The 72,089-nt window shown below is 35.1% G+C and overlaps 2 protein-coding genes across 2 annotated transcripts; both read left to right on the top strand.

Moving 5' to 3' along the window:
* The first annotated feature begins 24,787 nt into the window (after positions 1-24,787).
* Positions 24,788-25,569, top strand: LOC149530925 (uncharacterized). Its single transcript, XM_089808272.1, has 2 exons — positions 24,788-25,206; positions 25,329-25,569. Exons 1-2 carry the CDS (start codon positions 24,788-24,790, stop codon positions 25,567-25,569), a joined length of 660 nt encoding a protein of 219 aa, XP_089664398.1.
* A 101-nt stretch (positions 25,570-25,670) lies between these two features.
* LOC149530924 (uncharacterized) lies at positions 25,671-27,526 on the top strand. Its single transcript, XM_089810788.1, has 4 exons — positions 25,671-25,822; positions 25,908-26,308; positions 26,413-26,818; positions 26,950-27,526. Exons 1-3 carry the CDS (start codon positions 25,678-25,680, stop codon positions 26,533-26,535), a joined length of 669 nt encoding a protein of 222 aa, XP_089666914.1. The 5' UTR covers positions 25,671-25,677; the 3' UTR covers positions 26,536-26,818; positions 26,950-27,526.
* The last annotated feature ends 44,563 nt before the right edge of the window (positions 27,527-72,089 follow it).

Here is a 72,089-nt window from a genome sequence, read left to right as displayed (position 1 = left end):
TAAATATATATTACTTAAAAACTTGTTTACTTTAAATGAATAAAGTACTCATTTACTTGTAAATTTTGAAAATAGAAATTAATCTATATATATATATATATATATATATATATATATATATATATATATATATATATATATATATATATATATATATATATATATATATATATATATATTCTTTTTCCTATTTGCATACAAATTAATTAAAATCTAAACTTTAAACTACATAAATATTTTTAAAATATATATCCATCAATAAATAGTTTAGAATAAAGTAAAATCTAAAAATTAGACACATATAGAATCTTTTTAATTTCTATATACATGTTTTTCTAATTTATTTCTACAAACATGCAACTGATATTTCTATTATCCATTTTTTTCCATTCTAAAAAAATCTAGATGTAAATAGAATTTTTTTAGATGCATGCAATCTTTCTAATTTTTTCTACATACATATATTAACATTTCTATTTTATATTTTGTTTTTACATTATGGTTATTTCAATCAAAATATGTAGATGTAAATAGAATTCTTTTCAAAAAAAAATATTTAAATTTAAATAACATTATTGTTTTGAACTGAATTTATCTTAATTGTTAATGATCATATTTATATTTCTAATATTAACTCCAATTTGATCAAAGACCAAATATATTTTTGGTATTTTTGTAAACGAACTTGCTTAACACTTCCCTATTTCAAAGTTAATAAAATATCATTTCTATTGTCTTAGATTTGAGAGTAAGTATATTAAATAAGTAATAATAAATGAACATTATGATTAATATATTTCTAAAATAAAAATATATTACTTAAAAACTTGTTTACTTTAAATGAATACAGTACTCATTTACTTGTAAATTTTAAAAATAGAAATTAATCTACAAATATATAAAATATTTATTCTTTTTCCTATTTGCATACAAATTAATTAAAATCTAAACTTTAAACTACATAAATATTTTTAAAATATATATCCATCAATAATTAGTTTAGAATAAAGTAAAATCTAAAAATTAGACACATATAGAATCTTTTTAATTTCTAAATACATGTTTTTCTAATTTATTTCTACAAACATGCAACTGATATTTCTATTATCCATTTTTTTCCATTCTAAAAAAATCTAGATGTAAATAGAATTTTTTTAGATGCATGCAATCTTTCTAATTTTTTGTACATACATATATTAACATTTCTATTTTATATTTTGTTTTTACATTATGGTTATTTCAATCAAAATATCTAGATGTAAATAGAATTCTTTTCAATAAATCTAGATGTATATAGAATTCTTTTAATTTTTTACATATATAAAATCTTTCTAATTTTTTTCTACATGCATAAAAGAATAATTTCTATTTTCTATTTAAAAAAAAAAGCTATCATAAAGATTGATAAAAAAATTGATTGCATATGCATTCTTTAGTTTGTGCACTAAATGCACAAAATAAATTGTATAGATTAAAACTTCCCGTGCTGGGCACGGGAATATACAATAGAAATATCAGTTACCAAGAATAGTCGGCCATAAGCAATCAAATCTTAAACTCTGCAAAATTTCTTGCAAGCAATCTTTGTTCTGTCTTCGACTGAAAAGGGAAAAAAGAATTTCATATCTGAGATTGTTTAGATTGCCCTATTCGATTAAAAAAGCCATGGAAGTCACCACAATTACATCTCCAAGAGGCCTAATGTGCCTTGATTCAGTACCCACATGCTTATCTCCACGAAAAACTCTGCACAGGTCCTCCAGTGGCCTCAATTTCGGTCATATGAACAGAATTCTAAATCTAAATGAAATTAATTAAAATTGAAATATAAATCAAAGTAGAATATTATAACTAATTTTGAATTTCAATTTACTTCTACATCTAAATCTAAATGAAAATGTAAATAAAAAATAGAAATCTCACCTGCAAAAATGTTATTCCAGAACTTCAATTTACTCCTATTCAAAAACTCCAATCTAATCCTCCAATAACCTCCACCTCTTCCTTCCTGCAAAAACATAAAATGAAAATGAAATGAGCAGCCTTGGTTTTATAACTTCTGAGAGGCTCCTCATATCCCCCAACAGACGTCTCTTCACATTCCACGAATTTGTTTCAAATTCCCCCACTCCCCGCAAAAAAAAAGCATGAATGTGCATGCAAAATTATATTTAACAAAAAAAAAAATCATATTGAAATTCTTTCGCCCCTATTTTTTCGGGCCCTATTTTTTCGGGTCCTACTTTTTCGGGCCCTACTTTTTCGAGCCTATTATTTCGGCCTCCATTTGGCTTCCTATTATTTCGGCCAGCTATTATTTCGGGAATTCTTTTTTAATATTTAATTTGGAAGTTTGTAACTGCTCCCAATTCTTTTTTATTGACAAGGAATCTTGGCATATTCCCGTGCTGAGCATTTGTGCTGCCATTGTATAGAACGCCTCTCGGCGTAATTAATATAATTTTGAAGTTATTTTATTTTCTAAATAATTATTTAGTGTTAAAATAATTTTTAATAAGTATAATTTTAGTTTTTTCTTTTGTAAAAATACAATTATCAAATATTATATAATTATAATTTTTTATGTTGTATAAAATAATATACATAGTCAAATTTATCATAATAAAAAATACATATTAGTTGACATTATATCATTTCATTTTTTGTTCTTGTGTTAGGTGTGCTTGAATTTATTTTTACTTTTGACTTCTTTGACAATACTTTAAAAGATAGATTTAAGTGACGATTTTAATAGTTTTTAAGTCACTAAAGACAAAACTCATTAATGTGAAGTTGAAGGTTTGGCATATATAATTTTGTAGTCAACAATGTCATTTATTTTGTTACTATTTAAAATTAAAATGAAATAAAAACAATTTCATTCATGCACTACATGTTCTCACTAACATGAACCACTAAGAAAATGCATAAATGGTTATTTTTAAAATTATTAAAGAAGAAAAATTAACACAAATTATAACAATGTGATTATATCTTTTATTTTTGTGTTGTGATTGCTAAAAGATAAAACAAAACACACTCAATATTGAAGGAAAATGATGCAAGTAGGCTATCACAATGGCAAGGTAGGGTCACAATTAATGATGGTAATCCCCAAATTCAAGGATAAGATTTAAGTCCCTTGCTTGTCATATTGAGCTCTATCATTTAGATTAAGCATTTATAAATGTGACTAGCTTAGGTTTGTTGATAAAATGTAGTAGAAGATTGGGAATGGTGCTATCATGTTGTGATAGCTTCTTTGGAACATATGGGGAGTTTTTATACCAAAAACTTTGAGATTCAACATGTGGGTAATGTCCAAAGACACTTGAAATGACTTAAACCTTGGTTTTTAGGCCTAAGATCCTTAAACTAGGGCTTTGGGGTTTAGCAACCTCGAAATGGTTTGGAGACTTGAAACTTTGGAGTCCTATAGTACTGTGAAATGGGGGTCTAAATGTCCAATTTGTTCTAGAGGTATTTTGGAAGAATTTGAATCATTGCCCAAAAACTCGATTTGGAGACCTAATTGATTTAGGTTTATTTTAGTCCAATTTTACATTTTATTTTTGCTGGTCTTTACCTTGTTGCTTGCAACCAAATAATTAGTTGATATAGAGTTGTATAACATGTTTACAACCTATGGGATGCTCTAGGGAAGTTGGTGTTGAAAGATCCTAAGAATTGCTTGAGGTTGCCTTTGAAGGTGAAGGGACATTAGAGAGATTGGTGATGCTTTGAGTGTGGTTGGAGAAATAGATGAGTTTCTTGAGGTAGGTGGTCTTGTGGATTAGACTGACACTTTTTTGCCTAAACTGACATTGAACTGTGAATTTTCAAGAAAACTTCTATATTCGGATGCAAATCTCCATTTAACGATTAGGAATTTGAAGATAAAGTAAATTAGAGTCTTTTAGGATTTTCTTTGTAGATTCTAATTTTTTTTTTTTTTGAATTGATTTGATTGAATTAATTTTTCTCCCATGAAAATTGGTATGTTATCAAAATCCCAATTTTTAAAAAGTGACATTGTTTTTGACACATGACTTTTTTTCTACAATAGATATCAATGTGATTCTTTCAAATTTAGTTTCTTAACATCCATACCAAACCTGTGGAAGTGATCTGATGCCTTTATCCTTAGTATTTCATATTTTATCAGAGTTTAAAGTTGACCTAACACTAATTTGGACATATATGGCTTTTGACACATGTAACTTATTATATATTTACCCAATTTCAAGATTTATTTGAAAGAGGACTCAAATATGGAGAACGTAGTTATTTTTCAATTTTTTGTTCTCTTAGTTACTATTTTTCCATGAGCGTTCAATATATAGGTTTATTTTTTATAATGAACCTCTATTTAGTTAATGTAAAAAAGTGTATAATTGAAAAATTCAAAATATATGAAATCCATATTCATTAGAAAGCTCATTTCGAGTACTTGTGTCATGCAAAATGACATGTCTTCAGTGCTTCATCTGGACCTAGCAATTGAACTTGGAAATCATGAAATTAACTGAAAATATTATAGACTTTGTAAAAGCCATCTAGTTTGCTCGTTTTGATAGAAACTAACTTTCTATCGAAAGTTTTTAGCTAGTTTCGATAGAAACTAAATAGTTTATAGGCTGATTTTTTGTGCTTACGTAGTTTCGATCGAAGCTAATTAGTTTCTATAGAAACTATTAAGGAACCATTTTTTTTGTTTAATTAGTTTCAATTGAAACTACCTTGAAAAGTAGTTTCGATATAAACTTTATAGTTTCTATCGAAACTATATGATTACTTTGTATCGAAATTTTTTGGGCTAAAAATCCATCTTTCGCAATTTTGGAAGAATTTCTTCATCCAAAAAAGTGTAACCCACTATTGTGGGTTCACCTACTTTGGTGGAAAGAACAAGTTATGAATGCAAAGTCTTATCATACATATGACTACCTCCCTTTCTTGTGTGGGATCCCATAGTTATTGTAATGCCAAGATTATTTTTTTAAAAAACAAGTATGGATGCACACGACATATGACATATGAGGATCACAAAGATTGCAAGGAAGACTAACCAAACATCTTGACACCAACGGATCTCCAAATGCCACTACTGACCAAAATGACTAGCAATGAAAGACACAAAATTGAATTCGAATAAATGCGACACCAAAGGATTGAAGAGCACATAAGAGGGTAGCCAAAACACTTCTCGAAAAGTTCTGGTCCTACCAAAAAGTGCTCGCTATCTGCCTAGATAGGTTTTTGCAAATACCAAGCGATACTTTAAATCAACATTGGGTGATACTTTTTAGTATCGTATAACATTTCTCAAGAAGGGGTACGACACTTTTAGGGTTTGGGTGACACTTCTCTCAATGGCGTGCGATACTTTACAAATATCATACGACACTTCTTCAATGGGGGTGCTAAACTTAAGAGTATCACACAATATTTCTCTAAGAGGTGTGCGATACAATCAGGAAACGTGCAACAAAACCCTAATGGGCATGCAATACTTTATTGTATCCCCCCATGTTGACACATGGTCGCCCAGGAATGCAAGAAAAACTCTAAGGAAAAACTAAATGGATAAACAGAGTTTAGAACCTCCACATTGGGGAGTATCAGATCCATAATTTGAGGCATAAATACTCGAACCCAATACTGAAATATGGAAAAAACATCAACCATCTAACAAGCAATAAAGGGAAAGTACATAAGGTAACATTGTAGTGTACTTAAAACAACATCGCAATGAACAGTACAACCAAACTAAGTACGCAGTTCCTCCCAATCATAAGAGCATCATAAGACAATCGTGGGCCCTAACCATCCCTCGCACGTAACATCCCAAGCTACTAATTAGATTGTCGGGACTATCATATAAGGACGTCACTACTAAAACGTGCTACAACATAAGCATAAGGAAATCTAATGTGCTAGAAGTAAAGCATAAGATAATCCTACAAATATGAATAACATCATCTATCATATGCTAATCATCATAATAAGGAAATACGTCAATAACTAACATCATCTGAACATGATATACAAGTATTCCAATGAAAGCATAAATCAAAAGAAAGCATACTTTGGCACTCGAAGTACCTAGTGAAAACATGCAGCAACGATCGCATTAGGACAAGAGACCCTCTCTGTACACCAATCCCTAGCGGTGGTATAGGTAGCTACACCTCTCAACCACGTGAAAACCGTAGGTGCATTCCTACCATGCTGATGGAGATAATGATCTAACCACAAATACACACAAAGAAAACATCCATGGCTAACACACACGTCAGACAGTATGATGATTGAATCCAAGACATAGATAATGCATAAACTACAGGTCCTAGTTAAACACTCAATGGGTTACTAAGTAGGGGCTGACATCATGGAGAGTCGCTTGGCATTGACAAGCCCAAGCTCGGATCATGCATATTCAACTGCAAGATGGAAGGCTCTAGCACTGTGTCCTCAAACTTAATCGGGTGCTCACACATTTTATTATCTTAAGTTTTATTACCACCCACTATTTTATTTAGTTATTAGTTAATTAAAGCTCCCTCTACCAACCTATGGTGCCATGATCGCCAGGCTGCAAGATAGAAGCCCCCTCCATATGCTACCTTACCCTACCCATGCTCATCCAACAATGAGTTCCCGTAGGCATGCAAATTCCCAACCCAACCCCAATGATCACAACTTCCGAAAGTTCCACGAAAGATCAAGACTTGCAAGTCACTCAACAAATGTATGTGCACGTACTCGTGTGGCGCACCACCATCATGAAGATCATAACACAAGGACTGGATGAGAACACAAAGCAAAAAGTCACTCAATCGAAAATAGACTCGGGAGGACGGATGCAACACACATCCCAATGTAACATACAAGCACAATAAGGGTTCGATCGACATCCAAATGGATAATATAGGTGCATGAACAAACTCATGACAAGAAAACTCGAGAAAATAGGTTGACACACAAAACGAGGTAAAGCCCCAAAAACTGGAAAACTTTGAAATTAAAAGCCATTTGGTCCTTGGGTACAAAAACATTGAAAATCTAATAATATTTGGGTTCAGACACTGTATGCAAAAATGACTAGCATAATGGTGCGAAACTCCAAACCCCCATCCCAAAAATTGGGAAAATGTTCATACTTGATAAACTAGACAGAACCAACAAACAAAAATGGAGGGTAACACTAGTTCTCAGCCTCCAGATCAACAACTACCAAAAATTGAACTTGAAACGAAACTGAAACAAGAATATGGGAAAGCCCTACCTGAAAACAAAAGGGACATAAACTGAAATCAACCTGATAAAATAAGTAACCCACCGATACTGCCGAAAGTGACGGCAAAGCAAGCTCTTCCTGAGCTAGATCCAACGAGATTGATCTCGCGAAATTCCCACGCTCACAGCTCTTAGAATGAACATAAACCCAATCGTTCAGGAAGAGGATTTCAGAAAAGCACTCCAATTTCTAATTTGTAAAATTGAAAAGTGAAAATACAAATCCCTTTTTCAATACTTATTGTAATATCCTCCCCTGATTTGAACTTTGACTTGTAGAAATTTAACTTAAGGAATATTGTCAAACACTTTGTATGCAAACTCATAAAGCTAATTTCCTCAATAAATTGCTTTCCAATGAGTAGATTTACGAACAACTATGAAGTGACATTAAAATGCATAATACACATCATAACATTTTCACAAACACTTGACACACATTCAACAATATATGAAAAATCTGGAAACTCTTTCAATCTGCTGATAAAGGGTGATTTTTTAAATGTAGATGTGCACTTACAGCTGCCTTAAAGGCTGCAACAACTATTCAGACTTGTATTCAACAATTATTATGCAAAGTATCAAAATTTGACAGAAGAAACCTGGAATTAGTTGCTGTAGTATTTTGCAGATGTAGTCGGCAGCCTTCCAAACTTCTAATCAGCCAGAAAAACAAGTAAACTTGATACCAACACTGTTCACGCCGTACAGTAGCAAAATACTGTTCATGCCGACTGTAGCAAAATACTGTTCATGCGGCACTATAGCAATAACTAACTTCATATCTGCACCTCAAACCCTTGCAAATTTCTTTATGCGGACACCCCAAATGAAACCCAGTGTGTTTCCTGAAGTGAAAACACCATTGATCCTCCTGACTGTGTCTTCCAACAGCGAAGAGAATGCTAGCAAAGAGGGATTCCGTCCTCCAAGCCCGATAATCAGATATCTAGCAACATAACATTAATCTTCATCCAAGCATACAAAAAAAAAGCTCTTCCATTTCTTTTATAGTGTTCTCACAAGAGCTCAATCCTTTGTTTTCTCAATGTGGGATAAAACATAACTCCCTTTATGTACCTTATGTCTCCAATGTGTTATAAAAATAAAGGGAACTCTTTTAATTTAAATATTTCGCACAAACTATAGTCTATGCATTAATAAAGTTAAATATTTAAATTTAACTTTATAAAATGACTTTATCAATGCATAACAAATCTTATCAATGATAAATAAGTTTTCCTGTCGATTTTAAACAATTACCATCGACATACCACTGTGACTGAATGTCCGGCCATGTCCAAGATGACTTACTATAAATAGTAAGTATGCCCAAAGTTGCCTCAGAACCCCTCAGAAAGACCCGCAACTAAAACTGTCTAGGCCAAATGGCCTCTAAGCCCCTTTAATGTCCTAGTTAGCCTATGGGACTGTGGGGAAATAGGCTAACGACAACATCATGCTATGAATGCTAGAAAGGGGACATTACAGTCCGCCTTTCCCAAAATTGCTTGTCCTCAAGCAATTTCAGCTCTGGATGTTGCAATATCTGCTCATTTTCCCAAGTAGCATCCTCGACAGGTAGGTTCCTCCACTTCACTAGATACTCCCTGATAGTCCTCCTGTGAAGCACCCTCTCCCTGGAGTCAAGAATGGCCTTAGGAACCAAGATAAGCTTTCCCTCATCATCAAGAGGTGGCAATACTACTGAAGGCACCACATTGTGACCCAATGCCTTCTTAAGGCGTGACACATGGAACACATTATGCACTTTATTGTCTGCAGGCAACTCCAACTCATAAGCTACTTTGCCCATTCTCCTGATTACTTTAAACGGTCCATAGTAGCGTGGTTTCAATTTCTCTGCTCCACTCTTCTTGAGAGAGGACTGTCTATACGGCTATAACATGAGGTACACCATATCCCCCACCTCAAAAGACCTCTCAACCCTGTGCTGATCAACATATTGCTTCTGCTGATTTTGTGCTTTTTGCAAATTTTCCTTCAAGGATCGCATAATGTCCTGACACTCCTGCAAAGTATCCTTGGCCTTAGGCACCCTGCTGTCCCCAAATAACAAATCCAAAAAATTAGGAGCATCATACCCGTACAGTGCCATAAAAGGGGACATTTGAATAGACATATGGAAAGAGGTATTATAGCAGTACTCCCCTAGATGTAGCCACTTCACCCAAGCCTTCTGCTCTCCTGCAATGTAGTTTCGAAGGTACCCCTCAACCCATTTGTTCACTATCTCTGTCTGCCCATCAGTTTGGGGGTGGTAGCTAGTACTCAGAGTGAGCTCTGTTCCACATAACCTGAACAACTCCTACCAAAAGTGGCTCATAAATCTGCTGTCTCTGTCACTGACTATGCTCCGTGGTATCCCATGTAGTCTGAATACCTCTCGAAAAAATAGTTCTGCTGTTTGTGTTGCTGAATATGTAGACGAAATTGCAAAGAAATGTGCAAATTTTGTCAATCTGTCTACCACAACAAAGATACAATCCCGACCCTGTGCCTCGGGGAGGCCTGTGATAAAATCCATGGAAATGCTATCCCACTTCTTCTCTGGTATGGGTAGGGGCTGTAGTAAACCACCTGGAAAAGAATGTTCCTGTTTGTTCTGCTGACACACAGGGCATTCCCTCACAAACTAAAGCACCTCTGATTTGAGTCCTTTCCAAGTGAAGCGCTCTCTCACCTGCCGATATGTCTTAAAGAATCCAAGATGTCCTGCCATTGGTGAATCATGAAATGCCCTCAAAATCTTCTGCTTCATAGCAGACCCGGGTACTAAATAAATCCTTTCCTTGTAGATGATCAGATCATTTACGACAGTGTATCGACTATCTTGAATAGCTCTCTCAATAATGCTAGATGCCCAACTATCCTTAGCATATTCTGCCAAGATCATCTCTCTCCAATCATCCATGACTATCCCGATAGCAAGCAAATGAGGCCTTCTAGATAAAGCATCTGCAACAATATTTTTCTTCCCTTTGACATAGGCTATGTCGAAATCATAGGCCTGTAATTTACTCACCCTTTTCTGTTGCCTGTCATTAAGGTCCTTCTGTCCAAGGAAATGTTTCAAGCTATTATGATCTGTTTTTACTGTGAACCGGCTTCCCACTAAGTACTGCCTGAACTTAGCTAGCGCGTGCATGATTGCTAGCATCTCTTTGTCGTAGATGCTGTACGTTCTCTCCACACCTCGTAATTTTCTACTCTCATATGCGATGGGATGTTTTTCTTGCATGAGAACAGCTCCTATGCCCTCTCCCGAGGCATCACACTGCAGCTCAAAGGGCCTGGTGAAATCTGGAATGGCTAAAACAGGACATGTACTCATCAGCTCCTTAAACCTGTCAAAACAATCCCGAGCCCTCTCTGACCACTTGAAACTATCTTTCCGTGTCAAATCTGTAAGTGGTGCTGCTATCTGTGAAAATTCCTTCACAAATCTGCGGTAGAACCCACAAAGCCCGAGAAATCCCTTGAGTTGTGAAGTGTTCCTCGGTGGTGGCCAATCCAGAATGGCCCTGATCTTGTCAGGGTCAACCCGAACACTTCCTGCACTAATAATATGCCCTAGATAGAGGAACTCTGTCATCCCAAACTCACATTTACTCATCTTGGCATATAATGACTCCCTCTCTAGAATACTGAGCACTGTATCAATATGCTTCAAATGTTCCTCCCAAGTACGACTGTATATCAGTATATCATCAAAAAATATCAACACAAACTTCCTCAACTGATCTCTGAACACTCTATTCATACAGGACTGGAAAGTGGCAGGGGCATTTGTCAACCCAAAGGGCATGACTAAGAACTCAAAATGTCCATAGTGGCATCTAAAAGTTGTCTTCTCCACATCCGCCTCTCTAACCCGCATCTGATGGTAGCCGGATCTCAAATCAATCTTGGAGAAGTAGCATGCACCATGCAATTCATCAATAAGCTCATCGATGCGTGGGATAGGGTATCGGTTCTTGATTGTCTTCTTGTTTAGCTCCCTATAATCAATGCACATTCTCATTGTACCGTCCTTCTTCTTCACCAATACTACTGAAGAAGCGAAAGGACTTTTGCTTGGCCGTATGTGCCCCATGTCAATCAACTCCTTAATTGCCTTTTCTATTTCATCCTTACATCTCTTCAGATGGTGGTAAGGTGTGATGATAACTGGCTTAGCCCCTTCCTCTAATTCAATAACATGCTCGATTCCCCTATCCGGGGGTCTCCCTGGAGGTATCTCACCAAACACCTTAGTATGTTTGGTTATTATTTTTTGTACATCAGGTGGATACTCTTGTTTATGCTGCTTTGTCATCTCAGGCATTACTCTAAACTCTGCTGCCCACTGCACCTGATCATGTCTAAAGAAACTCTGCATCCGCTTGAGTGACACCACTCGAAGTCTCCCATCTGGCAAACCTCTGAGCACTATCTTCTTACCATTTGCCTCAAACCTCATTTCCATTTTCTCAAGGTTAAATGTAAACTCTACCAGAGACTTCATCCAGTTCATCCCAAGCACCATATCCTGATCACCAATGTTGACCACAAAGAAATCTCCTGTCATGTCATAATCTCCCAAACGAAGCTGCAATTTGGAGATTTTCTTGGTACATTTAATTTTGAAGCCATCGGCAACCATCACCTTAAATCCCCTATGCTCCTCTGTATGTAGCCCTCTGCGTGTCACAAACTTCTCATCAATGAAGTTATGTGTCGCCCCTGTATCAATGAGTGCCACAACTCTCTGTCCATCCAGGGTTCCCCTAACTCTGAAAGTGACGGCCTCCTGTATAGTTGACAACTGAGCTATCGTGCTATCACCGCGTGCTTCCTCCTATGAAGAACTATCATCATCTCCATCTGATTTGGATGACTGCTTTGAATCTCCATCTACTGACTCTTCGGCTGAAAAGTACTCCATCTGCTTAGCTTTTGCTTTCAATGGACACGTATGTGACAAATCCCAAGGCTCCCTGCAATGAAAACAAAGCTTCTTCTTCTTGAGATCATTAAGTGTCTCATTGTCCAACCTCTTACTTTCCTCCTTAGCTGGCTGAACCTCTTTATGAAAAGGTTTCCTGTCCTTATCTTTCCTTGAAGGGAAACTCTTTGCCTGGAATTTATTTTTTGAAGATGAAGAGGAATCCATGTCACGAGCTTTCTTAATGGATTCCTGCAAAGTGGGAGGGTTGAGAGCTTTAATCCACCCTCTCAACGGATCAGCTAACCCATCCATAAATAAAACTAGTATCCTCCGTTCAGATACATCTGTTACTAACACTGCAAGTTTCTGAAACTCTGAAATGTATGTTTCCAATGATCCCCACTGTTTAAGCTGAGCTAACTCCTTGAAATGGAGTTCTGGATCCTTCCTATCAAAACGTTCAATCAACCTCTCTGTAAACTCCACATATGAGGTAATGTGTGCATGTCCCATAGTGACCATACCATGATGCCACCACTCGTGTGCTAACCCATCCAGATGAATTGCTGCGTACTTAATAGCTTCTTCCTCGGGCATAGGGTTGAATTGAAAGTATGTGTCAAGCTTTTGAACCCAAGCTCTTGCTGTAGACTTTCCTGAGCCATCATAATATGGTAACTCAAGTCTGCCTACTTTCTTCCGTAGCTCATAGCTCTGGTTCCTGTCATGTCCACGTGGTATATGTTTCATCTGCACATCCATATACTCCCTAAAGGTAATTGCAGCAATAAAATCTGGCCCTCCGACTTCCCAATCTCTCCTCAACTGGTCCTGTATATCAGTAATTTGAGGCTCTGGTACGAGCTGCTCTAGCGCTCTAGGAGGAAATGTAGGAATCATGGGCCTTGAACTCACTGTCCTAGCTCGCTGGGGTGCATGACCGAAATTGTTCCCAACTTGTTCATCTCCATTATGTGTCCCATCCTGATCATTTCCATTCTGATTGTTACCATTCTGATTATTTCCTCCACCCATGTTAGCATTCAACCCCATTTGACGAGCTATCATCTGCATCATAAGATCCAATCTCTGATTATGTTCCTGTGCCCTTTGTTCTGCTACTCGCTGACCCTGTACCAAGGTCTCTAATTACTATAAGAATCTTTCCTCTCCAGGCTCTGGACCGGCATTTTCGCCTCCACCTAATCTTGTATTCCTGTCATCTCAGTCACCCATATTGCTGTCTTGATCAAAGAATACCTCCGCTATGTCTGTATGACTGGATTCTATATCCCCCTGTATGGATGAACTAGACTATTTGCTTTGCAGGTCTGAACTCCTACTTTGTCTTGCTCTGGTATTGCGGAAATTATAAGGCCCTTGTCGCATGCTCAAACATAAATGCTCTGATTTTAGTGTTTTGACATTTCATCAAACACTTTCCCCTCTATCCGCCAGTTCCAAATTTTCTATGAGACCTCCACAGGATGGTAGGACTTATAGCTCTGATACCACTGTAATATCCTCCCCTGATTTGAACTTTGACTTGTAGAAATTTAACTTAAGGAATATTGTCAAACACTTTGTATGCAAACTCATAAAGCTGATTTCCTCAATAAATTGCTTTCAAATGAGTAGATTTACGAACAACTATGAAGTGACATTAAAATGCATAATACACATCATAACATTTTCACAAACACTTGACACACATTCAACAATATATGAAAAATCTGGAAACTCTTTCAATCTGCTGATAAAGGATGACTTTTTAAATGTAGATGTGCACTTACAGCTGCCTTAAAGGCTGCAACAACTATTCAAACTTGTATTCAACAATTATTATGCAAAGTATCAAAATTTGACAGAAGAAACTTGGAATTAGTTGCCGTAGTATTTTGCAGATGTAGTTGGCAGCCTTCCAAACTTCTAATCAGCCGAAAAAACAAGTAAACTTGATACCAACACTGTTCACGCCATACTGTAGCAAAATACTGTTCATGCCGATTGTAGCAAAATACTGTTCATGCGGCACTATAGGAATAACTAACTTCAGATCTGCACCTCAAACCCTTGTAAATTTCTTTATGCGAACACCCCAAATGAAACCCAGTGTGTTTCCTGAAGTGAAAACACCATTGATCCTCCTGACTGTGTCTTCCAACAGCAAAGAGAATGCTAGCAAAGAGGGATTCCGTCCTCCAAGCTCGATAATCAGATATCCAACAACATAACATTAATCTTTATCCAAGCATACAAAAAAATAGCTCTTCCATTTCTTTTATAGTGTTCTCACAAGAGCTCAATCCTCCGTTTTCTCAATGTGGGATAAAACATAACTCCCTTTATGTACCTTATGTCTCCAATGTGTTATAAAAATAAAGGGAACTCTTTTAATTTAAATATTTCGCACAAACTATAGTCTATGCATTAATAAAGTTAAATATTTAAATTTAACTTTATAAAATGACTTTATCAATGCATAACAAATCTTATCAATGATAAATAAGTTTTCCTATCGATTTTAAACAATTACCATCAACATACCACTGTGACTGAATGTCCGGCCATGTCCAAGATGACTTACTATAAATAGTAAGTATGCCCAAAGTTGCCTCAGAACCCCTCAGAAAGACCTGCAACTGAAACTGTCTAGGCCAAATGGCCTCTAAGCCCCTGTAATGTCCTAGTTAGCCTACGGGACTGTGGAGAAATAGGCTAACGACAAAATAATGCTATGAATGCTAGAAAGGGGACATTACACTTATTCACTTTTCGAGTGAATAGTTAATTAGGATAAATGGCCAATTAGACTAGCTAGACTTTGAATCAACCCAAATGAAAATAGGTTATTCCTCATAACAAGAATTCACTTAAGGAAAAGTTGCCAGAAATTAAATTCAAGAAGATTTAAAACCCAAAATCACAGAAATCACTAAACAATTTTTGCAACAATATAAACCTCTAAATGCACAGACACGCTTACTGGTCTAATCACATAATGCAGATGAGTTCACATTTAATAATCACGGAAAGGTTTTAATTTAAACAATTAAAATAAGAATACATCGATCATACATGGATGACATTGGTAAAATATGAATAGTTGAATCAGTAACTCCATGTGCCACTGCCAGGGATATAATTCCTGCACACTAAAACACATGATCAAGTGCAATTGCATATAATATTGTAGCCGAAGCAATAATACATGAAATACTTAATTAATCCATTTACATCACTCACATTCGCATAAAACATAAAGAGACAAGAATGACGTAAATCACCATAGCATAAAATCCATCACATAACATAAACATAAATATGCCCAAATACCAAAAAATTAGATATCATAATATATCTACTATCATCTCAAAATGGCATCAACATGCAAATATGATAAACTAAACAACATAGTAGAAAAACATCTGTGGTATTGAATCAAATTATAACATTCAACCCTTAGGTCATCTCAAAGTACAATTAACGAGAGTATCAAGTATCTCTCGAATAAAAAATAGACAAGGTACAAACTAAAAACACGAGAGACACTACAGTTATAGTGGTTTCAAGGTGAGAGACAACCAATAAATTCTAAACCCTACTATCACAATTTGAACTAAAAAAAATAAAAGTACAATGAGTCTACTAAATTACAAATAATGTGCTATTAATATACTCCAAATCCAATGAAAAACATCCTTACACTTTCCATCAACAATTAAACTAAATTGAATATTGTGCAAAGCAAAGTAATAACTTAGATGTAATAATACATAATCCACCAATATCATAGTGCACAACTTCATTAACTTGTCAAATTGTCTCACTCCATAAATTATCAAGCATGGAGGATGGCCTTTGACCTTTCATGAAGGCATCTCCATGAGAAAACACAAAGGTGATTGTTCACCTTCACAAGTTGCCAAAAGGTTGTATTTTGCAACATTTCTTACATTTTTCCACATACCCAAACTAAGATCTATCTAAAATTTCATACCATGACCAAATTTGATGCATATTTGACCTTTGACTAGCATTGACATAGTTTGATGGAGTGGATAACATAGCCTTATTGAGACAAAAACATGTACAAATGACTTCAAACCATCATGAATTGACTTCAATATACTTCTAACATGAAATGACATCCTACTATCGACTCACACCTAAATTGAAGGAAATTGTGAGGAGCATCAATGTTGTTCATCCACAAGAAAAGAAAAGAAGGGATAACCATAGCTTATTAGACAACATACATAACCAAACCAACTTTTGTAGATCAATCCTTATGTAATTTGACGACAAGCACCACCAATTTCTTAGTTTCTTATTTTTTCATAATAAACTAAACCATGAGCACCTTATGAAGGTATTAACTTCCATTTCCCATTTTTTGTCAAAGATATCACACTCTAAATTAGAATTATTTTCTCATCATACACTTGCCTTGGAGTTAAGTTCTTTGGTCCCCAGTTCAGCATGAGGCCAACTTGGTTGCCTAGGGTTTGCAGGGGGATGGGCTCCCTCACCCTATTGGAGAGATAGTGCTTTCGACATCACTTTCATAAAATCGAGTCCAATTTATCACCTTTGAACTCTCTAGTCAGACCAACAATTGTTTATGGCTCGGTGGTTTGGGGACCTTTTCTTTTGGACTCTGATTGGGCATTAGTCAAGCAAGTCTAGATCCATCTCCTCCGTTGGATCATCAGATGTCACCGGTACACCCCGCACAAAATTATTTTGGCAGAGTTCAAGGCCCATCCCTTAAAGCTTAGTGGTATCTTTGACTTGATTTGGTTTCTCCACTGCCTAAGGAGCTTTGCTGACTTCATGGATGATTGCCACAGATACTCCTACCTCACCCACTGCTCCTCCATTGATATGGCCAGCTTTGATTTGAGACCCAAATCTCGTGGCTGATATTTGCCCAAGCCATTGCCTTACCTAGCTCAATGGGGATTGAAATTGATCGTCTCCCTCCTTACCATTTCTCATTGGATGCTCCCACTCATCTACTCCCCTCACAGGGTGAATGGAATGGGCATGTCAGACTTGACGTATACTATAGTACACCACCACGATTGGGTTAACCCACACGGGGGCCTACGCCCGCGGATGGCCTTCTACTTGGAGCATTTTCCTGAGATCCATGAGGGGACTATTGTGTGCCCTTTCTACTTGAGCCGACGTTGGAGCCACACCCTTCTTATCTCCCTGGGGTCCTTCAGAGTGGTACACACAGGCTGCTTTGTCAGATAGATCACCATTTGGTCAGAGATGATCAGATCTGTTGCCTTTGTATTCTGTTCGAGACAGAGACCGAGATCCATTTCATCTTTAGATACCTCATCTACTATGAGATCAGAGGTAGATTTCATTGCCTATTCAGAGATTGTAGATCTCTGTTGGCCTTCTTTAGCTACCCTGACCAATGGTGTTTAGCCCTCTAGCTTCGTGAGACTTCGCAGCTCTATGACCACACTTTACAGCTCATGTTTCCTCAGAGTCAGGTCTTAGATCAGCTCATCATTGCCTTCTTCCACCCTCCAAGAGCAAGAAGTGACCACTAGATACACTCGCATTAGGACACACCAAATCTGTTAGATCACGTCATAGATTCATCAGGCGATGACATTCTATCCCTAGTCCTACTTAGATTCGAGCTTGGGCCCCTAGTCTCCCTGGGTCTTATCCTTTAGTGATGGATTTCTTTGTATTGAGAAAGGTTATCCAATCCTTCTCTCGTCTGTTCATTCTTGTTTCCTCTCTTTGTTTTGTTGCTCATTCTTTTTCGAACACTATTTGGTACTCTTGCTGGGTTGCTTTTTTGCCTTGTTGTATCTTCAAGTCACTTGGACCCTTTGTTGCTCCTTTGTCATACATTAATATCATTATCTTATGTTATCTTAAGTTATGTTATGTTATCTTATCTATTTCCACTTGCATGAAAGTGAAAAATTGTACTCTTTCTTCCCAGGATGCTTCTAGTTTTATCAATGATTAATTCTGCAACTGAGTTGACGAGACTTAGTAATTAGATAAGAAATATTGGCCCCTGCACATGGTTGTTGATGTTGACAACATGTGGGATTGGAGTCATTGATATTTTCCTTCTTCTTTTTCTCTAGCCCTATACCCCAAATCCATTTGCAAAACTTATCCATAATAAACTCTTTATCTCCTTTCTATCAATGTAGCTCAAATTCAAATAGATGTTTCATTCACTTATCTATTTGATGTAGTTTTGCCTACAAGCCTTCTTGGTCTTCCATAATATGCCATTGAAAAAAAACCTAATTATGTTGCTTAATTATTTTTTAATAACTAATGAGATATGCCAATTGCTTGAATAAGAGTTGCTTTGATTTCATGTAATATACTATAATAAGGAACTATACTTTTACCTTTAGATTTACTTGTGAACAAATATTTTTGAATTTTCAATCATTATTTATCTAATAAACATTGACAAAGTCTTTTAGATGATAAAGAAATCACCTTCTTGGTGGTTGGGGGCTTCAGATGGTCACTATATGGTTCAGAAAGTATCCAAGGATGAGGGTGGGGTGGTTAGCACTTCTCAGAATGATCTTTCTTTGGTTGAGGATTTTGTTGCTGTGTTTGAAGATTTTGTTGCTATCCCTAAGGTGGCTTTGATTCAGAATATTGTTGCTCTCCCTTCTTTTGTTGCTGACTTTTTCCACAACATTGTTGCTGGTGCTGATTCAGTTGTTTTATCTCCTGTTGCTCTGGGTATAGTGGCCCTGTCTTCTGCGAGGGTTTTGGGGGTTAGTAGTGTGGCTAAACCTTCTCCTAGTCTTGGTTCTTTGGAGTGGCATATGGTTGCTGGGAAGGTGGAGGATGGATGAACATCAGTTAAAGGAAAAAAAGTCAAATCCTCTAAACCTTCATTTGATATGTCTTTACATTCTCAAAAGATTGGATCAAAATGTAAATCTTGATGGTCTTTGGCTTTTTGGGTTGTTTTCCCTCTTGTTGGGAACTTTGGTGTGTCTCTCTAGTTTACTAGGTGGAGTTCCACAATTGTATTAAGATCCTTCATTGTTATATCTTTCTTGTCCCTTTGAACAAGGCTTCGGGTCCTTTCAAAACCTATTTTTACTTAATCAAAGCATTGACAAAGTCTTTTAGAAATCAAGTCATCTACCTAAATACCACGCTTTCCAACAACCAAAGTTACCTTTCACCATTAGATTGAATATAATTTATAAATAACTTTTTCTCACAAAAATGAAAAATAATTAGTTTTTTCTCTTGTGAAAACTTGTTCTACAAAAATGAAAAAAGAGGAAGAGAGATAGACTTCAAGAGAAAATACAATTATAAGTTAATAACAGACCCAAAAAAACTTGTACCAATGTCTTCAAGATCAACAACACTATAATTATGGAACCAATTAAAAACATGTGTTGGAAAATAAGCACTTATAAACTCACTTAGGGTTTTTTTTCTTTCTTTCTTCTTGGGTATTTATGCATCCCCATTTTGATATCATAAACTAATTTGCATCCTTAGATATGGGTAATTATGTAAGCTATATTGACAAGTTCTATCAATTTCTTCTTGCTTCCTAGGTTAAAAATATTAATCACCTATGCATTTCTTAACACTGTAAAATACTTCCTATTATCTATAATATAATACATAAATAATGAAACTAAGTAATTGGCTTTATATTGTATCCTCTAATAGTGACTTCGAGTGAAACAATATTTCCATCATTCAATATAAACCCTAAATTTTTGTAAGTACAAATGTTGATGTTTTCTCGTGAATTCTTATCCACTAAATGTTTGATGGATAATTCACCAATTCCATTGCATATTTTCCCAAATGCCATTCTAATATCCTCAAAGAGCACATGTCAAATCACCACTCCTCTGTGCATGAGTTCCAAAGTCCATGATAACTTTAAATAAACAACATTGATGACATTTTTAGGGCTCTTCTTTTATAACAAAATAAAAAAATAATATTACATGATCACTTAAAAATTCCTTTCATATAATCAACACATTTCTCCAAGATCTTCATACAATTGTGAGATGAAGGTGGTGAATTTGGAAACTCCTTAACTTCCATTCCCACCATGTAGTGATAGACTACTTTGAGCATACTTCTCTTTGGTATAGTTTGTAACAAATTCTATCTTTGCACATAAAAAAATGTTGGTTAGCACACCAAAGAAACATATTCAATAGGTTTTATACAATCTATTTTGTGCTCTATATAAGACATATGGAATTTGATAATGTAGGATAGTTTTATATATTAGGATAAATATAATTCTGAAATATGATCATCTTCAGATTGTAGGAAGGTATAGAACATTTATCAATTACGATGTCTATACTCCTTTCAATGATGACACACACATATATATATATAGTATTCAACAATCAATCCATGATCGATCATGACTATTCAAATGAAAAGTCATTTATGCATTTGTTAGTTAGTATGCACTAACTAATCTGATCCAAAAGGATTTGATTAGTTAATAAATACTAACTAGCAAGTGATTACTTATATGATTAGCAATATGCATTAACCGATCATTATTATAAGATGCAAGAGAAATATATATATATATATATATATATCAAGTTCATTTTACTCTCATATGATTATGCTGGTCAGTTTTTAGTATATTCCCATATTTATTATGACAAGTACATACGTGTGAATGTATGTAAAATATACATTCACATATATGGGCAAATAGTATTCAATATAATCTGACCAAAGCTATCATATCTCAACACTCCCTCTTAGCTAGGGAAGATGACTAAGTATAAACAAATTTAGATACTACCTCACTTGAGATGTAGGAGTATAATGAACATCAAGTCACAGGACATTCATGTATCCCAGTTATGGTATGAGCATTGGCATCATGTTGCATGATGTCTACTATAACACATCATGGCGTCTCACCATGATTATCTCATAAAGAATATAATGATTTGCAATAAGAATCATGTCTCCTTAGATCAATTCAAAATGCTCAAGAGATACCAAGTATGAAAAATTTAGATATCACCTCACTCGTAATATCAAGGAGTATATTGAACATCAAGTCAACATGATATTCATATATCTTGGTTATGTTATGTGCACTTACACCATGTCACATGATGTCTACCATAACTCAACATGGCATGTCCACAGATATTACGTCACATAATATCCACCATGATTATTGCATAAAAAACATATTGATATAGAACTAATATTGAGTCAACATGATATCTATCAATTAAGTTCAAGGGATATTAAATATCGAGACATTTCCATGTATATCAAGTTTGCATGATATGCGTCATGATAGTGAACATTGTAAAGTCATCGTCTTACAATGTTGAATATAAGTGTACATTATTAGAAAGATCGTCACCTTTCAATAATGCACATAGGGGGCCCATTAAATTCACAGAGTCACACACATGACAAAAGGTTTACATAGAGCCACCATGGATTCTCTCACGTGGTGTAGTCATGGCATTACACACATGACATCCATCATTAACAATATTAGAGGATGGATCTATCACAACTTCTCCTTGATTGTGAAACAAGGGTTCCACCTTTAGCTTCTCTTTCATATAAAAGAATCCAATAAAGTAAATTTCAATAAATCACTGATGCTAAGACTCCTTAGCAAGGGCTTCATTCTAAATAACTCCAAGATAGTCTCCAAATGCACAAATTTTACTTGGTGAGAATATTAGCTGTTCATACTATTGTGATAATATACTTTGTCTAGAAGTTCTACTTCCATGATCTACTTCCTTAGCAACTCTCATTGTTATGATTGTGACATTGTTCATAGTAGTAGTTTCTTGTACACAAACATACTTGTCTAATTTCATAGTGACATGAGTAAACACAATAAGCTTTGAATTTATCCGTAGGCATGGGGGTACCAAACATTCATAATAATGTGGCTTCTATCTGAAGTTCCAAATACATGCATCAACATCTTGACCTTCTTGTCCAAGATTTTCTATGACAGATTTTCAGATTCCCTTAGAATTTCATCGCAGTCTGCTCCCTCTGAAGTGATATAATACTAACTAGCAAGTGATTACTCATATGATTAGCAATATGCCTTAACTGATCATTATTATAAGATGCAAAAGAAGTATGTATGTATATATATGTACACACACACACACACACACACACACACACACACACACACACACACACACACACACACACACACACACACACACACACACACACACACACACACACACACACACACACACACACACACACACACACACACACACACACACACACACACACACACACACACACACACACACACACACACACACACACACACACACACAGAGTTCATTTTAGTCTCATATGATTATGCTCGTCAATTTTCAAGTATATTCCCAAATTTATTATGACAAATCCATATGTGTGAATGTATGTAAAACATACATTCACATATATGGGCAAATTGTATTCAATATAATCTGACTAAAGCTATCATATCTCAACACTCCCTGTTAGCTAGGGAAGATGACTAAGTATAAACAAATTTAGATACTACCTTACTTGAGATATAGGAGTATAATGAACATCAAGTCGCATGAGATTCATATATCCTAGTTATGGTATGAGCATTGACATCATGTCACATGATGTCTACCATAACACATCATGGCGTCTCACCATGATTATGTCATAAATAATATAATGGTCTACAATAGGAATCATGTCTCCTTATATCCATACAAAATGCTTGAGACATACCAAGTATGACAAATTTAGATATCACCTCACTCATGATATCAAGGAGTATATTGAACATCAAGTCAACATGATATTCATATATCTTTGTCATGGTATGTGCACTTACATTACATCACATGATGTCCACCATAACTCAACATGCCATGTCCACAGTTATTATGTCACATAATATCCACCATGATTATCGCATAAAGAACATATTGATATAGAACTGATATCGAGTTAGCATGATATCTATCAATTAAGTTCAAGGGATATTAACTATCAAGACATTTCCATGTATATCAAGTCTACATGATATGCGTCATGATAGTGAACATTGTAAAGTTATCATCTTAAATGTTGAATACAAGTGTACATTATTAGAAAGATTGTCATCTTTCAATAATGCACATAGGGGGCCCATTAAATTCACAGAGTCACACACATGACAAAAGGTTTACACAAAGCCACCATGGATTCTCTCATGTGGTGTAGTCAAGGCGTCACACACATGATATCCATCATTAACCATATCAGAGGATGGATCTATCACAACTTCTCCCTGATTGTGAAACAAGGGTTTCACCTTTAACTTCTCTTTCATATAGAAGAATCCAATAAAGTAAATTTCAATAAATCACTGATGCTAGGACTCCTTAGCAAGGGCTTCATTCTTCATAACTCCAAGATAGTCTCCAAATGCACAAATTTTACTTGGTGAGAATATTAGCCGTTCATACTATTGTGATAATATACTTTGTCTAGAAGTTCTACTTCCATGATCTACTTCCTTAGCAACTCTCACTGTTCTGATCATGACATTATTCCATAGTAACGAGAATCGCCCAAAAATCGCCTGAATCGGCGATTCCGCGACCCGATTCATCCTGCGCAATTTTTTTTGAATCGTGAATCGGTATCGCCGATTTCTGGGCCATGAATCGCCTGAATCGCCAATTCAGGCGATTCATGTAAAAATTGCCAAAATTGCCTTAAAAAATCGGCTATGAATCGCCCGCGACATGTAAAAAGGGAAGTTGAAATTTTAAAAAAAATCACTTGTTTTTTTCACTTTGTTTTTGACCTATTCTCTTTTTTATAACCCTAAAGGGCCTTCTATTTGTGAAGCATGAGTAGAAGAGAGGAAAAGTGAGAGAGAAGAAGAGAAAAAAAAAGCCATAGGTTTCCAACCGGCAAGAAGGAGGAGCACCAAAGAGATCAGCAGGCCATTTGGGGAGCCCATCAATTGCTTTGGGAGCATTAAGGAGCCAATATCAACACTCCTCAACTCATTTGCAAGAGGTAAGTGCTTATTTTTTTTCTTGCATGTTAGTGTATTATGCATTTTTTGTTAAATTTTTAGTGTATTATGCGTTTTTTGTTAAATTTCTATAGTTTTCAAGAATTTTAGTGTAAATCTTGAATGCTCTTTATTTTTACTAAGTTGCAAGCTACGGTTTGTTGTTTTCTAATTTTTATTAGCTTCAAACTTTGATATTTTACATAAATTTTTTTTATTGCAGCAGCCTTTGCTCTCATTTTTCGCAAATTCCAATGGGTAAAAAAGATGAATGTTGAAAATATAATGAAGAGTTTCCTGGAAGAACCAAATATCAAACAAAATGCATGTTTTGTAAAGAAAAAATAACTTTCGGGGGTATTTATAGATTGAAATTTCACATTGCTGCTATACCTGGACATGATGTTACAGTTTGCACTCACCAAACTCCTGAGGCAAAACACACTTGCTTAATGGCATTAGAAAAAATTGAAAAATACAAAGCAAATAGGAAAATGCAAGTTGAAGGGTTAAGGGGTATTGGCTCCCATGTTCCCGCATCCGCAGCTGCATCCACATCTGCATCTGCATCAGCTTCCGCATCCGTAGGTTGTGTTGGAGAGGGTTCTTCTAGGCCTCCTTTTTATCCTAGTTCTTCTGCTTGTGCTAGTGCTAGTGCTAGTCGGTCACATATTGAGATGGAGTCCCACACCAACCTATTGCAGCCTAGAGTGCAAAAAAATAGAATGGATAGTTACTTTGTGCCCCGCACTACTCTTGGTTCCCAACCCACGCTTGAGGGCATGAGTTTGAACAAGGAGATTCACGATGCTGCCAGAAAGGAGATATGCAAATTTTGGTACTTTTGCAACATTCCATTTATTGTAGCCAGGTAATTGATTCTTTTTTCTTTGTTTTCTTTAAAGCTAAAATTAAAAGTAAAAGTAAAACTATAATTATATCTACTTGTTTTATAATTTGAGTCTTTGACATCTAAACTTTTATTTGTGACAGGGCTCCTTATTGGCAGAATATGATAGATGCGGTTGCTATTTGTGGTCCGGGGTTTAAAGCCCCAACTGAGGCTGAGTTGAGCGGATACCTCTTGGATGAGATGGTAGAGGACATGAGGGTTGACCTCGAGGAGAACCGAAAGGAATGGATTGCAAAGGGTTGCACCATCATGACTGATGGTTGGACCGATAGGAGGAATAGAACACTCCTTAATTTTCTTGTATCCTGTGGAGGTGATTGATCATTCTACTTTCCTACATACATTGTAAATTTTGATTTGTTGAATGCTAATTCGTTAATGATCCATTTAATATTATAATTTGTTGTTTTGTTACTTGTAGGATATACCATGTTCATAAAATCCATTGATGCTTCCACACATGTGAAAAATGTCACATATTTATGTGAGGCTATTGAGGAAGTTATAGCAGAGGTGGGAGAACAAAATGTGATCCAGGTGGTGATGGATAATGCAACAAATTATGTTGCAGCAGGTAAACTTTTAACTTTGCAAGTTTTGAAAATAAATTTATTTGAATTTTGAAATTTGAGTTTCTAATTGACTTAAAATTGTTGTAGGTAAACTTTTGATGGAGAGGCACCCCACCATATTTTGGTCCCCTTGTGCGGCACACTGCATTGACCTCATGTTGGAGGAAATTGGCAAACTTGAGTTTGTCAAGTCATGTGTGGAAAGGGCAAAAAATATATTCAAATTCATTTATAATCATGCATTTGTCCTTAGCACAATGAGGAAGTACACAAAAGGCAAGGAGTTAGCTCGTCCAGGTATCACGAGGTTTGCCTCGAATTTCATCACCTTGCAGTCCTTGTTGACATCAAGGGATGGATTGAGGAGCATGTTTGTTGGGCAGGAGTGGATTTGCTCTTCCTATGCTACGACCACTGTAGGGTTGGATGTGGCGGATTGCATATTTGATGAGGATGGTTTTTGGAAACCCGCTAGAGAAATCCTTAAGGTAAATTTATTGCAATTTAACATTTAGTATTTTGCTTTTACTTTAAGTTATATTATTTTATATTTAAGTTTTGACTCAAATTTTTTGTTTTACTTTATATGTAGGTCACTGAGCCCCTTGTAGCTTTGCTACGAACTGCTGATGGGGAGAAGCCCTCTATGGGCTACATTTATGAGGGCATGGATAGGGCCAAGGAGGCCATCAGAGCCCAATATGCAGGAGTCTAGGAGAGGTATGGCCCTATTTGGGACATCATCGATAGGAGATGGTAGAATCAGCTCCATCGACCCATCCACGCAGCAGCTTACTATCTGAATCTGGCATTTTGTTTCCGTCTTGAGTTCAAGGCGGATGCGGAGGTTCTCACTGGCTTATACACAGTGATTCAGAGATTGAGTAGCGATGAAGAGAGCGCTGCTGCGATTGTTGAGCTAGACCAGTTCAACAATAAGGAGGGGCCACTTTTCTCTGGCAGGATGGCCATAAATGCTCAGACAACACTACAGCCAGGTAAAAATTAAATAATATATTCAATGTTCATGAATCTAGATTCTAAACTTAAAGTTGATTATATAATGCATTAATTTTAGAGTTGTAATTTGTAAATGAGACTAATTGTTTTTGTGTTTTCCTTATTTCAGATAGATGGTGGCAAATGTTTGGGGCCACAACCCCAAACCTTCAAAAAATTGCCATCCGCATTTTGAGTCAGCAGAGCAGCGCTTCTGGATGTGAGCGCAGTTGGTCCATGTTCGAGCACATCTACTCGAAGAGGAGAAATAGGTTGACAGTGCAGAGGTTGAATGATCTTGTCTTTGTTCATTACAACCTTCGTCTTAGGATTAGATAGATTTTGGGCGCTGACTCCTCTCCGATCATTCTAGAGGAGATTGATCCAGAATCAGAGTGGATCACAGAGACCGTGGACCCAGTCTTCACTGAGGAAGACCACGCGTGGGTTGACTAGGTGGATGTAGAGGCTGAGGCTGCGGCTAGGGCAAAGGAGGCAGCTAGAGCACGTTCAGGCATTGGTAGACGCACACGTGCACACACAGACGCAGGCCCTAGCGACGTTATTCATGAGCCCATTGCCCATGCAGGGGACATGGCTCGGCAGTCCTCTAGGACCTACCTTACACGCCTTTCTCATAGGCAAACTGGATACTCAGAGGCTGAGGTTGAGGCTGTAGCAGAGCTAGAGGATGATGATGAGGATGATGAGGCTTGAGCTGGAGGCTTGTTTTTATATTTTGTTTACACTGTATAGATATTGATAGTGATACTGAATCATTGATAGACATATGTTTCAAACTTTCATGGATCTTCATCTTAGATTTATACATACATTTATGATTTGATGTCTTATAGATCTTCATGATTGCATCTTACTGATTCTATGATTTGAATCATTATGATCATTTGATTTTTATTTACTTCAGCTAGCATACAATTTACATTTTAGTACATAATGATAACATAGTTACGTATGTGATGGATTTTATGTTTCATGTTTATGTATGTTAGATTCTATTTGATGATGTTATAGTGTTTTTAAGTTATATTCAATAAAGGGTGCATGAAATAAGTCTTAAATTGTTAAAATCTTTACATTTAAAGGGTTTTTTCAAATTTGCCGATTCATCGCCGATTCACCGGCGATTCACCCCCGATTCATGATTCGATTCGGCCGTGCCGATTCCGATACGATTTCGATTCACGTTACTATGCATTATTCATAGTAGTAGTTTCTTGTACACAAATATACTTGTCTAATTTCATAGTGACATGAGTAAACACAATAAGCTTTGAATTTATCCTTAGGCATGGTGGTACCAAACATTCATAATAATGTAGCTTCTATTTGAAGTTCCAAATACATGCATCAACATCTTGACCTTCTTGTCCAAGATTTTCTATGATGGATTTTTAGACTCCCTTAGAATTTGATCACAACCTACTCCCTCTGAAGTGATATAATCAAAATCCTCAAAGATCAATTGTGGCAGATCCTCTAGATGCTCCCTGTGATCAAGGTCTCCCACATTGTTGGTAAATCTCATATGTATTTAATTTTTGATTTTAACTTGTGCATATGGAATCCTCTAGATGCTCAACTGATATTTTCAAAGCTCAATATATCTGGTTCCTCGTGACAATACCTCATCAGGTGATTATACTCCTCGAGATATAACATTGTCATCTTCATGTTGTTCAGAAATGACAACTTGCAGTGTTTGTAACCGCCACCAAATATAGAAGGCACTCTAAGTACTAAAATGGATTAGGCTCCTCTTGAATATTAAGTCTCCCTCTTCTAAGAAACATTTCTAGCTACCAACTCAATCTCATTGTAGCAATTATCAAGTTCTTCTATGCTTATGCTTCTTGGTCTATCTTGAAAGCAAGATGGAGATTGTCCAAAGCAATTAAAGCATAATGATTTGCTATAGCATAACGATAAAAGTTCATGTGCATTGATCAAGCATGGAATACTCATCTTTTATTTGAAGAGATCATGCAATCAGCAAAGAGTCCCAAACGACTAAATATGCACCAAACAAGAACCACAGATTATAACTGTTTTCATTTATTACTCTTTGTCAATGATTCAAACAAATGAGACCCCTTAATATATAGACCTGTTCAGTATCAGGTATTCCAACTGCCGCATTAGTTACATAAAATTATGTTTAATTTAATACTCTAAACCTGATAACAAATGTAGTCCACACATAACAAATAAACTTTGGTGCCACGTCAATCTTATTATTTGGATTCACACATGTCTGAAAGTTCAATCAATTATTTGACACCACTATCATTTCAAATAAACTCACTTGTGTTTGAATTATAATAAACCTGTTTGTATGATGAGTAACTTGCCTATTTGTGTGTCTAATAAGACAAATGAATATTAACTTTATGCTGCCATGCCATATAAACAAAAGTTTTTGTCCATTGATCAAATTATTTTTTTAATAGATGGCACATTTACAAGTGGTACCCCAATAAATTTTTAGTTTCTAATACTTCTGCTCTACCATTTGATCATTCTAGAACAAACCAATTAATTTTTGTATTGCCTTGTAATTGTCCGAGCCTTTCAAAACAAAAAATCACTAACCTTATGATCTTGAATACAAATTGACCTTCATTTTTCTTGTATGATTACGACAAAGACATGAAAGACCATTGCCCAACTTGATATAAATTTATCATTTTCTGAATTAAATCTATAGAATATAGAGTCTATCAGAACAAAATTTCTATTTTCATCATTATTGGAGGTTTGTGCTTCATAATCGTATAGTTGGAGTTAGATTTGTGTATTGGTTGCTACTACAGGTATGTTTGAATATATTGCTTCTGCAAGTGTTCTTAATATCTCTTTGTCTACAAAAACTGGAGATGTTCAATACATTTAAATAGATGTTAAAGGTATTGTGCAAAATATGAATTTATTATTTCATTGTTACACTTTATGTTTTGGCATCAATGACATATGCTACAGCCCATGCCAATAGTTTGGACATTTCAACACTATCATGGCCATTGTCAATCCTTAAACATAACCTGTCCTAATGCAAAATATTTTCACCATAGCTCTAATACCATGTTAATGTAGGATAGTTTTATATATCAAGATAAATATAATTTTGCAAGTATGATCATCTTCAGACTGTAGGAAGTTATAGAACATTTATCAATTACGATGTCTATACTCCTTTCAATGATGATATATATACATTGTATTCAACAATCAATCCATGATCAGTCATTACTATTCAAATGAAAAGTCATTTATGCATTTGTTAGTTAGTATGCGCTAACTAATCTGATCCAAAAGGATTTGATTAGTTAGTAAATACTAACTAGCAAGTGATTACTCATATGATTAGCAATATGCCTTAATAATTATTATAAGAAACAAGATAAGAATAAATATATGTAACAAGTTCGTTTTAGTCTCATATGATTATGCTGGTCGGTTTCAAGTATATTCCCAAATTTGTTATGACAAGTACATACATGTGAATGTATGTAAAACAAACATTCACATATATGGACAAATAATATTCAATATAATATGATCGAAGCTATCATATCTCAATAGAATTTGAGAAGATGCTTCAAAATCTAGAGATGTATTTGATTTTAAAATTAAAAAAAAGTTTGTCATTAGTCTCTCTCATGAGATCTTTAAGATGTGGATTACCCCTATATATATCATATCTTTTGTATCCTTCTAATTACCTCATATTTCGGGTTTTGAATCCCTTGGAGGTCCCTTTTTTGAATAATAAAAAATGGATAATGGAAACAAGGTGTGGGCTATAGAAATAATCTTTGGAGCTTCACGAGTAGCCTTGACACTTGGAAGATTTGAGAAAGCACACCTTTTTCTATTAATTGATAACTCATAACCAACTTCATTTATACATTTATGGTTCAAAAGGTTGCTTTCTACCATTATCATTTTACCTTGACCCATTTAGATGTATCACACTGATAAAATGTCCCTTAGAGTGAGAAAGCCAAACCAACTACTTAAACATTATTGTTCGACAAATTTACAATATGATGTGAGTACAATATAAGAGCATAGAGGAAGAAGAAGAGGCAATTTAAATTTAGGTGAGGCAAGAAACAATAATATGCCTGTTGGAGGATTTATCATGGATGTTGTATATTTAAAGGAATTTGAGCCGCTTGAATCCTGCATGTTGACAAGATTTTTCCTTGTAGATGGTGTACAGGTGGCTTGGACTTGTGACCTACCAAATGATAAATAGAGTGTAGAGGGACTCAATCAAGAGAATAAAAAATGGTATGAGATTTTTAGTAGAAAACTAAAAGATAAGTTAATACCATCGACTTCTCACTCTGTTAATCCGATTTCGAGTCCTTATTCCATGTTTGTCCTAGATTCTTTGGTTGAGAAGATAGTCTTTGTGATGGAGTGCCCTCTTATTTAGAAATTTGTGGGTCCTTGCTTTATTATTGACACTGTAAATGCCCGAGTTTCTAAAAATGGAAGAATACGAGTCAGATTGATGTTCTAACTATGTTGAGGTTCTTTCCCCTACTCATTTACATGTGAGGAGGATCTTCATTCTATTTTGGCTAGGGGACCATAGATGATGAAGGGTGCTCTCTTTAATACCATAAACATATAACAAAAACAACAAAAAATGTGAGAACAAAATATGGACTTCTTATTTGTACCGCAAATGAGAAATTATAGAATTCATAAGTACAATATGCTAACTCACATGAGCACTTTCATTACAGTAATCTGCATGACTAAGCTGCGAACTACCACCCAGAGCTGTCTTAGACAATGTTCGAGCCTTTCTTAAATAGGCAATTTTATGCTACTTGGGAAGATTTTAGACATTTAAACTTAATACCTAGGGCCGAAAAACCCTAACAATACATATAAAGTCGGCCAAATATATCTTTGACAATTATTTTAGATATTTTGGGTAGCCCAACTTCGAAAGACCATAATTCTCGAACCGTTGCTCCGATTGGCTATTATAACCACTTTTTAGAAATGCCAACTCCTAATTTACAGGCTTGACATGATGTAAGTGCCCTTCCATCGAGTTTTCATACTTGATTTGGGCACTCTAAGGCCTCCAACGATGAGCTTGAAGATTTTTCTGCAAATTTTTCCACTGAAAATCTACAATAACTTATTTGATACTTAAGCTTGAGCAATGAGATTTTTGTGGTAGGCTTACAACTCTAAAATGAACCTTCTTATAAAAAATGAAAACATTTCGAGCTTGTATGACAAACTTACTAAAAATAACAAGTTCCCATAAATAGTAACCACCTTGTGTACTAGTCCTTATTAAAATAGAAAATACCAAAAATAAAATATTTTTGGGTGATGCAAGATTGCTCTTACACTCAGGATGCTCCTGCATCAGACACTTGGGTTAATTTGAGAAGTGACTCCGCCATGTCTCAGGTGTTTAGAGTAAAACAAAGATGGTTAACCTCCTCCCTTGCTAGCCAGGATGAATCCTCTACTGGCCTCCCTTTCCATTTGACCAAGTATTCCTCATAATTTTTGTTCCTTGTACTTATTCCAATTCAACTATCTAATATCTCCTCAATCTCCTTTGTAGTCGAACTAGTTGCTGGAATACTCCATCGCGCTTCTGCAACTTTATCTCCATTGCCTCCTTCATAATACTCTATCATATTTGAAATGTTAAATACTGGTGAAATATTCAATTCAGTAGGCAACTCCACTTCATAAGCATTTCCAAAATCATGCTTTTTTGCTATCTTGCACAATCCCAACTTCTTCATCTTCAACTTATTATATGTACCCACTAGAAAACACTCCTTTCTCAAATGAAACATGACTTAATCTCCAAACCGAAATTCCTTATACCTTCTTTTCACATCTACCTTAGCCTTATATTCTGTATTCATATTTATGATGTGTTTCCTCACCTCCTCATGGATCTTCAAATGTTCAACAAAATCTTTTGCTTCAACACTACTTATCTCTCCTTTATCCAACTGCCTCAATTCAGAAGTATTTTTGAGACTACTCCCATATACAATATGGAATGGTGATTTACCAGTACTCCTGCTGACAGAATTATATATGAAAATTTCCCTTGTGGTAAAATCATATCCCATCCTTTTAGCTTGTCTCCAACCAAACATCTCAGCAAGTTTCCCAAACTGCGATTCACAACTTCTGTCTATCCATCAGTCTGTGGATGATGTGATGAACTGAACTTTAGATATGTCTTCAACTTCTTCCATAATGTACGCTAGAAATACCCAACAAATTTGGTATCTCAATCTAAAGCTATACTCTTTGGCAGACCATGTTGTCTTACCACTTCTCTAAAAAACAATTTTGCTACACGAACACCATTACTAGTCTTCTTGCAAGGAATAAAATGTTCCATCTTTTAAAACCTGTCAACCACCACAAAAAATAGAATCATTCCCGCATTGTGTCCTCGGTAATCCAAGAACAAAATCCATGCTGACATCCTCCCATGGTTTCTTTGGTACATGTAATGGCTGATACAACTCTGTGTTTTGCTTCACTCCTTTTGCCATCTGACATACTCTACAACTTTGTACAAACTTCGCATCTTGCTGCAATTGTGGCCAGTAATAATTCTCAATAACCAAAGCAATGGTCTTATCTCTACCAAAATGCCCAACCAATCCTCCACTGTGCTTCTTGATGAGATTCTCTCTCATAGAACTTCTGGGAATGCACAACTGACTTCCTTTGAACAACATATTATCCTGGATCATGAAATCCAACCACTTTGTCCTATCAAGTGCAACAGGTTCTGTACAAACCTTCTGCACTTCAGAAAAATTATCACTAGATTGTTAGTACTTCCACCATCAATTATCACATCACAACACTTATCTTCACATCTGCACCTTGTGCAAAACAAGCTCCTTTGATCAAGTTCATTCTCACCAATTAGCAAGGCTCTTTTGTTAACTAGGACTTCTCCTCTTTTAACATCTTCAGAATGTGAGGATCTGGTATCTTTGTCAACATGTGTAACTCTGGCCTAGCAATCTGTTCTTTGATCTGTCCTTCCTTGGCACTGGGTACATTCAAATGCTCTATGCCCTTCTTCTCCATAATGAAAACATTTCCCATAAAAGCCTCCTCTTCCAGCTCCTTGTCCTCTGCCTCTTCCTCTTTGTTCTCTATTGTTCTAATCATGGAAACGATTGGAATTGTTTCTCGTTTGGTTCTGACTACTACTTCCAGCCTCATCCTTATTCTTCTAGTCATCATTTCAGTCTCCATAAGATCATCTACCAGATCTTCCACTGCAACTTCTTCTGCTATTCTTGTTGTCAAACTTCTTGCTCAGTTTCTCCTCAAATTTTAGGGCAAACTGGTATGCCTCCTCAATGTTTTTCATTTGAACTAGACTCAACCCATCCTAAATACTTGGCCTTAACCCATAAAGATAATGGGCCACTTTCTCCTTATTAGCTTTTGCATGGCCGATTCTAATGAGAACTCGATATAAATCTTCCATATTCTCTTGAACAGATTTTCCCCCTTGCTTCAACCCTTGTATTTTCTTGAATAAATCAAGCTCATAATCCATAGGAATGAATTATCACTTCATTTCAGCTACCATCCGTTCCCATGAGGTGATTTTTTCTCCTTTCCCTGTTTACTTCTCTCCAATTGAACCTCCTACCACCAAATCTTTGCATGTCCCTTTAGTTTTTCTTTTGTAAATTTGACCCTATGAAGATCTTCAATATCTTCATACTCTAAGTACTCTAGTTCATTGATCCAATCAATTTGCTCCTCAGGGTTAAAATTTCCTGAAAATGTGGGAACCTCAAACTTAGGTCATTTTCCAATCTTGAAGATGGCCCTAAAAATCCTCTATTCCTCTGGGTTTAGAACTACTGTGCTGACATCTTCTTCTATTTCATCCTTATCCTCCCTTTCATCTCTTATGAGAAGATTTATTCCTCTATGCATATGTTCTTCCAATGCTTGCATTTGTCTTTGGAGGGCTTGGAAACCTTCAGGTGTAACACCTATAGCTTTTCTGCCATGCTCTCTTCATGGACACATTTTTGCGCTTTCATTGAAACCCTAGTGCAAACTGCCTCATAGTCGGCGATTTGTCTATACACTCAGCCCAAACCACGATCCTGATGTGAACTGCCTCACAGTTGGCAATCTATCCACACACTCAAGAACATGGCTTTGATATCACTTGATGAAGGGTGATCCTCTTAATACCATAAACACATTACAGAACCAAAGAAACAACAAAAAATGCAAGAACATAATATGGACTTCTTATTTGTGCCACAAATGCAGAATTATAGAATTCATAAGTACAATATGCTAACCCACATCGGTACCTTCATTATAGTAATATGCAAGACTAAGCTACAAACTACCACTCAGAGTTGTCTTAGACAATGTTTAGGCCTTTCTCAAATAGGCAATTTTATGCCACCCGGGAAGGTTCTAGACATTGAAATTTAATACCTAGGGCTAACAGACCCTAACAATACATATAGAGTCAGCCAAATACATCTACAGGCTTGGAACCATGCAAGCACCCTTCCATCGAGTTTTTGAACCTCATCCAGGCACTCTAAGGCCTCAAACGGTGAGCCTCAAGATTTTTCTACAAATTTCTCCACCAAAAATTGCAATAACTTCTTTGATACTTAAGCTTGAGCAATGAGATTTTTATGCTAGGCTTACAACTCTAAAATGAACCTTCCTATAGAAAATGAGAACATTCTGAACTCATATGACAACTTACTAAAAATAGCAAGTTCCCATAAACAGTAACCACCTTGTGTACTAGTCCTTATTAAAATAGAAAAGACTGAAAATAAAATATTTTTGCGTGATGCAAGATTGCTCTTACACCCAGGATGCTCCTACATCAATAGATGCTCAACAAAGCCTCACTTGCTCTTCATAAATAACATTTAGGGTTCTCCCCATTAGACTATGCTTGTGAGGTTTCCCCAGTTTGGGTTAAAATTCTCGGGCCATCCCTCAAATTTTAGGAAGAATAATGTTTTTAGGCATTATTTCTTGATTGCCAAATTAAACTCCATCGACTCAAAGATTGTAGCTAGAAAAAAGTTTGGCTTATGGTTGACTTTGTGTTAGCATTGCATAGTCCACAAATCTCCCTCATGAAGTTTCTATTAATATTAAACTCGAGGTTTGGGTACAAGCCCTAAAGTTCTAATTGTTTCCTTTTTCTTGATTTCACTATAAAAAATTGTCCAATGGGTAAGTCCTAAAGATGTATTCTAAGATGGTGTAGAAGAAAAACTAATCCCAAAAGGTTGATAAGGAGTGTAATACCCACGATTTTTTATTTGAGACTCATAGACCCTCAAGAGGAGAGGAAAAAAATGATGCAGGGCGTTTGTTATAGGAAAAAAATCAAGAGGACAAAAAATGAAGATTAGCTCAAATGATCAAGAAGCTATTGGTCTAGATAAGAATAGCCAAGAAATAATAAAGAATATTTTGGAAGTCTCTAGAATTAATATAAAGGTTAATTAAATGATCTAAGTGAATTTTCTCAAGAGGATGTCAGTGTTGAGCCGTACTTTCTATCTCATCATGGAGGCTATGATCTAGTCACTAATAAGGGAGAAATAAATAGCAATGATCTTTTCTCTCTCATAACTTAGATGAAAGGGATATTAACCCATTTACCCTGGTCAAGTTATAGAATAGGAAAATAACAACTCTTAGATATTTGTGATTAATACCAAGATCCATTTAAAAGTTGATTGTAGTAATAATGCCATAGGGGTAACTAGAACTAATTTCATCCAGACCATAGAAATGATCAATGAAGAAGAAGTTACATATGCATTATGAAGAACATTTCTTGAGATTGGATTAATGAATTGTATTGGTTGTAAACTGACCCTCAATCCATAGCTTGTGAACAGCATGGTTCCTTCACAAAAAATGTGCTAGCGCAAAAAAGATTACAATATGGTGAGGTGGGCAGAAATAATATTAATTACATGCATAGTCTTGTTGGAAATATTCAGGGTATGACAGGTTATTGAGAAGGGAGGGGTGAATCAGTAACCTTGAAACTTTTTATTCTTTTTACCACACATCCATCTATACTACTGCATGCATAAATTCTGAAACATAAAACAATCATTACACAAGTGAACACAATATTTGGTGACCCAGAAACCTTCCAAATAGAAAGTAAAATTGGGGTGGGGATGATACCCACAAAACTTCAATACTACAGTATAAAGTTGGTTGGTTAAGGCTTACATTGACCACTTCTGGTGATCTGCCCTGTTAGGAGCACAAAGGACTGCTAAGTCCACCTTGTCAAAAGATTTACATACAATGAAGTATGCACTCTGTTAGGAGATTTGTACAAAGACTGTTAAGTCTACCTTGTTAGAGGATTTGAAAAATCAGATTCACCTATAAGGATGAAGCAGTGGATTTGCTTGCAACTGATTGTTGATGAGGTCCCTTATGCACTAATCACCTCATGTGATGGATATAACTTTTTAGTCTCTGAATTGACCTTGCTGTGTACCTTGAACTGCTACTGATGATCTTTCGCATATACTTCACATTACTTCGCAAATCCTTCTCATTCCATGCATCATACATTTATTCATTCATTCATGATATCTTACAATACATCTTACATATATACCTTTCAAACTTACAAAATTACAAGGTCGGGCAAAATATAAGTAAACAAGTACATTACAGAGTCGGCCCAATAGTAAATAACTCGAGTTCACTGAACTGACTTGGTGACCTTTTTGATACTCAACGTCCACTGCATTACTCGGCATCATCATGCACTCAGTAGAAGTGAAGGCTCGGTCCATACTAATCACTCGATGTAGTTTTGAACTCGGTAACCACTGGTGACTCAGTAGATGTAGTGTCACTTGGTAGATACTGTACACTGAGTTTACCTTGCTTCACTCGGTAAACACTAAATCTTTCAGCGCTCGGTTTGCATTGAATCTTCATGACACAAATTATCTGCTCAGTAGACACTGTGAAGCACGGTAGATACTGAGAAGCTTGGTAGACACTGCTGGACTCCACATTGTCTGAATTTTCTCGGTAGCCACTGTCTGCTCGGTGTAAACTACTGAACTATTAAGTTTACAAGGTAACCACTTGATGGTCGATAAGCATACAAAATTGAGTAAGTGTTGTCACTAATGACAAAATAATCATAATGCCAACAATCTCCCCCTTTGGCATTAGTGACAAAAACACTTATGAATCAAAACTGACATTCTGATTTATTCTGCTATTTACACACCTTACATGTCTCATATATCTCACATATCTCCCCCATACATATGGTATGCATAGCTTTCATCTGTACAATGCCTTTCTTATTCCTTATTCATCTCATATTGCCAATGTCAACAATCTTATCTCCCCCTGCCAACAATCTCATTTCCCCTTTTTTGATAATAATGCCAAGGAATGTATATACAATAAATTTAAATTGAGACACCAAAATGTGAGAGAAAATCTGAGTGTACCTTGAGAATAAGAGACAATGTCTTATCCCAATTCTCTTGCAAAATTTTGTAGGTGGAGAGAGCCACTTGAACTTCTATAGAAAGTTCAATCATATGATCTGCTATTGAAAAATTGCTGTAATGAATCAATGTTTTTGAGTAGGCAAGGTGTTTCTACATTTGATCCATGATTGGAAGAATCATATTTTGAATGTCAATCAATGTAGACCAAATTTTGGCTTCTTCTCTGAGTAACTTTGCTTGCATTTCAGACAAAAATTTCACCCTTGTGTGATGGGATGAGCTTGAACTATGGTCAAGCTGCAACTTTTGAGTGCTATCTTTCATTTCTATATCTAATTTATTCAATTTTTCCTTGACTTCCTTAGTGAACTCGGTAACATCGCAGAGCTTGCCAAAAAGTGATGTTAAATTTGTGAATGCTTGCTCAAGATTGCTCAAAATTGAGGTTAATTCAACTTGTTTTATTGCAATGTGCTCAAGCACTTTATTATCAAATTTCTTCTCCGCCTTTTTAATGAGTTTCTCTTGCCCAGAGGTGTCCTCATTGAACTTATCTACAACCTCTTCTAATTGCAAAAAAATGTGTTGAGATGAATCAACATCAACACCAATAGCTTCAATAAAAATATTTTTAGCATTTTCTATTATAGTATATTCTCTATCTCTCTCTTCTCTGAGTTGCTTCTGCCTTGCCTTCTGGTCTAGAAGTTGACTAACCATTCTCATCTCACTGGCTGAGGTATTGTCCAAGTCTATCTTTGGAACAACAATTTCTGTATCCAAATCTATATCTTCATCAATTTGTTTTCCAGTAAGGAGAAGTTTCAGAGGAGTCTTAGGCTGTACTTCTATGCTTACTTCCTTGGATTTGGAAACAGAGACAACATTTGACATAGATGGACTAGCATAAAATACTTGAATAGGTGCAACTGGAGGAAAGCTGAGAGAAGTACCGGCTAAATCCAAAAATTGGTGTGCTTCCCAAAAATGATGTACAAACAGGAATATTCACAATTGGAGTTGTAGACAAAATTGTAGAAAGAATTGTAGAACTTACTGTACATTGATCAGAGGAGGTTGAAATAGCTGATGCTGTAATGACTAATTGCTCGGGTGCTGATGAAGAAGGCTGCAGCTCGGTAGATGAAGTATTGGTTACTTCCATAGAAGATGCTCGAAGCAGTGGGGAAGCAGGAGTAGATGATGTTTCTGATGTGGTCAATCCCGCTGAAGCTGTCTCCAACCCTGATGATGTTGCAGTCTTCGGTGGAGAGTGAGGGAGGAAGCAATTGTAGACACCTAAAAACCTTTAGAAAATAAAGTATTTTTATTTTCTGAAAAATTTCTGATGACATCATCATTTATTAATTAATTAATTAATTTATTTTTGTGCCATTAAATCCCTTTATCTTAATTAAAAATATTTAATTAAGGAATCCCTCCCAAAAATGTTTAAATCTTATTTAAACATTATTTCCTTATTTATTAATTATTTAATTAATAAATTGACCAAAAAATCCAAAATAAATAAAAAATTTATTTTTTGCCCAAAACTTGGCCAATTTCCGTAAGACCACTAACCTCTTCCAAAATCTTCTAATCCTTCTTTAATTTTGATTAAAGGCTAATCCCATCATTTCCTACCCCTAATCCCAACTCAAAATATTTAATTAAGATTAAATATTAATCCTCATGTTTATTAAAAAAGTTTTAATAAATATCTCCTCAACCCAAACCCTTGAAATAAATAAAACTTTATTTATTTCCTAAAAATCTAATTTATCCTCATCCTAAGAAGTTCTAGACTCTTCTAGAAAGTCTTCATCCTCATCCTAGGAAATTCTAGACTATTCTAGAAAGTCTTTATCCTCATCCAAAGTCTAGACTCTTCTAGAACATGTCTTTAAACCTAATCCTAATCCTCTCCTAACGTTGTCACATTCTCTAAACATGGGTTAAGACTTACTAACCCAAGCCAAAGTTAACAAATATCTCCTCCACCCACCCTCATTAAATGCCATCCACTTGCCTATCCCTAAGCTAATCCTAAACCATCCTAATCCATCCTCTAATCACTTGCACAAGCCTAAGCAAGCTTAAAACTTTCTTAATCAAGCTCAAGTCAAAATTCCTCTCATCTCCCTCAAAATATCCCAACCATAAAATTTTATGAAGTCCACTAGGCCATAAATGATTCTTCCAAGCCCTTTTATTGCTCTTACAAGCCATTATGAGGGTCTTTATGAAGATTTTATCCCTTGAGCCTCCTTTTTTGACTCATCCTTCCCTTTTCCTCCATCCTCTCACCCTGTGACATGTGTCACTCCTGATTGGCTGTAAGGAAGCACAATCCATGTGCTCTCCTCTCATGCAATCTGAGCCCTCCATGAGCTTTTTTCCATCCTTGCATCTTAGCCCTCAATCCCTCAAGCCTCTTGCCTATAAATTGGATCCTTCCCCTTTGCAAAACAACACAATCCATGAAGTAAAGTCATAATGCCATTTTAAGAAGCCATTCTACATCAAAACTATACACTCACACCCAAATGCCAACTCCATTTGAAGCCCTTTTTGAAACATAAGTTTGAGCATACATCCTATCTATTTAGACAAAGCCACCCAACAAGAGAGCTTCTCATTGAGAAAGTCCATTAATGGCTCATATTCTCAACTGAGAGCTCATCTTAGTCTATCTTGAAGTTTATGAATTTTGTTTAGTTTGTAGAAGCTTTATTTAAATTTGGTTTCTATTAGCACACTAACATTGCTCATATACATCAATGACTTGTGTTGCAATCTTCATTGGATTATCTTCTTCATCCTCTTCCTCCTTATCTTCCTCTTTAGCTTCTTCCCCTTTTTCTTCATCATCAGACCTTAGAGCTTGATCATCTCTAGCACTTGGAGCACTGTCATCTCCTTCATCACTATTGGTGCCATCATCATCCTTGATTACCACTGGATCATTACTAGGCTTATGCAGATGATAGATGTTCTTCCACATATTTTTTGCATCTCTAACAACATGCTCAATGTCCTTGATTAAAATCAAACATGTGTGAAATCTGATCATCATTTTACCTTCGTTGTTCTTCATTACTACCTTTATTTCTGCCTCAGTAAGACTCGGTAGAAGATTCTTCAAGGATTGTTCATATATGTCCTTGGCTATTTGGGTGGCTGAATCCCACCTTGGTTGCAATCTTACCAACAACTCTTTGGAGATTTGAGGGGCAATTTGGTATGGGGAGTATCTCCATTTTCCCATCTTATTAAGTACCAGTTCCTCAATCTGCATCTTCTCTGCATCAGTCCTTGTTTCAAATTTTAATGCTTTGAAATTTGTGATGCTAGCTCCCTCTTCCATTTGTTTCAATCTCTCTTGGAAGGTCAGTTGGGGCTTGCTGAATACTACTTCATCCTTATTCTTACCTTTACCTCTTCTTGTGAAAATAGCTGTGGAGGCCTTTGGGGGTTTTTTGATGATAACCCTACCTTTCTTCTTTGCAAGTTCTGCCTCCTTCTCTGATTCTTCTTCTTTCTTTTCTGTTTCTTGTTCCTCTTCTTCATCTTCACCTTTTCCCTCGATAATCATTAAGGGCTCGATAGCAGTTTTCAACTTGGCAACCTTTCTTTTACTTTTACTGATTGCTTGGGGAAGTTTGATTTCCAATTCTATTCTGGCTTTAGCCTCATCATAGGTTCCAAAAATTGGTTTCTTGGGATCTACTGGTTCATTTACCAGTGCTTCAATAATATCCCTAGTTTCATCAATGTTTACCTAATAAGGTAGAGGTTTTACCCATGCAACTTGGGGCCTGACTGCCTGAATATATACTCTATCACAGTCGACCATAAAACAAACATCATCTTTGTAATCTTCAACAAGTTTAGGAGGGATTCTGAACCTATTGTTCATCCTCTCCTTGAAGTTCTCAAAATAGTTGTCCATTATACTATCAAAATTGACACCCATTTCTGCTATAAACTCATTAATTTGATAAAGAATGGGGACATCCTTTCTCCATACCATAGATCCTTTGGAGGGAAATAATTTTTGTACATAGAAGAATAAACATGTCAACAATGATCCAAATTTATATGGGTTATTCTTGGACGATTTGATACTGTCCATGTTTTTGTTTAGTTGTCTTAACATTAGGTCAGGCAAGTCATACTCCAAATTATTCTTCACAACCTTGAACACCAGGTCTACGGCCTCACACGACACACTGTTTAATTGACTTGAATTGTAGATCTTGTGAGCTATCACATGAATTCCATATCTAAGTTCAACGTCGGTAACTGTGCTAACCTTTAAGCCTCTGCCATCCCACTCGGCTAGGGTTTTCTTCTGAAGTTCATCCAGACTTAGGGTTTTTGTAGATTTGGCTTTGCTAAGTATGGGAAGGACAGTAATCTTGTGAATCATCTTCTTAGTGATCAGTACAGGTTGCTCTAGCCATAGCTGACCATTGTGAACATGGCTAAGGATGTATCTGATCCATTTTATTTGGAAGCTTCTTGGCATGTGGGAGATGTGGGTCAACCCTTTTGTCTCCAAATGTTTATGTTTGGGTTTCAGAGAACCACTAACACACATTTCTTCCAACACTCTATCCATTTCTAGGGTTCCTATTTCTTGAATATAAAATTTGAAATGAGTTCAGATATCATTGATTAAAAGTACCTTTGGTGGTATTTGCGATTGTGCACCATTAGGGTCTAGTGCCTCTGCCACAGTGGGAACCATCTTGAAGTTAGGTGCTTTCCATTCTATGCTCTTGACCAACATTTTTGATCCTCGTTTTGCCTTGCTAGTGCTTGTGCTTGCGGAAGCCATTGTTGCTCAGTAAGTGATGGAAATTTTTGAACATACTTCTTTATCTGCAAATTTTCTCAAAATCGCTTGAATGCACTTGGAAATATTTTAGCCCTGAGAATATGATGAAAATGAAGTTGAATTCTGCCCATTTTGATGAAAAGTTCACCATTAATGCTAGGTGCCATGTTGTCATAGTGCATGATAGACTATCATCCACTAACCTAACTCAGCATGAGTATCAACTCAGTAGACAAACAAAATTCCTTTACTCCTGACCTCGCTCGGTAAGGTCTTCAACTACTTTTCTCAGTAGAGTCTGATGCACTTGGTGAAAGATAACTTTTCTGTGATCCCAGTGTATCTGCAATACTGATTGGATCATTTTGCATTCCTTACATTTTTTGGAACTGCTTATAATTTCCTTGGTGAGTACAACACCAACTCATTCTTAGGAATTTAGTTTGAGGGTATGGAGTCACCCGCTTCTTGAGTGACTTCACTTCCATGATTTGAGCTTGCATCTTCAGTGGATTTAGGAATCTATTGTTGCTCTATATTTTTCCTTATGTTGTCAGTCCTTGCTTTCTTTTCATCTTCAATTCTGCCTATATTCATGCAGTTTTTAGCTATATGACCGAGTTCAGTGCATGTATAACACCTTATAGTAGTGTCCTTCTTCCTTAGGTGATGTCTTGCACAATTTATATCAATGTGTCCATATTCTCCACAATAATGACATCTGTTCCAGGTATTGTAGTCCCATCCAAATATTGCCTTTACAAGTTTTTTAGTTGGATTGAATGTTGTGGATCTGCATTGAGATTCCTTGTGACCATGCTTTTTTCATTTGTGACAATTACCTTCAAATTTTGGTTTCTCCTTGCATTCATTGGCTTTGTGACCATGTTGATTATAGTTATAGCACTTTCCTTTGAATTTTCCTTTTCCATTGCTCCAGCATTTGTTTGATGTGTGACCAATTTTTCCACAATGATTGCATGAGAGTTTTAAATTTATTTTTGCACCTTGTGTGGAAGATTCACCTTGGTCTTCATTGTATCCAAGTCCTACTTTATCATTTTGCTTATGAAGATTTTTCTCATTTTGCTGTATCAGTTGATTCATGTCTTCTTGTGACTTCATCATTCTTTCATTGATTTGCTTTTTAGTATTTAGGTCACTCTTTAATTTCTCAACAATTTTCTTTCCACATCTCAGTTCTCTTAGTATTCTTTCATTAATTTCCCTTTCACTATTTAGATCACTTCTTATTCTTTCATTTTGTGCTTTAAGAATCTTGATTTCTTCATTTGCTCCAGAGATTTGATCCATGAGGTCTTCATGCTAATTGGATTGATTGTTTCTTGCCTCCAAGTCTTCATTTGCCTTGTTTCTCTGTTTCAAAACTTCACATAGTCTGATTGATTGGATTTCTTGTTCTCTTTTAAGTTTTCTTACTTCTTCTTGTAGAGAGCCATTCTTTGCTAAGAGTTCCTTGATTGCCTCATTAGCTTCATCTGAGCTACTTGATGGTAAAAGGTCTTCAATATTTTCTTCAACATACTGATGGTCATTCATTTGTCTTGCAAGCTCCTTCCTTCTCTTCAGGGATTGAGAAAGATGCTCCTTTGATTCTTTGAGTTGAGCCATGGCCATTTTCAGATCTAGCTTTTCATTTTCAAATGGCTTGTCAAGTCTAAATATCTCCATTTGTCCTTAGATCTTTACTCAAGCTGCTAAACTTTTATCTTGAGAACCATAGTGCTCTAATACCAATTGTTGGAAATATTTAGGGTATGATAGGTTACTGAGAGAGGAGGGGTGAATTAGTAACCTTGAAACTTTTTATTCTTTTTACCATACATCCATCTATACTACTACATGCATAAATTCTGAAACATAAAACAATCATTACACAAGTGAACACAATATTTGGTGACCTAGAAACCTTCCAAATAGAAAGTAAAATTGGGGTGGGGATGATACCCACAAAAATTTAATATTGCAGTATAAAGTTGGCTGGTTAAGGCGTACATTGACCACTTCTGGTGATCTGCCTTGTTAGGAGCACAAAGGACTGTTAGGTCCACCTTGTTAAAGGATTTGCAAACATACAATGAAGTATGCACTCTATTAGGAGATTTGTACAAAGACTGTTAAGTCTACCTTGTTAGAGGATTTGAAAAATCTTATTCACCTGTTAGGATGAAGTAGTGGATCTACTTGCAACTGATTGCTGATAAGATCTCTTATGCACTAATCACCTCATGTGATGGATATAACCTTTCAGTCTCTGAATTGACCTTGCTATGTACCTTGAACTGCTAATGATGATCTTTCATATACTTCACATTACTTTGCAATTCCTTCTCATTCCATGCATCATACATTTATTCATTCATTCATGATATCTTACAATACATCTTACATATATACCTTTCAAACTTACAAAATTACAAGGTCGGCCAAAATACAAGTAAACAAATACATTATAGAGTCGTCCCAATAGTAAATAACTTGGGTTCATTGAATTGACTCGGTGACCTTCTGATACTTGACGTCCACTGCATTACTCGGCATCATCATGCACTTAGTAGAAGTGAAGGCTTGGTCCATACTAATCACTCGATGTAGTTTTGAACTTGGTAACCACTAGTGACTCGGTAGATGTAGTGTCACTTGGTAGATACTATACACTGAGTTTACCTTGCTTCACTCGGTAAACATTAAATCTTTCATCACTCAATTTGCACTGAATCTTCATGACACAAATTATCTGCTCGCACAAATTATCTGCTCAGTAGACACTGTGAAGCACGATAGATACTGAGAAGCTCGGTAGACACTGCTAGACTTCACATTGTCTAAATTTGCTCGGTAGCCATTGTCTGCTTGGTGTAAACTGTTGAATTTCTAAGTTTACAAGCTAACCACTTGATGTTCAGTAAGCATACAAAATTGAGTAAGTGTTGTCACTAATGACAAAATAATCATAATGCCAACAAGTCTCCCAACCCACTTATGAACCATTGTTAAGAAGGGCAATGAAATTTTTGGCATCACCTTCTATGATAAGATTTTTGTACCCGCTTGCCTTCACTAATATGACCCCATTGTAAACGATATATAATTATGCCATGTGGCCATTTGGGTACCTAAATTCACTAAATAGGCCTCCATAACCTCTCATGTTGTGTCATGTTTGAGGCCATCCCCACCCACTCGAGCTAGATTAGCCCATGAGGACTCATCAAAGTTCAATTTCACCCATCTAAGGTTAAGGGGAAATGTTTAACTAGATTTCTAAATCCCATAATTGGGGATTTATATATGAGAAGACAGTTGACAAGACAACACTTTCTAGAAAATTCCCAATCGAGTGTTGTTAACCACCAAGTAATACACTGAGTTCTTATTCTTGGACTTGTCTATGAACACTCTAGTGTTTCTTTCCTTCCATAAAACCCAACTAATGTAGAGGAGGGAGTGCCACAAAAATTGCTTTGTAAAAGTGTGAGTCAAGGGAGGAGTCAAAGATTTTGAGACCACTTGAGGGTCTTGACATTGGGTCCATTGCTTAATGGAAAGGGTAATCATAAATTGTCAAACCATTTAGGCAATGTGACATAAGAATAATAGATGGTGAATAGACTCCTCATGATTTTCACAAAGCAGAAAATGATTGACCAATTGTATGTTTATCCTTTGTAAATTATCCAATGTGAGGATTTTTGTGTAACATACCATCCGCTAGGAAAACCTAACGTTAAGCATAACTTTAAGGGACCACATCTTGGACATTCGAAAGCTTGTGACCAACTTGGAGAAAGAAGGGAAAATCTTCACTTAACTGAATAGTTTCCTACAGAATTTTATTCCAAATTTAGGCATCCTATTGATTTTAATGGAGTCAAGAGTTTGTAACAACTAGGCAACAATAGCACACAATAAAACATTGAACTAGTTAAGATCAATCTTCCACTTGGGGGGAAATAATAGATAGATCAAAATAATCATTTGCCTTCTCTCCCAAATGCTTCCTAAGAATGATTTGAAGGATTGGAAAAAGAGAGGGAAAATCTAGTGGGGGCTAACCAATCCAAGGGTCTCTCTAGAAATAAACTATCTTCCCATTTCCTATCTACTAGAGGTATTTTTGAAGTAAAGTTGGGATGCTCTTCACATAGCTATTCCAGATATTAGAGCCTATAGGAAGGAACTTGACCATGAAACAATGACCAACTCTAGTCAGCATGTATTTAGATCTCATGATACTCATCCAATTTATATTCAAATTCATGAGATTCCAACTAAACTTGGAAAATGAAGACAAGTTTTAAAGTTAAGAATCCTTAACATTAAGATCACCTTTGTCTTGTAGGGAACACAACTTACTCAAGTCCACCAAGGAAAGGTGATTTTTTGTCCTCAACCCTTGGCCACAAAAGCTACATTTTGATGATATCTAGTTTAGTAGTCCAAGATATAGGCATGTAAAAGAGAGACATAATATAGACATAAGTACTTTGAATAACACCACCAAACATTTGTATCTTGGCAATATTATTGAGCAGAGCCCCCTTTTTAAGATATCGACTTAATTTGTACCCTTTCTAGCTGACTAGCTCAGATAGAATTATTTATTTTTACCCATTGAGAAAGGAGCCTATAAATACTTAGAGGCCAGAGAATCAATCATTAATTTTAGAATAGATGCAATTCTTAGCTAAAGAGGTATGAGTGTGTTAAAGAAAAATAAGGCACTTTTCTAAAGGTCAATTTTCTATCCAAACACCAAAAGAAAAATAATGAAAAAGGATTTTCCAGCCTTAGGCTTCAAAAATGGTAGCTTCCACTATGAACATATTGTTGACAAGAGATGATAATTGGAGCTGTAGACAATTGAAAACCTGCTACAGAGCCAAAATATATCTTCTTGCAAAGATTTCTCCCAAGAAAATCAACCAAAACAATGAATAGGCAAGGGGAGAGAGGGTCACCTTAACAAAACCATCCTTCAAGGAGAAGTATCCCTCAAGATAGCCATTCATATGCGTTGAGAAGTTTATTTTTCTTCAGCAACTTTCCAAAAGCATAAGGATTATCCCATTAAAACCAACTTTTTAAAAAAACAACAGAGACACTGTCCTAAGAAACCATATTGTAAGCCTTGAAGATAGCTAACTTAAGAACCATCCTTTCCTTGTTTCCTTTATGCATATAATGAATAATTTAATGAACATTAAGGATGACATGCTTGATTTTCCTTCTTGGGGTGAAGCCTCTCTAGTGAGGGTGCTCCAACTTCTTCACGAAGGGCTTGATCCTAACGACTACAAGATTGGATAGAATTTTGTACACCATATTAAAAAGACTTATAAGTCTATATTCAAATATTTTATTAGCTCATGTCACCTTGGAAATTAGTACTATATAAGTGTTGTTCAATTCTTTTAGAATGATCCCTAAAGAGAAGATTTCTTTAGCAGCCCAAAGAAGTTCCTTACCCACAATATCCAAGAAGTTTTAGAAGAAAAGGTGGGGAAACTTGTCTAGACCCAGGACATCATAAGGAATCAACTAGAAAGTAACCAATTTCACTTCCTCTAGAGTGACAATGACACAATCTACAATAGAGGAATGGAGCACATCCATGTTGGGATCCATCCTAGGATTAGGGTTGAGAAGAGAGAAGTAACTGTTAGAATTAACAGAACATAAATACCAATTGCATGCAAATATAACCAATATGAGAAAATAATAAATCACAAATAAGAGAACACAAGACGCATAGATTTAACATGGTTCACCCAATCGCCTGGCTACATCCACCAAACAAATCCAATATTCTTATTATCTAGTGATTACAACATGATTACAATCTATAATCCCTTATACCTCAATACCACCGCAAGAAGCTACAATCTCATCATACATCATGAAATCCCTAACCCTAAGCCATTTTGTACAAGCTTTTTGTCACTTACAAAATTAGGGCTAGAATAGGCCAATGAATAGAGAAATATAACTAATGTTACCATTTACAATAGTAAATTCATTTTTGGCTTTGGGATCATTGACCCTAGGACCCTACAAAGGGTGTTGACCCTTGACCCCTAGTGTATGGGGGGAAATTGCACTAAATGAAATGGGGAAAAATTAATCTCTGAGTCTGATTAGGACCCATATAACAACAATACTCTATCAATTCTCCTTCAAAGTATTTTAGGGAAGACAATGACCTCCCTACCTCATTAATAAGCTTCCTTATAAAATTAATTTTTTTTGTTTGTTTGTTTCAAAGTAGATTGGTGAAAGAATTTAGTGTTTATGTCACCTTGTTTTATCCATTAAACTCTGGTTCCCTATTTCAGGAAGGTCTCCTCTTTGTTAATTGGATTGTGTAGATTATCTTGCAAATCTCTTTCCTCCACCTAACCTTGCGCATCCTAAGAAAAAATTAGGTGTGGGATTTTTGAGTCAAAATATTACCAAATGTATTTGATCTAATGTTTTAGGTTGGATAGAAGAAGTTTTAACTTGTGGGCCAACTTGTACATATTGGTCCTAGTCACCTAGAGACTTACCACAAGTTTTACAATAGATTTTTTTTTTGGGATTATGAGTCTACATAATCTCTAAATGAAAAGGATACTTTTCCATAATGATGTGAGGATCCCATCTGAACAAAGGGGTGGCAGTTTGACCCAAATTAATAAGAAAACATAAAAGGTAGTCTTCATAAATGCCCTAGGAATCAAATAGTAGACATCTATTCAACTTGACTTGAATGATATGATTACCCGACTTCATATTGGACCATGTCAAATTATTTCCTAAAGCTCCGAATCTCGAAGCCCAATGTTTTCCAAAAAATGTAAGTCCTACATCAAATATTTGAATTATTAGAACCTCCTTGTTTTTAAGAGGGGAAGAGTAGGGAGTTTAATTCACCTTGTTGACATTATAGTCAAGTTTGTTTTATTAGTGACAGACAGAAACACACACACACTTAATCAGATGGTTAGCATCTACCAAGCTTATCTTGTAGTTTATAGTGTTAACCAAGTAATTTAGGCTCAATCGAGTTCTACAGATGCTACCAAGTTTCAAGAACAATATTCAGTTTGCATCAAGTAGTATCTACTAAGTTAGTGATTATTAGTGTAAATTGAGCTTCATAGTGTTTACCGAGTTTCTTAGTGCAAACCAAGTTCTCCAGTATTTACCAAGTTTGCAACTTGATGATGTGAATCTAGTGTTGATCAAGCTATGCAGTGTCAACCAAGTGATTTAGTTTATACTAAGCTCACAGTGATAGTGCTGATCGAGCTATGTAGTGTCAACCAAGTGATTCAGTTTATATGATGAGTTTCATAGTGTTCACCAAGTCACCAGTGCAGACCGAATTCAGACTACTTGGAAGTGATTAGTATGAATTGAGCTTCTACGTCCACCAATTGCATGATGATGCCAAACATTGACAATGGTTGCCAAGTATTAGAACCTCACCGAGTTTGTCTTCAGAACTTGAGTACTTGTAGTTGGGCCAACTTTGTGTATTTTGGTGAAACTTGTGTTGTAGCCAACTTTGATGTATTGTAAATTGGATTGGTATATATATGTAATGTATTGTATCACATCCAAAAATAATGGTATGAATATGGAAAGATATGTATAAGAGAAGAAGTGTGAAGTGAAAAAGCTACAAGTAATATAAGAAGCATCAAAGATTTATCTATCACAACAAGGTGATCATCACTCTCCCAAGGAATCTCATTCAAAAAATCAAAGTCGTAGATAAAAGATTAGCCACTAGTTCATCCTAACAGGTGGAACAGTTAAATCCTTTCACAAGGTAGACTTACTAGTCTTTTGTAATTCTCTTTACTAAGTACATACTTCACTATATGTTTGTAAGTCCTTTTGCAAGGTGGACCTAGTAGTCCTTATTGCTCCTAATAGGGCAAATCATCAGAATTGATGATGTTAAAAAAACATACACAATCACACCCAGAAGCGAATACAGAATTTTATGGATTGTGGAAATATGTTACAATTAATTTTAAATCTTAATAGGCCAAATTTATACTGCAGTACTAAAGCTTGTAGGTATCATCCCCACCTCAATTTTACTTTCTATTTGGAAGGTTTCTGGGTTATCATATTGTGTGTCAAAGTGTTATGAATGGCTTAATGCTTTCAGTTTTTCATGCATGCAGTTAGATTAGAACACATATGAAGAATTAATTGGTGATTTAAGATTAGGTTTTATTGGTTACTAATTCACCCCTCCCCTCTTAGTAACATAGCCTATCTTATATTTCCAACAATTGGTATCAGAGCTTTGTGGTTCTCAAAGAAGAAGTTTAATAGCTTGAGCAAAGATCAGAGGCAATGGAGGTATTCAAACTTGATAAGGCTATTGACAATGAAAACTAGATTTGGAATTGGCTATTGGGAAACTTAAGAAAGCAAAGGAGCAACTCTCTCATTCGCTAAGAAGAAGAAAATATATTGCAGCACAGATGAATGACAAACTCTACGCTGAAGAAAGAATTGAAGATATCCATTTAGAAAGTAACTCAGATGAAGCTAATGAAGCAATTAGATAACTATTAGAATAAAATGGTAACCTTCAAGAAGAAGTACGAAAGTTGAAAAGAGAACAAGAAAATCAACTAGTAAGATTGTGTGAAGTCATGGAAGAAAAATACAAGGAAAAATAAGAGATAGAAGGAAAGAACAATGAAATTCAACATCTAGCAATGAAATTCAACATCTATCCCTTCAATAGGAAGACTTCATTGAATAGCTTACTAATGCAAATGAAGAAATCATGAATCTAAGATCAGAGAATGAAAAATTGCAGAATGATCTAAACAATGAAAAACAAACCAATGAGAGGATGATGAAATCTCAAGTAGACATGAATCAATTAAATGAGAAAAACCAATACAGATAGAAAGGCAAAACAAGAATTAGATAAATAGAAGAAGGTGAATCATCCAAAAAAGGAACTCAAAAGAATCAAAGACCTACTTGCAACCACTATGGTAAGTTAGGTCATACATCAAACAAATGTTGGAGTAATGCTAAAACTAAATTTAGTGGAATAAGTTACAATTGCAATAAGCATGGTCATAGAGCTAATGAATGCATAGAGAAACCTAAATTTGAAGGAAATGTCACAAATGTAAGAAACATGGGCACAAATCTTTTGAATGTAAAATGAAGATATTGAACCCAACAAAACAGATTGTAAAAGCTATATTTGATTGGGACTACAACACATGGTGTAGATGTCACTATTGTGGAGAATTTGGACACATTGTAATAAACTGTGTGAAACATCACATGAGGACAAGAGACACCACTAGAAGATGTTTTATTTATACTGAACTTGGACACCTTGCCGAGAACTATATGGACACTAAAACAATTAAAGATGAAAATAAAGCCAAGGCTGACAACATCAGAAAGCAAATGAGACAACAATGGATTCTGAAATCTTCTAAGAATACAAGTTTGAGAAATGAAGCACATGACACTCAAAAATTGGGTGAGTCAAGCATTTCTACTTGATCTCCCACAAGGATAACTAGACCTAAGATTCTAAAGTAGACATCCCACATCAATTCTAGTCAACTAGAAGGAAAGATCAATATCAACATTCAAGATGCAAAGGGATCACCAAGAGTATAAGGAAATTTTAGACTTTATCGAGCTAGGTCGGGTTGCAAGACTTTATTGAGCAAGGTTGGAAGTAACTGAGTCATTGTGTGGACATTGAGTCATGGATGACTCTGCCAAGCAATTAGATCAAATCAAGTGGAAGATAGTTTGTCACTGAGCAAGTGGATGTACCAAGCATTTATGGTGATTGAAAAGTAAAATTTGTTGAAATCAAATTCATTTGTCACCATGAATTTTTAAAGAGCTATATGCAAAGAGTGATTTTTTTGCATCCAAGTGATCTATGTGATTTGTTGTTCAAGTTTTCCATGTTTTCATAAACCCTACTGAGCATGGCATCCTCCAAAAACAAAGCCAAGAAGGGGTTTGAGATGTTGGTTAGAGGAGTTGAGTGGAAAGCACCAAACTTCAAGTTAAGTCTGACAATTGCATAAATGCTTGATCCAACCAGAGCTCAGTCACAGATTCCACCAAAGGTACTACTGAGTAATGATATTCATTCACATTTTTGTTGTTCGATTCAAGACATTGGAACCCTGGGAATAGATGAAACTCTAGAAAATTTGTGTGAATGGTGCATTGAAACCTAAGCATCAACACTTGGAAACAAGCGTTTAACCCACATTCCACATATGCCTTGAGACTTTTAGATAAAATGGATAAGATTTATACTTAGCTGTGTAGACAATGAGCAACTATGGTTGGAGCAGCCTATTCCCATAATGAAGAAAATGATTCATCGAGTCACAGGGCTCCCAATGATGACCAAGGCAAAGACTACTAAAACCTGAAGTCAGGTAGAATTGGAAAGGAAAACTCTTGCTAAATGGTATGGGAGAGGTATGAAGAGTAGTTGTGTAGCTAACATGGAGCTAAAGTTTGGAATTTATGTAATAGCACATAAAATATATAGCTCTATTCGTCTAAATAGCGTATCATGTGAGACAATTGATCTCGCTCTCAAGGTGGTGAAGAACAACATGTCCTTCGACCTTGCTGAGCTAATGTTGAACCAATTCAACAAGAACATGGAGAGCATTAGAACTTCAAAAAATAACCCATGTAAGTTTGGCTCACTTTTAACCTATTTATTCTTCTTTGTGCAAAAGTTTTCCCCTTCAAAAGGTATAGTTGTGTGGAGAAAATATGTGCTTGTACTATACCAAATCAATGAGTATATAGCAGAAATGGGTGAGAACTATGTCAGTATCATGGATAATTATTTTGATTCATTCAAAGAAAAGATGAATAATAGATTCAAAATTCCCAAGAAACTTGTGGAAGATTACAAGGATGATGTTTTTTTTATGGTAGACTATCACAAGGTATATATATAAGCAGTCAAACCTAGAGTGGTGTGGGATAAGCTTCTAGGCTATGAGGTTAACATTGATGAAACCAAGGACATCATTGTGACATTGTTGAATGAACCTATGGATCCCAAGACTACATATTTTGATACATATGGTGAAGCCAAAGCTAGAATTGAATTAGAAATAAAGCTTCCTCAGGCTATCAACAAAGGAATGAAGATGATAGAAAAACTGAGACAAAATAGTTCTACTCTTCTATTGACAAAAGGTAAAGGAGATGATGTGGTAGAAGATGATGTAGATGGAACTAAATTAGAGGAAGAAGAGCCAATCAAGAAGAAAGGTAAGCTTATCATAACCAGACCTACCAAGTCATCTACTGCAATATTCACTAGAAAGACATCTAGAAAGAAATTAAAATTGGGTGAAGAAGCAGAGGATGTTGTTTTCAAACGGCCTGCACCTAAATTTAAAGAGAAATTGAAAGAGATTGATTCTGGAGTTGGCATGTAAAATTTTAAATCATTGAGATATGAGACCATAAATGCAAAGGAGAAGAAGCAAGTTGAAGACATGATTATGTCTAAGCTAGGTAAATAGAAATACTCACCTGAGCAACTTGCACAAAAAATTCCCAATGAATTGATGGGAAGAATCAAGCCAAGATGGGAACATGCCAAGAAAACTGCAAAGGATATATATAAGAAAAATCTGAGGCACCTCATGTTGAGTCTTAATGACAAAGAAGTAAAAGAGTCCATAAAGAAGAATGAAGAAAACCTCACTTCGAAGTTTAACACTTTCTTCATACTGATTAATGACATTGAACATGTGGTGAAGAATGCCACTTATATATGGAAGAATATTTGCAATATTCATTAGAAGAGTGATTTTGGTGTGTCAGTGATAAAGATGATGATGAACATGACAAAGAAGAAAAGGACAATGATGATGAAGAAGAAATAAATGATAATGATAAAGATGATGAGGAGCAAGCATAGGAAACTACCAAGGAGAATCTCCGTGAGATTTAGAGCATTGAGGATATTAACCCTAAGAATATTGCAGCAGTGGTTATGGCCTCATTTCCTCACTCTCCAAGCAAAGATTTAAAGCCATCAAGCTCAGAGAAAGCTTCTGTCGAGTTGGTTGTGGGAAACACTGCAAATCCAAGCACTCAGCCAATCTTTACACCTATTCAACTAAGCACTTCATTGATTGAAGTGATCAACACTTCATCTACCGAGTAGTCAATGCTTCCTCCTTCATCAAATTTGGCTACTCAGCAACTAGGTATTTCTACAATTAGTGCAATATCTACTTTTATTGTTAGTCCTTCTGATTCCACTATTGTTACTATTCCCACTATACAAGTAGTTAGTATAGAGATAGTTGAGAGCAAGCCTCAACTGAGTACTATAGTTTCTAGCAAAGGTAAAGATAAAGAAGAAGACATTGATCTTGATGAGGATATAGTTATCCTAAATTGGGATATCTCTCCTCTGAATCCTAATCAAATGCATATAGTAAGTGAGCTTTTGTAGAAGAAATCTAAGCAATAGAGACTTAGAGAGGAGAGAAACAAAGAAAATCAAGTGCTAGAAGATGCAAAGAACATACTTGCAGATGCACTTAAGATCGAGGTTGATACTTCTCAACCTATTTTGGCTCAATTAGCATAAGTGGTTCAAAATTTTAATGAAGATTTGAATGGGCAAGAAAAATTGTTGTAAAGAGTAGAGAATAAATTTGAAAATAAAGTATTGGAGCTAGTTGCATAGAAGATTTTAATATATCAAGTAGACTTGTCTACTATTCTCATCTCATTGGAAACCTTTTCAAACAATGTCACTTCTCTATTTAGTAAACTATGTGATACATCTATCTTTACTCAAGAAATCAAAGATAAACTCTCCAAGATAGATGAAGACCCGAAGGCAAGTGCACACTAGTTGTTACTTGACCCAAGCTATAGTTCTATTCATTACACAAAGATTAGATTTATGACTGATATGCAAGTAGAATTACTAAGGGAAGAAGCTAGGATAAGGGGCACACTTGTAGACATACAAGGCATGATTCTTCTGAACATGGATGCATTGTAGAAACACATTGCACATGCCAAAAATATCATCCATGACAACAACTTCTCCATAACTGATCACATAATGGAGTTCTTAGCAGAAGTTCAAATTGCATTGCATGCAAGCAAGGTGTTGCAGGAAAATTAGGACAAGACAATCTCACTAATTTTAAAGGTACATTTTGACTTCTTGTCACGTTTTTGCATTACCATGTAGTATACACCTTTGGCATTTATGTCAAAAAGGGGGAGAATATGTAAATAGGGGAGAATATGTGATGTTGAAATAAAAGGGGAGAAGATGTATATAACATGTAAAGTATATTGAATATATGTGTATTGGGGACCATCATTATATTATACATATAGATGTGAAAATATTCAAATAAACATTTCTTACAAAAGCAATTTAAAAAAAATTCAAAAATAGAGTATGCTACTGAGTTGAAGACACATGATGGAGACTAAAGATTGTTTTGAATTCAGTTTTGATTGATAAGTGTTTTTGTCACTAATGCTAAAGGGGGATATTGTTGACATTATAGTCAAGTTTGTTTTATTAGTGACACACACACACTTAATTAGGTGGTTAGTAGCTACTGAGCTTATCTTGTACTTCACAATGTTAACTAGGCTCTATCGAGTTCTACATTTGCTACCAAGTTCTAGGAACAATGTTGAGTTTGCACTGAGAAATATCTACCAAGTTGGTGATTATTAGTATGAACCAAGCTTCATAGTGTTTACTAAGTTTCTTAGTGAAAACCAAGTTCTCCAGTGTTTACCAAGTTCACAGCTTCGGTAATGTGAATCTAGTGTTGATCGAGCTATACAGTGTCAACCAAGTGATTCAGTTTATACCAAGCTCACAATGATAGTGTTGACCAAGCTATGCAGTGTCAACCAAGTGATTTAGTTTATATGCTGAGTTTCATAGTGTTCAACAAGTCACTAGTGCAAATTGAGTTCAGACTACTTGGAAGTGATTAGTATGAACCAAGCTTCTACATCTACCGAGTGCATGATGATGTCGAGCATTGACAATGGTTGCCAAGTATCAAACCCTCACCGAGTTTGTCTTTAGAGCCTGAGTACCTGTAGTTGGGCTGACTTTGTGTATTTTGGTGAAACTTGTGTTGTAGCCAACTTTGATGTATTGTAAATTAGATTGGTATATATGTAATGTATTGTATCACATCCAAAAATAATGGTATGAATATAAAAAGATATGTATGAGAGTAGAAGTATGAAGTGAAAAGGCTACAAGCAATATAAGGAGCAGAAAAGATTTATCTATCATAGCATGGCGATCATCACACTCCAAAGGAATCTCATTCAGAAAAGAAAAGTTGTAGATTAGAGATCAACCACTGGTTCATCCTAACATGTGGAACAGTTAAATCCTTTCACAAGGTAGACTTAATAGTCTTTTGCAAATCTCTTTACCAAGTACATACTTTATTGTATGTTTGTAAATCCTTTTTTAAGGTGAACCTAGTAGTCCTTATTATTCCTAACATGGCAGATCATCATAAGTGATCATTGTAAGCCTTAACTGGCCAACTTTATACTATAGTACTAAAGCTTGTGGGTGTAATCTCCACCCTAGTTTTACTTTCTATTTTGAAGGTTTCTAGGTTACCATATTGCATGTCAAAGTGTTATGAATGTTTTAATGCTTTTAGTTTTTTATGCATGCAATTAGATCAGAATACATATGAAGAATTAATTGGTGAATTAATATTAAGTTTTATTGGTTACTGATTCACCTCTCCCCTCTCAGTAACATAGCCTATCTTATATTTCCAACACACCCATCACCATCCAATTATGATTGGAAAAAGTTGTATGAGCGACAATTAATTCTGACCAAAAAGGTTATTTTGAGAATGATAGAGTTGGGCACATAATTATTAGACAATATCCATCTTAAACCATTTTGAGTATATGTGAGAGATATATACTAGATGTATTTAGAATAACTCAAGATAGAGCTTGCAAACAATTAGAATTCCACAATATCACAAGATTACCCAATGCACCATTGACATCCATAGTCATCACTTGAGAAAAAGGCCTGACAAACTAGCTAATACCAAATTTTTTTAAAGACATTTTTGTCTCTCGTAGCATTAGAATATCAGGATTGAGTTCTTTAATTAGATTCAAAACTTGAATCTTCTTGTAGCAACTATTGATATTCCTAATATTCCATGAGAGAATAATAATTGGGAAACTAAATTTGAGAAAATTTGTTTGAGAGTGCTTTGGCTCCCATTGACAATATCTTTAGCTTCAACCAAATAGAAAATATCCTTAGCTGAATGTGTCTTTGACCTTGTTAGTTTTCTCTCTGACCTTGTTAGTTTTCCCATATTGGTTGACTTTCTAACTTTGAGATAGGAGGAGAGCTCTTGGACCTTTGTAGTGCATGAGACAAATCCAAGAAATAGTAGGAGGGAAGACCAATACAAGCAAAAGGGAAAGAAGAGGGGGGAGAGGGGTTGGAAAGATATGACCAAGGAAAAAAGAGCATTCAATAGAGAGGGGGATAGAGGGTTGAAGGGGTCCAGAGGGGATAGGCAAGACGAGAGAGAGATTTGAGGGCATAAACTTAAGATATTCTACAAACACGAAAAATTCCAGGCCTTGAAAAGACATCTCTAGAACCTTCACAACAATCTCAACACCTAAAGAATGGATTGGTCAAGAATACTATTAAGATCTAACCACAAACATAAATAACAATTACATGCAAATATTAACAATAAAAAAAAATAATAGATCACATAGAAAAGAACATAAGACATCGAGATTTAATGTGGTTCACCCAATCCCTGGCCTATGTCCACCATATAACAAGTCCAATATTATTATGATCCAGTGATTACAACCTGATTACAATCTGTAATCCCATACAACTCAATACCATCATAAGAAGCAATTTTCACATCACACATAATGAAAACCCATAACCCTAAGCTCTTTTATACAATTATTTTTACCTCTTTAGGATTATAATTAATAACTACATGTCACCACAAACTAACAATCTCCCACTTGGGGACTGATCAGGGTCCACACTAGACAAGAAATACTAATGGCCGAATGAGAGGCCTGTTGGCTAAAGAACCCCTAGAAAGATCCTTCTCTACTGGATTCTTAAGAGCTTTTAGCTAGTTGGAACAAAGATGACCAACCAAAGAGTGGTTTTGACAATAGAGGATGAAGCTCTCATACTTGAGGAACTAGACCACTAATCTGAGCTGAGACTCCAAAAGAACTAAGATTGGAAGTATAGTTCTTGGGGCCACAGAGGCACATAACTAAGAATACATGAGTCACTATTTATTCTTGGTGATGATGTCCACCCTCAGTAACTCATCAAAGGAGCTAGAAATTCCTTTTGACACCTCCTAATTGTCCTAGAATTCTAGTAGGAGCCCTCAAAGCCTATCTTATGTAGAAATTGTTCCATTTAAGTGAGTTAGAGGGTTAAAACCTAGACACCATTTAGATTTGGAGTGGGGCTTGACCAAAGAAGTAGGGGATCGAGATTAGAATGTAGAGGGAATCTTCCCTAAGGGAGAAGGAGAAATAGTGACGAATTTTTATAAAGTGCATATATGCTCTAGAACCCTTAATAACCCACAAAGATAAAACCCATTTTCTTTTGATCACCATGTCTAGTCTACAATGCCCAAACTTGTCCACTAGAGTGCTTTACATCCTAGCAAGACAACGATTGAGAGAATGATCATATACATTAATACAAGTTCCATCCACCATTCTAAGCACATTAACTCCACCTTTTGGGGTTGATACATCTTTGGGAAACAAGTCTTTCCAAGAAAACCTAGAGTCAACCTTTTGGAAAAATAAGGGGAAAGAGACCCACTTACTTTTTCTTTATCGTTATTCACTTTATCCATACTATTAACAACCATAATTTCTCAAAAATAATAGGGAAATGTTAGAATATTTAGAATAACTAAGAGGGGTGTGTGAATTAGTTATCCAAGATCCAAATGTACCAATTCAACAAACAAACAGTTAAACAATTTCAGATCTTATCATTTCATTGGTTGACCTCTATTGTAAACTATTTGTAACATTAATTGGTTGACCACTGTTCTTTAAAATAACAAACTTACAAAATGTAAACTTAAACTTTTAAGGTATTACTATATCATTCACACAAGTTTGACACTAGGATTTTACATGGAAACCTTATTTGGGAAAAACCACTAGCAACATGTCACCAATTTTCACTCTTTTGAAGTGAGCCCTATTAGGAGCAACTTTGTTAAAGGTTACAATACACACTATTAAATGTGACATTGTTAATGGATTTAATCACCGTATTAGGAGCAGCCTTGTTAGAAGACTTTAGAACATTTCGTTAGAATGTCACCTAGTTAAAGGATTTACACAGGCTATTAGATCATTATGACTATTAGGTCAACCTTGATTAAAGGATTTTAAATATTTTTCACAATGGTTAGAAGATAACAACATGTTTGATCTATTTAGTACAACTCACTTTGGATGTTCAGATCTCTATTCAACTCTTAATACTGATTCACTATTTGGCAACCCTTTGAGAAATCACCATTCACTTCTTCTCAACTAAGCCTTCTTCTTAGATTCACCAGTCAACAACATCAGTAACAACTCCAACTCTCTAGAACTCTTTCACACACACATACAACACAACACAACATGCATGCATACCATCCATTAAAAATTCACCCCTATGCCTCCTTAAATGGGTAGTTCTGATTTTTTTTCACTTAATCAACATTGTAGATCTTAGGGTTCAAGATTCAATTCATCAAATACAATGTATCTAATTGCCATTATGTTTATCTCTTCTTTTCTAGAAGCTTCTCCTTGAATTTATCTTTTAGATCATTTACCTAATCCTCTCTTGGAGTTCAATGATCCAACTCATTGATGCTTATCTTTAACACGTTTTCCATATCTCAACAAATCAACTTAGCTGGCTGAAAATTATGATTTCTTGCAAATAATTGAAATGACATTCCTCGGTCAACACTAAGTTCTGACACTTAGTCATCATTAAGTTTCTCAGTCCCTGTAGAACTTCTTTCTCAACATCAACATTGTCACTCGGTCAACACTGAATTTTCTTGGCACTTATTTTGGCTTGGTTGAAACTAGCATTATTTGACATGTACATCTAAATTCCTTGGTCTTTTACTTTGTTGCTCAGTCAAGCCTACATAAGTGATCTATTTTTGTTTTCACTATCAAGATTTGAACATCACTCTCTTCTTCTTTATCAACATGATTCAAACAATCACTTTTTCTTGTCATTAATGTCTAACTAATCAAATATCCATTTGTAGTTTCCTCTTCCATAACTTAACCTTTCCTCTAGATGCTATTGTTATGAACAACTTCTCAAATCCTCTTCATCAATCAAATATATATGACATCTAGATCAAATAAGAAACTATCTCATCAATAGATTTGACATCAATGACAACACAACAATTGTTCCAATTGTAGTTTCCAACAATCTCCCTCTTTGGCATTGATGGTAACTCAACATCTCAAAAAAAGTGTTTGCATAAATACTTTAGGTTATTGTACAATCCAAATTGCGTAGACTTTAAGAAACACTCTCAATGTATCCTATCTTTTGATTAATATCATTAATTTCATTTTGAACTCCCTCAAAGTAATCTATTTATCTTTCTTGAATGATCTCCCTCTTTGAAGATAATCTCTCCCATATTGCAATCTCTCCCTTTAGTATTTTGTGCAATCAATCTCTCCCTCTTTCTTTATGATATTTCTATTCGATCTCTCCCTCTTTGACAACAATGCCAAAGACACTATCTCTTTGCTTCATACATCTGGTAGATAATTGCATGTCAAGTCTGGGTTCTTCATCTATCACCTTCATATGATTGATTTGTTATGTTCTTCTTCTTCACTACTACCTTAGATAGGCAACTCCTAAAGTAGAACTATCTACATCAATGTGTAAGATAAGCTATTCAAGATATTTGATGCAATGCTTCTCTGTAACTTAAGTAGCTTTGTTTAGGGGAATCACCCCCACTAATATATTCATGAGCATCCTTGGGTAAAGCTTTAGTGAATATGTCACCAATTTGCTCTTTTATGTTCACATATTCCAATTTCACTTCTTTGTCTTGAAATAATTCTCTCAAATAATGATACTTGATAGAAATATGTTGTCTTTGTGTGCATAATAGGGTTGTTTTATACATTAATAGCACTTGTGTTATCACAATAGATAACCATTGGATCGGTAATTTCTTCCTTTGCACCTTTGAACAATTTCTTGATCCAAATGATATTTGAACAATTTATTGCTGCTCCCACATACTTAGTTTCAACTATTGATTGAGAAATGTAGTTCTACTTCTTGCTTGTCCACAAAACTAGTCTCTTTCCTAGAAAGAATTCACCACCACTTCTGCTCTTCCTATGATCAACATTGCCTACCCAATCAAGTTTAGTAAATACCTTTAGTTCAAACCTATCATTCTTCTTGTAATACAATCCATAGTCTTCTATTCCCTTTAGATATCTCATTATTCTCTTTACTGCCATTATATGATTGTCCTTGTGACTTGCTAAATTCTAGCAACCATCCCAATAACTAATGCAATATCTGGTCTATTATGAACAACATATTACACTTTGCCAATCATTGATCTATATTGTTTCTGGTTCACATCAGCAAAATTGCCATTTTAGATAGTTTGTGTCCAGTGACCATAGGTATACCCACTAGTTTGGAATCTTCCATCATGAAAGTTGTTTAGTATCTTCTTGATATATTTAGACTGAGTAATGAAGATACCGTGCTTCATTTGATATACTTGTAAACTGAAAAAAAATTTGATCTTACCAAACATTGACATTTTAAATTTCTTCTTCATTTCATCAACAAAAGTTTTGCATAATGCTTCCTTTCCTCCAAATATGATATCATCAAAAAAAAATTCAAAGAACAATACCTCATTGTTCTTTCCAGTCTTCAAATATAGATTTTTGTTATTATTTGTCGTTGCAAAACCAATCTTTACCAAATAATTATGCAGTCTTTCATACCATGCTCTTGGGGCTTGTTTCAAACCATATAAAGCTTTGTGAAATTTTCATACCATGTTCTTCTTATCAGGGTCCACAAATCCTTTAGGTTGTTCTATGCATATTTTTTCTAGTGTTCCATTCAGAAATGTAGATTTGACATCCATTTGATATACCTTGATTCCTTTATAAGCAGAATATGCAAGCAATGTTCTTACTCCTAATCTTGCTATAGGGGAAAATGTTTCCCCATAGTTAACACCTTGTTCTTGTGCATATCCTTTGCATACAAATCTAGCTTTATTCCTTGTGACTTCACCTTTCTCATTCAACTTGTTTCTGAATACCCTCTTTGTTCTAATAACATTTTTGTCTTTAGGTCTGAGTACTAGAGTCTATGTTTTATTCTTTTCAATTTGTTCAATTTCTTCATTCATATCTTGTATCTAATCTTTATTCTCCAAAGAATCTTTCATAGATTTAGGCCCAAATTTACAAATTAATCATGTATCACTTCTGTGTCTTTTTATTGTCATAACATCACACTCCTATCTCCAATGATTTGTTTAGGTGCATGTGATGTCTTCTCACATATTTAGCTAACACAAGCTCTTTCTTTCTTTGATTTTCAATAGGTTCATCTTGAAAGATAATTTCAAGCTCATCATCTCTTCCTTGTTTAGGTTCTACATGCTTAACATTGTCTTCCTATTGTTTGGCTTCCTCTGTATATGACTTGACATCATATATCTATTGCTCAACAAATAACTATTGCAACTTGACATTCCCAATCTGCTAAGGATCTGCAACTTTGATTTCTTGTTTAGATGGAGTGCTTGGAGCACTTTCATTCACATATATGAATTAAATGTAATCTTTAGGTCCTGTTTTAGATTCAACTTCATTTTTCTCTATGTATTCATCAAATCTCACATTTGGACTTTCCACAACTTTGTTAGTGTTATAATTCAAACACTTGTAAGCTTTACTTTTGGTGGAATATACTAGGAATATGCCTTCATCACTTTAAGTATCAAGATTTCCATTCATATTTTCTTTTAGTATCTAACATTTGCTTCCAAAAAGTTTGAAATATTTTACATTAGGTGCATAACTGTCCATAATTCAAAAGGTGTAGCATTTGTATATTTTTTGACTTGCACTCTATATCTATTCCTTTTTTCAACTATTCCATTCTGAGGAGGGGTCCTAGGTGCAGACATCTACCTTTTGGTTCCTCTATCATTGTAGAATATGTTGAACTCATTAAAAATGAATTCACCACCTCTACCAGATCTCAAGCACTTCAGAATCTTCCTTGTCTCCTTTTCAACTCTGGCCAAATATCACTTAAACATCTAAAAGGCATCATATTGTTCTTTAAGAAACATCATAGTCATCATTCTTGTGTAGTCATCAAAAACTATAATGAAATATCTTTTTGCATAATAGCATTGAACTCTACTAGGTCCACATAAGTCAGTATGAACCATTTCCAAAATGTCATCAAATGAATATGTTTTTCTCTTAAAACTAGACTTTGTCATTTTCCCCAATTGACATTGTTTACACATAGCATTGCCAGGTTTCTTCATTTTACTAATGCTAACCAAATTGTCAAAGTTTACATGACATAAAATTCTATGCCCTAACCATATATCTTCATATTGTGCAAACAAGCATGTCTCATCAGATAAATTTAGGTAGAAAGAGTTAGCTCTTATTTGGTCACCATTTCCAATCAATTTACCATCAACATCAAATGTTTTGGCCTTTTTGTGATGGAATTCAACTTTGTAACTTGATTTGTTTAACTATGAAACACTCAATAGATTATAGTTAAGTCCTTCAACCTAGTCATAATTGTCTCATTTAATTTTGTTAGAGTAATCATTATTTTTCTTATTAATTAAATTGTATTGATTTAATTATTAAGTCACTTATTATCTCTTGTTTACTTAAGCTAAAATTTGGGCATATAATAATTAATTCTTTCATTAATTATTATCATGAAACCTAGGTTTTACCTTTTAGGGTTTTGATCTCCTTTATAAGGATTGATTTCTTTGTAATAATTCATTCACTTTTGATGCTAGCAATTTATCTTTTTGCTCATCAAGAATGTCTCATCTATGGATCTGAGAATTCTAGCCTCCATAACTTTTGCTTCTCTATTTCTATGACAGATGTTTGCATGTAGGTGATTCTTGGGAGTTCTAGGGTTGATATTTCATCAAGTACAACATGCTGTTAGAGCTTCAGATCTTCATGCCCTTGTTTTGTTTATGAGAAGTTTGGCTTGGCTTTTAGATCTATATTTTTTAAATTTTCAAAACAATCTTTTTAGATATGGGGGGTCATTGATTTTTGGGTCACTTTGAGTCCAAATGGACATCATCGTTGAGCTAAGAGCACCCAAAAACCCCAATTTTTATATAAAATTTGTCCAATTTGGACACAGTTGGAATATGAGGAAAAAAATATTGCCCAAAGATTTGGCACATTTCTTGAGGTGGCAACTTTAAGATTTTTAAGCTCAAAAACTGAGATTTTTCAACATGGAAGTTGAGATTTTTAGCACAAAAATTGAGGTTTTATGGCACAAAATCAAGATTTTTGGCACAAAAGCACACAACAATTGAGGTTTTTTGGTACAAAAATCAAGTTTTTTGGCACGATAATGGAGATGGTTTCTTGTACAAAACTGACATGCTTCCTAAGTCAATTTTGGTACAAATTGACATGCATCATGAGGTGATGTTTGGTACAAAACCTAGATGCTTCATGAGATAGTTTCTGGTATGAAAAATAGCACACTTCCCAAGGCAATTTTTGTACTAGTAGACACACTTCCTGATGCATTTTTACACGAGTCCTAAGGTAGTGAATTTTTAATTTTCTCTTCCAGCCCTTTTTTATCTACCTGTGGTTTTTTGGCCGTAACTTGCTCATCTGAACTCTATATTTTGCAAATGAGATATCATCAGAAAGTTGATTCTGAGCCTGTCATGATAGTGTAGTTTATTTGGATTTTTGATGCTATTTGGTTACCATTTTATACAGTCAAAGTTAGAGGTTCTATTTTTCAATTCAGGAGACATATCTTGAGACATTCTATTTTTCAAATTTTGCTCCAAGCACACCCCATTGAGTTTTGACATTTTTTGCATTCTAGTGGATATCTTGGTTGTTTCAAGTCCAGAGATTGACTTTGTTTCTTTAGATGATTTTTCATGGGTTGTATAATCTCTTATATCAACCTTATGCCTCTTTTGATTTTTTTGACATCCTTTTGTAGTATCTTTACAAATGTATTGACATAAAGTGCCACTCTATTGCATTTTAAGATCTTGCAAATCTTTATGTTTGGTTGTACACGCACTACATTATAAAGTGTCTTGGGGGGTTTCATGTTGGCCATATTTTCCATGTTCCTTTATCAAGTGAGTTTTCTTTCTATGATATTAGCCTCATGATGTGTCGATGACACCTATCATTATAGGTGTTTGTACTTCTGTTGCACTCTCGATGTTCCTAGTTCTTCTTTCTACAGGAGATATTGCATTCAGTTTTAGTGTTCATGTCTTACCTCTCAACATTATAAGGGGGTTATGTTGTTCTATTTCTTTCTTGGTTTGATGTAGTGAGCTATGTATTCAATATTTGATCCTATGTACTAGACGATTGCAGTGGCTGGATACCTATGCATTTCAGTGAGATGGATAATTTACCATATAGAAATTCTTTCATTCATATTTTTGAAGGCCATTAAGATGCCTTCCATCTTCAATTTATCATCTCTTCAAACTTAGTCTTCTCTAACTAGTCATGTTTTATACAATGGAGGTTCTTTAGATCAATATTTTGACAACGTTTGTAGCTTAATGCTTTAGTGGTGTTCTTCATGATCATATTTTGTTTTTATCTTTTGGGACATTCCCTAGTTTGGAGGCTTCTTCAGTCATTCACTAGTTATTTTCAGCATTATTTCCATCTCTTTTTGGAGTAGTGCTTTTCCCATGTAGTTTTCTCCATTTCTTCTCTTTTTAGAGGTTTGGTTGTGCTTGGATACCTAATTAGGCTTTGTTGCTAGGACCCAAAATTACTTTCTAGATAGTAGTTTCTAGATTCTTAGCTACTTCCTAAGTTTATTTTAAGGAAGGGTGTTAGAGTAATAATTTTTTTTCTTATTAATTAAATCATATTGATTTAATTATTAAGTCACTTATTATCTCTAGTTTACCTAAGCTAAACTTTGGGCATATAATAATTAGTTCTTTTATTAATTATTATCATGCAACTTAGGTTTTATTTTTTAGGGTTTTGATCTTATTTATAAGGATTGATCTTTTTGTAATAATTCATTCAATTTTGATATAACAATTTATCTTTTTTCTCATGAAGAATGTCTCATTTATGGATCTAGGAATTCAACCTCCATAGACTTTGCTTCTCTCTTTCTATGATTGGTGTTTGCATGCAAGTGATTGTTGGGAGCTGTAGGGTTGATCTTTCATCAATTTCAACAAATTTTATCAGTTAGTTAAATTAGCCCTTTACTTTTTACAAGACATGGAACATCATTACCAAATTTTACATAGCCAACTTTGTATGGTCCAATGTCCTCAAATTTACTTCTATCACCAGTCATGTGATTAGAAGAACCACTATCAATTATCCATCTATCACTTTTGTTCACATAGGAAATTAAAATAGTTTTCTTATCTTCATCAAAATATTCTTTCATAGCAACATAGACTACCTCTTCATCATTACTTTCAAATTCAACATCGATTTCTTTTTCAGCAATATAACAAGATTTCTTATCTTTGTCCTTGTAGTCCTTGCTTTTCTTGAAGTCTTGGTCATCTCCTCTTCCTTTGTACCTTCTTTCTTTTCTTTCATCCTTTTCTTCTCTATCAAGACACCTTATAGTAATATGACCAACTTTGTTGCATGAAAAATAGATTATAGGAAGTTTACCTTTATATTTTCCTTTGCCTCTTCGAAATCTCCTAGATATCATTGCCTAAAGCTCATCAATTTCATCATCAGAAGTATCATTGCCCTTTTTCACATGTTTTCCTTTTCTTTTCTTGCCAAGAACCAATTGTGACTTAAAAATAGATTCAATAGTAGGAGTGTAATTATCAAAATTTGATATCTCAAAAGCAATAAGCTTACCAATTACATCTTCTAGAGTTAGGTTGTTACCTGTTGTACATCTTAGCTCTTGTATTGCAGAAATGCTAATAGCATAAATAAGAAGCAGAGTTCTCAATACCTTGCTAATTATTGTTTCATCTTCAATTTTTCCATTAGCTCCTCTAATAGCATTGACAACTTCTTTGATTCTTGTACAATATTGTACTATTTTCTCACCTTCTATCATTTCATCTCATCAAACTTACCTCTTAGGATTTTTGATTTGGCTCTCAAGAAATTATCATATCATCCATAAATGGTCTTCAATTTATCCCACATTTCCTTTGAATTCTTGCATTCCTTTAGGTCATCAAACTCAACATAGCTTAGGGCTGAAGCAATCTTCAACATTGATTGATTATGTTCTTGCTTTTCTTTTAGTTGTTCGGCAGTTAGAGGGATTGTTGCTATGTCCACATATGCATTTTCCAAAAACTCCAATGAAACATCACTAATATTAGCTATATGGAATCTCATCAACTTCTACCATGCACAAAAGTTATCTTTGTTCAACTTTGGTGCTTCTCTCTTGTACGCCATGATCTTTAGCTTTGAGTACCTTCAAACTCTTTTTTACAAGCACCAATTCTTAGAATATTTAGAATATTTGTGTGTGTGTGTGGGGGGGGGTCAATCAATTATCCATGGCCCAAATGTACCAATTGAACTAACAAACACTTAAATAATTTTAGATCTTATCATTTCATTTCTTGACCTCTATTGTAAACTATTTGTAACATTAACTAGATAACCATTGTTCTTTAAAATAATAGGCTTGCAAAATGTAAACTTAAAACAACAAAGCATCACAATATCATTCACACAAGTTTGACACCAGAATTTTACATGGAAACCAAATTTGGGAAAAACCACCAGCAACATGTCACCAATTTTCACTCTTTTAAAGTGAGCCCTATTAAAGGCTACAATACACACTATTAAATGTGACTTTGTTAAATGATTTAATCACTCTATTAGAGGTAGCCTTGTTTGAGGACTATAGAACATTCCATTAGAATGTCACCTAGTTAAAGAATTTACACAAGCTATTAGGTCCTTATGACTATTAGGTTAACCTTGATTAAAGGATTTCAAATATTGTTCACAATGGTTAGAAAGTAACAACTAGTTTGATCTATTTAGTACAACTCACTTTACATGTTTAGATCTCTGTTCAACTCTTAATACTAATTCATTGTCTAGCTTTCATTGTCATCTTCAATCTCAAATTCATTTCACAACCCTTCGAACAATCACCCTTCACTTCTTCTCAATTAAGCCTTCTACTTAGATTCACCAGTTAACAACGTTAGTAACAACTCCAACTCTCTAAAACTCTTTCACATGCACATACAACACACACACACACACACACACACACACACACACACACACACACACACACACACACACACACACACACACACACCATTAAAAATTGACCTCTATGCCTTGTTATATAGGTAGTTTTGATCTTTTGCCACTTAATCAACACCATAGATCTTAAGGTTCATTGATTTGATCCATCAGATAGAATGTATCTAATCACCATTTTGTTTATCTCTTCTTTTCTACAAACTTCTCCTTGAATTTATCTCTTAGATTGTTTACCTAATCCTCTCCTGGAATTAAATGATTCAACTCATCAATCCTTATCTTCAACACATTTTCCATATCTCAAGAAATAAACTTAGTCGGTAGGAAATTACAATTTCTTACAAATAATTAAAATGTTGTTCCTTGGCCAACACTCAGTTCTAACACTTGATCATCACTGAGATGTTCGGTCACTATAGAACTTCTTGCTCGGCATCAAAACTATCACTCGGTCAATACTGGTGCTCGGTCAACATTGAATTTATTCAGTACTTGCTGTGGCTCATTTGACACTAGCATCACTTGGCATACATACATTGAAATTCCTTGGTCTTTTACTCTATTGCTCGGTCAAGCCTAAATAAGTGATCTATCTTTGTTTGTACTATCAAGATTTGAACATCACTGTCTTCTCCTTTATCACCATTATTTAAACAATCACTTTTTCTTGTCAAAGTCTAACTAATTAAATGCCCATTTGTAGTTTCCTCTTCCATAACTCAACCTTTCCTCTAGATGCTTTTGTTAAGAACAACTTCTCAAATCCTCTTTGTCAATCAAATAAATATGACATTTAGATTAGATAGAAAATTATCTCATCAATAGATTTGACATCAATGACAACACCACAATTGTTTCAATTGTAGTTTCCAATAGGAAGAACTCCCACCATAATAAATGCAAGTACAATCCAAATGGTGATTTGTATGACAATCTTCTTGGGTCTTCCCTAACAAAGGGTGTTCGAACCCAACAATGAAATAATACCCCTTATAGAGGTAATTGAAAATAATGCTTGTAAGAAAAAAGAACCTCAATGAATTCCTTTCCTCCTTGATAGTTGGATGAATAATACTTTGAGTGTAACGGCCCACATAGTAGGGAAACAACTAGAATGCTCAACACTCAATTGAATCGTCCATGCAAATGCATTTTAATGCGGTGTAAAAGAAAGTCATGAAAGGTTGTGGAACAAAAGGGTATTGGAGATGCTAGGAGACGAGTAGTAGAGATGCCAAGATATTTGTAAGATTTTAAATCAAGCAAAGTTGATGGTTTTCATTCAATTTGTTTATTTCATTTGCAGACCATTTTTTATTTGTAGGCCACATTTTATTTGTAAATGTCTTCTAGAAAGGTAAATCTGTAAGTGAATTTATTGTTTTTATTGTTGCAAGATTTTCATTTCCTTTATCTTAATATTTGCACATAGTAATAAATTTTAAATTAATTTACTCTTATTCTATTTCTTTTCAACATTAGTACTTATATTTAACCATTGCTATTTTCTCATCGTATATAGGAAATCCAACACGAAAATACACAACTGCTCTATATTGCATTGTTGTTGCAAATCACCAGTTTACCATTGTGTAGTATACGTAAACACTTTGTTCTACCTCCATTTTTGAATTTTTTTGACTGTTACGATGATATTTGTTTTTAATGTCAAGATGGTCATAAGTTAATTGCAGCAATGTCAAGAGATAGATGCAATCTAAATTATGTTGCATGATTTTATTTACCATATAATTGAGCTCTTGAATGTCAACCATAGATTTAATAGAATAATTATATATAGTGGAAGTTTGATTTGAAGCTAGTTTTTATTTGAGATGCCTATAGGGTAAATGTGTGTGAGATTTTATTTTCTTTGTTGTTAGAACTATGCTACTTTCTTCTTCAAGAGGAACTACTTGAATCAAGAACTTTGTTTTCCTTTTGTGCATTTGGAAAGATTGCATTTTAACATTCATGTAGCATGAACGATTTTCATGTATTTAGATAAATGAAAATCATTTGTAGATTTGATTTGTATATTTATTTGTATTATTTTTAATAAGCTAATTGAATGGTTCTATTCTAGATTAA

This window comes from Cupressus sempervirens, chromosome 11 (genome assembly GCF_028749045.1).
Source record: "Cupressus sempervirens isolate cs-2001-9-10 chromosome 11, ASM2874904v1, whole genome shotgun sequence".
Taxonomy (NCBI): domain Eukaryota; kingdom Viridiplantae; phylum Streptophyta; class Pinopsida; order Cupressales; family Cupressaceae; genus Cupressus; species Cupressus sempervirens.
This window is presented reverse-complemented; position numbering and strand designations above follow the sequence as displayed.

What these genes read in the sequence shown, in the direction of transcription:
- LOC149530925 (XM_089808272.1), top strand. Translation starts at nt 24,788, where the DNA reads ATGGCATTAGAAAAAATTGAAAAATACAAAGCAAATAGGAAAATGCAA. An exon ending in ATTCCATTTATTGTAGCCAG is followed by an intron (nt 25,207 to 25,328) that starts GTAATTGATTCT and finishes TATTTGTGACAG; the next exon opens with GGCTCCTTATTGGCAGAATA.
- LOC149530924 (XM_089810788.1), top strand. Translation starts at nt 25,678, where the DNA reads ATGTTCATAAAATCCATTGATGCTTCCACACATGTGAAAAATGTCACA. An exon ending in AACAAATTATGTTGCAGCAG is followed by an intron (nt 25,823 to 25,907) that starts GTAAACTTTTAA and finishes AAATTGTTGTAG; the next exon opens with GTAAACTTTTGATGGAGAGG. An exon ending in CCGCTAGAGAAATCCTTAAG is followed by an intron (nt 26,309 to 26,412) that starts GTAAATTTATTG and finishes CTTTATATGTAG; the next exon opens with GTCACTGAGCCCCTTGTAGC.